The sequence below is a fragment of the Cryptomeria japonica genome, chromosome 2, assembly GCF_030272615.1.
Source record: "Cryptomeria japonica chromosome 2, Sugi_1.0, whole genome shotgun sequence".
In the NCBI taxonomy this organism is placed as follows: domain Eukaryota; kingdom Viridiplantae; phylum Streptophyta; class Pinopsida; order Cupressales; family Cupressaceae; genus Cryptomeria; species Cryptomeria japonica.
The window spans coordinates 344,468,120-344,540,208 of record NC_081406.1 but is presented as its reverse complement, the minus strand read 5'-3'; positions in this window follow the sequence as shown (position 1 = coordinate 344,540,208).

Below are 72,089 nucleotides of genomic sequence, written 5' to 3'. Positions count from 1 at the left end.
CCTTTCAAAGTTAAGGTAAAATTTAGTCCTAAATTGGATAATATAAAATTCCATGTTGGGGTTCGAAGGTCATGGATACACCTTACCTCACTCACAACAAGAAGGAAACACAAGAAAAGGAGGATTGAAGCCTGACATTTAAAGAATAATTAAGGGTTCAAGGTTTAGGGTTTGTCATATTGAAGATCAATGAAGTAATTATAGAGGCCCAAGATCGAATGAACCTAGGACCTCCAATGCCGATACCTAATAGGTTACAATTGAGGATTGGGGGTCAGACGCTCGACCTACCAAATTTAAAATTGAACATTGGAAACCTAATGCACAAAAATTGTTAGGGTTGCAATTCTAAAAGTACCCTTTTAGGGGTTGGGGATAACGGATACACGTACCAATTTAAAAATATGAACTGTGAACATTCAATGCCCAATGTCTGACATACTTAGTCAAAATTGGTGATAGAGAAGATGGTTTCAAGGTTCGGGGGTCAAGGTTCCCAATACACTCTTCACATTAGAGTATCTCTAGACAGTGAAATTCTCATCCTCAAAACCCGATACACTTAAAAAAATTTAAGGTGAAGAAGAGGTTTTCAGGGGTTAAGGATTGAGGGTGCACTATGCTTTGTTCACACATAAGTGAAATTCATTAGGATCAACCCCAAACCTCAAAGCTCGAAGCACTTAGGAAAAATTAACCATGAAGGGAAGACTTTTGAGGATTGGGGATTGAGGTTTCACTATGCATTATTTGCACACTTTACAAGTTTGTGAGGCATAAGCCTAAACCTCAATGCCCAAAACACAGTCATTTTCTATCTTTTATATTGTGTAAACAACATTTGAGAGGATCTAATCTAACAATTGATTAATTCTTTGTAAGCCCAAATAAATTTTCCTAAATACATTTTATCTATATTGTAACATGCATAAATGAGGAATAATATACATGATTCTTTTTGCTTGATACCAAAACTGAAGCATGCAACTAAAACTAATCTATTGTCATTTACATCATAGTACATATGACTCTTAAAGAGATTTTCAATAATCATAATTATAATCTATATTTTACAAGACTTAGCCATCCTAAATTACATATTGTCATGAACATAACTACTAAATGCATAAATAAATGATGGTAGTTGGCATTCAATGTTGCCTTTTATTAATAGCCTCCAATCCCTAATGGTGGTTTCATGTCACCCAACCATGTGGAACCCAAAGGTCCACCCCACCATTCTAGGATAGAATCACATGGCTCGAACACTCATATACATACAACATAACATGACAAGGGCTTGTTGGCCTATTGTCATTGTTCTCATTGATGTCATGTATGTATATGATTCAATTAAGAAGTTTGCTTCAAGTATGTAATGTTTCTTTATTATGAAAGGTATGTATGCACAACTTTGAGATCTGGTATTTACTCTTACTGGAAGTTGTTTTTGCGTCCAGTCTCATCTGGATATAATGAGAGAAGATTCTCCAAGATGTTATAGATCTGTTCCTATCCGGATATGCTGGAAGTGTGTTCTACTAGTTATTTAATGATTCAAGCTAGAAGATGATGATGCATGAAGATATTTTGGTTATTGTAGAGTATGGATAGTTTGGCCTCATCCTTTTCAGTTGAGCTAACCTGATAGTTAGATTGATGTAGATATATATTGTTATCTGTGTAGTATGTTAGAAGCATGGTTGTTGAAAAACAACTATTTTGTGTACTATTTGTATATGTGAAAAGACTGTGGATGTGAATGCTATGGTGTGATTGAATACAATGAATATATGAGATAGCTTGTGTAGTTCAAAGGAACTATAAATTATGCATATATTAGATACAACTCCAACAGTTCAAATTTTGTATATTTTGTTATCAGGTAGTAAGTCTCTTTATATTCGGGCAGTGAGCCAGAACTAGTAGTGAGCCAAACTAATAGTGAGCCACCCCTTTGTACTGTGTAACTAGTTACATATTTCATCATTCCTGAGAGAACTATCTCTTTGTGGTTTTTCCCATATTGGATTTTCCACGTATAAAATCTGGTGTTATGTGTTCTATGTCTATTTCCTTTTACTACATCTAATTATGTTATATAATTGATTAATTAAAAGTTTTAATAAGTTCAAGGGAATACTGATTCACCCCTCCCCTCTTAGTATTTTGGATACTCATCAATTGGTATCAGAGCTAAGTCCTTCGGAATAGTTTAACCACTTGAAGGAGATCTGGAAAGTTGAACTTATGCATTTAAGTGAAGATCTAAGAAATGTTCTTGAGGATCTAGAAGTGGTAGAAACTGAAAATAAGGATCTGAAAGAAAATTTCAAGCTAGCTAATGATTGCATTGAGAAACTAAGAGAGTAGATCTGGAAGTTTAAAATAAGGCATAAAGAAGTCAGTGAGGAGCTCAAGCAAGCAAACAACACTATTGTGGATCTAAAGATTAAAAATGAGGATAATGAGAAGACCAAGGAACACTTAAACAAGATGATGAAATTCAAGTTAGAAGAATGTGACGAGCTAAGGCAAGAAGTGACATCTCTAAAAGTAGATCTAGAGAAAGCAAAGAAACAAGAGAGTGAAATGAAATCTAGTAAACCTGGCATAATGATGAATTCAAAGGAAGTTTCAGAAACCAAGAAGGAAGCAAAGGGTGAATCTAGTGAATGCCCACAACCCAAAAAAGAAGATTCACCTCCAAAAAAAGCAAGAGCTACCAAGGAATAAAAAGGTAAGTCTTCGGTTGAGCAACATGTAAGTATAAAAACACCTATCGTATTCTCTTGCAGTTGTTTTGTCTTGGTCTTATCTTCTCTTGTTTCTTTCTTTCTCATCTATCATATTGTAAGCGGGTTTCAAGTCCATTAAAACCTGATTTTCCTTAATCAAAAACATTTAAGTATAAAAACACCTCCTTTAATGATTCTTGTTATAAATGTAATAGAGTAGGACATAAGGTAGTAGAGTGCAGAAGTAACATAACTCAAACCTTTAATCCATTCTTCGGTAGATGTTATACATGCAATGAATATGGTCATAAAGATAATTAATGTAGAAATCCATTTATGTATCAGAACAGATATAATTGTTTTAGAGGAAGGTGCTATACATGCAATAATTTTTGACACAAAGCTAAATAGTGTAGGTCAAGACAAAATCCAGCGAACATCGAGTGATACAACTGCAACCAATCCAGACTTATGGAAAAATAATGTAGAAGAAATGAGAGTCAAAATCCAATAAAACAAACAAAGAGGATCAGTCTGGATGATGTAAAAGTTGAAATGAAGAAGATCTGGGTTAAAATGAAATATCAGATGCATCAGCAACCACCTCCGGTGCAAGCACCTCATCCGATAATTAATAAGTTTTTGGCTTTGGCCTAGGGGGATTAATCTGAAATCATATCTTTATTCCCTACCAAAGTAGTATATGGTTGCAAAACCGGCAAAGCAGAAGTTAAATGAGTTTGGTAATCAAAGTCATAACTCATCATAGGATCCGACAGGTTATTACAAAAATTGAGAAATGGAAGATAGCTCATGCACATTTAATGTGAAGTGCTACATGAAAGAATAAAAGGACATCACTTTGAAAAATTTCACCTCACATCAAATTAAAGAAGCAATTAAGTGTATTGAAGGTAGTCAAGTTAATTTGAAAGCTTAGGGTTTCTCCGACAAGTTCAATCAAGATTAACCGTTTGCAAAATTAGAAATCATGGATACTCCTACCATTGTTGATGTAGCCTCCAAGCCCCAACCTATATTCACAAAGACACCATACAAAGTGATAGAGATAGATCCAGTTGGATCCTTTTTTAACATACCCATTGGGGTTGTTCTGGTTGAGGATGTTAGGTCCTATATCCATGTCAAGTTGGAAGAATTTAGCCATCACAAAAAGATGTTGGACTTATGGACCAAGAAAATGATTAATGAGCATGACCAAGTAAGGACTGAATTCAATAACCTAGCTGAGAAGAATTTGGACACATGGAACAATTTTCTAGATTTCTGCTATGACAAAAAAATGGTTAAGTTAGCCATGAGAAGGTTTCATGATGGGTTTCTCTAGTTGGATGAAACTCACCTCTTAACCAAGGATGTAATGAAGGCCATAACTAGTCTAAGTGACTCTGATGAGATTCCCAGACAAAAATATACCAAGAACAAGGTTGTTATGGATTTAACCATTGCAACATTTGACAAACACTCTTTGGCAATTGATAGTGTTAAGAATATGGTGGTTAAGTATCTTTCAATGATGGTCGGAAATAAAATTTATTTCACAAATAGGGAAAACTCTATTTCTGCCATGGCAGTTCACATAACATATGAGATGGCAGAGCTAAACAAGGCATTTGACCTTTGTGAAATTCTCTGACAACAGTTTTTGGAGAACTTCACCCAATGTCAGGATAAGAAACACTCCTTCAAGTTTGGAACCCTCACACTATGCATATTATTCTATTTCTTACAATAATTACCCTATCAAGGTAGGGTTTTCTAGTCTCCAGATACTCCCCAGATACTTTGGTAGCCCATCAGATTGTGGACAAGCTTCAATGATTCATTAATGACAAGACTAGAGATGAAGCATTTGCAGCCTTCTTTGCCATTTTCCAGATGAATATGCAAAGTAGGGATAGGATCCTGAAAGAGATTATTGTTTATTATAAGAATGATATCATATTTGTGCTCACAATTGACAAATGCTATATGGAAGTTGTGGTGTCAAGAAAACTTTGGGTCCCTCCCTTTGGATATGAGGTAGTTGTTGAAATGCTTGAAGATGCAGCCAAAGTTCTTTTTGAGTCTAATTGATGAGTCTGAAGAACATTTTGGGACTGTAGATGAAAAGTCTTTGAAAGTTCATATGGAGCACTCCAAGAAGGATCGTGAAAACAATGTAAAGAAAGTGATTCAGGAATCATTGGATATGGCCAAAATGACTAATGAGGATATCTCTGAACTTAGACATTTTGGAAGGCTTGCAGGAACATTCGGAGCATCCAAAGTTGCTCAGAAGGAGTTGTTGCAAGGTGTGTGCCCTTGGTCTCCTTGTGTTGTGTAGCGTAGTGCTTGGCTTTGTGACATGGATTAACCACCTCATGTGGATTCTATAAGTCTAGTTGTTGTATCGGGCATTAATAGGTCGATCTTTTGGTTCAACAGAAACCACACTTGTAACAAGTGGTAACAGAGCTTGGTCATAGGTTCAAACCCCTCACTTGTTCTAGGAGGGGATTGTTGCAAGGTGTGTGCCCTTGGTCTCCTTGTGTTACGCAGTGCAGCACTTGGGTTTGTGACATGGCTTAACAACCTCCTCTGAATTCTATAAGTCTAGTGGTTGTATCGGACATTAATAGGTCGATCTTTTGGTGCAACGACAACCACACTTGTAATAGGAGATTCCCTCGTCAAGTCCCCTGAAGAAGAAAATTGAAGTAAAAAGGAAGACCATAGCCCTTGAATTAGAAGAAGAAGAGCATGAAGAACAATATCGAATACATGTCCCAAAATCCAAGGGAAAGAAAGTTAAGAAGCCACTTGATGCAGAAAGTCTATGTGAGTCCCTCGCACAAGGTACAAACCCAAAAGAGGTAGGTGGCCTTTATTTTGAAGCTATATTGAGGATCAAAATAGTGTTATTAAATCTTTTCTTCTTTTATGTGTCAATTATGATGGTACAGTTGATTAGTTTAGAATTATTATTCCAAATGAATTATATGATGAGTTGATGAGGATCAGGCAAATAGATAGGGAAGAGGAAAAACTCATTAAGGATCATGTATTTGAATTAATTGGTTCCACTCTCTCTAATGACAACAAGAATACTCTTATTGAGGTATGCAAGACTAAATTGAGGAATAAGAAGACTCTAGGTAATCTTATGCTAGGAGAAGCCAATGCCAAAGAAAAACTTAAGAATGAGATCATGGACACTATAATGAAAATAGCCAAGAACCTTAGTCTATTCCCTTCAGTTGACTATGGTATCTCTACCAGTGTGCCTAAGTTAATGCCAGTCAATCTTGTTGATGCCCCTAATGTAAATCCCTCTGTTAATCTTGTTAATAACCTAGTAGATGATTTATTTACCTTGGACAATGTTGCAGTCAATGTTGTGGACAATTGTATGGATATTCCTGGAACCTCTAAGGTTCCTCCAGTTGTTTCGGAGTCTGGTAAAGGTAAAGAGATTGGAGATTCTATTGTTAATCAAGTATCTAATAAGCATAAAAGGGATGAACCTGAGACCATTATTCCTTCAGAAGACAAAGAAAATAAATCGGGGAAATAATCTAGTTAGCAGGTATCTATTTAGGTGCTAGTTGAAATACATCTAAAGATGCTTGGAAGAAAATATTTTTTGCTCCTTTAATTATTCCACCTATCAATTCATCTATTCAATCAGTTGATTTTTCTAATGTTGATCTAGTTCAAAAGCTTGAGATTGGAGAAGCATTTATCTTATCTGCAAGGCATGACTTTCAAAAAAAGGATAATATTGTTGAGGATTTGTTGGCAGCACTCCATGTTACAATGCCTGAGTGTCGAATAAATTCGAACACTCTGAGAAATGCAAAATTTAAATCAATTCTTTAAGTAGTCACATAGAGAAAATAAGAGAAAAGTATGAAAAGGATAAAGTTAATGACAGAGAAAAGATCTTGCATGAATTCAAAGCTAAGTGTGAATCTGCACATCACCAACTTTCACAACTTATTTCTTAAGGTCAATCTTATTTGGAAAATGGTGACATACTCTTTGCCTTCAGTCTTCAATGGCTGGATGCAACCAAGAGCATCAAAGATGAGATGAATATCATTAAAGATAAGATCTAACAAGCTCATGCTAATTATAAATTGTCTAAGGACTTATCTGACTCTGGAAGATGTAAGATTGAGGAACTCCATTAGAGGTATTATGAATTGCAACAACAAAGGAATAACATTATTCTTCTTTAGGCAAGCTAAGAGATTTGAGAGATGAAAGTGTGTCCTTTATGAATAGATCCCTCTCCTGAGCAACTCAATTCATATACTCTGTTCTTGACTCTATTCAAGAGGTAGAGCAGTTACATGCATCCCTATTGGCACACATTGAGTTTCTAACAGAAGCTATTTCTCATTGGGATAAGCACAAGGACACCTAGAATGCTCATGCTCAGAACCTTAAACAGTCCTCCAGATGATAGTGGTTGTCCCCTTTAGGGGGAGTTTGAGTTTTATTTTTGCATTGTTTGTAACCTTTCCTTTTGACCCTTTGTCATTGTTGTCAAAGAGGGAGTAGTGTTAAGTGTTGTTAATCTTTATGTTATTTCATGCAAACTTTTAGACAGTTTGTATTTCAGTTATTATTTCAACAAACTTATATGTATAACCTTATATTTTCATCAATGACAAAGGGGGATATTGTTGGCCTATTGTCATTGTTGGCATCGATGTCATGGATGTCATGTTTTAGTTTGGCATGTATGTATATGATTCAGTTGGAAGTTCGCTTCAAGTATGAAATATTTATTTATTATGCAAGGTATGTATGCACAACTTCGAGATCTATTATTTACTCTTACTGAAAGTTATTTTTGGGTCCGTTCCCATCCGGATATAATGAGAGAAAATTATTTGAGATGTTATATATCTGGTCCTATCTAGATATGCTAGAAGCATGTTCTACTAGTCATTTAATGATTCAAGTTGAAAGTCAATGCTGCATGAAGATATTTTAGTTACTCTACAATGTATGGATAGTCCAGACTCATCCTTTCTGGTTGAGCTGGCCTAATAGTCAGATCGATGCAAATATATATTGCCATTTGTGTTGCATGTTAGAAGCATGGTTGTTGAAAAACAACTATTTTGTGTACTATGTGTATATATGTGAAAAGGTTATGGATGTAAATACTATGGTGCAAATTGAATACAGTGAATATATGAGATAGTTTGTGTACTTCAAAGGAACTATAACTTATGCATATGTTAGATGCAACTCCAACAGTTCAAATTTTGTATAATCTGTTATCAGGCAGTAAGCCTCTTTGTATTTAGATAGTGAGCCCAAAATGACAGTGAGCCAAATAGATAGTGAGCCAAACCGGTAGTGAGCCACCCCTTTGTACTATGTAACCAGTTACATATTGCATCATTCCTGAGAGAACTATCTCTCTATAGTTTTTCCCATATTGGGTTTTCCACATATAAAATCCGATGTTATGTGTTTTGTGTCAATTTCCTTTTACTACATCTAATTATGTTATATGATTGGTTAATTAAAAGTTTTAATAAGTTCAAGGGAATACTTATTCACCCCTCCCCTCTCAGTATTTCAGATAATCATCAGGGATTACACACACCATTTATAGAGAATACACATCACCCAACCAAGCAAGTAATATTAGCATAGGAAAGTAATATACATATTTTGAGTTCTACTCATACTACTCTAAGACTAGATACTAGAGAGATAATTAAGGAGTGTCATCATGAGAACAAGCTTATCTACCATGTGGAGTAAAATACCCTCTCATATGGATGAGTATGTTCAATCATACAAGTACCATGGCTTCTAGAGTGGGCTTGTCTTCCCAAACACATCCTTATATTTTACAAGCACTCAAGGCATGTGAGGGGTAGTCATTATGTTAGTTAGTTATTTACCCATGTTTTATTAGTTATCACTGATTTATCTTCCACATGTGATAATCACACTCAACCACTTTGGGTTGGGGTCTCATGGTAATCCACTCCCATAATGCTCTCTAGTACCTAAGTCTAAGGTTCATCACATTCCCAAATGAACATGGAATAAAACATACACAATTTTGGTCCACGGTGTGGCACATGACCCAAATGGATCCACTTTCACTTTTTACAAGGTATATCCATACCTTCACATAATAAATCAACACAAAATACACATTTCACATTTTTATAACTTTACATAATACTGAAAAATCTAGGAAATTTCAATGAAAGCAGCTCAAAATTCATCAAATTTTGAAAATCTTAAAATTGAAATTCTAAGAAGGCCCTTTTGGTCTAAATACACCCAAAATCCATATTATCACATAGAACATGCAATTCACTAACCCTAAAGATGGATTGGGCTCTCCTGAAATCACATGGCAAAGGTACTTAACCTCTGATTGGAAGATGGGCAGCATGAGGACATTTTGGGGAAAAATCCATAAAAAAATTCCAAATAAATTAATTAACTACTCAAATTCATGATTTAAATAATGGGAAATGTCTTTCCCAGTCCCTCTAACATTATTCCAACAAGAAGCAACAAAAAACACATGAATTGAGAGAGGGATGAAATTTTTTACCTCAAGTTGGATGAAAAATTCAAGCAAAGAGTTCTTCACACACACAATGGATGCACTATTTGTTGCAACAATTAAGACTCCTTCAAATTCCTATTTTAATGCAACAAAATTCATGAAAATCCCTTCACCCTAGCTCCCACAATTAGCAAATCAAATTTGCAATTGCAGGGTTTCTCTTCTTAGACATTTTTTCTCCCCAAAATGAAATAATGTGAAAATAAATTCTTTTCCTCTATTTACCCCAAACCCATTTTCACCTTTTGAAAATAAAAAAATTAACATAAATTATTTTAATTTCTAAATGCACATATACAACTTTTATTTTTTCTCCAAACACTTGATTGGCAATGCCTTCAAAAATCACAATTTAATTAAAATCATTTGTTTATGCTATAAAATCGTAAACTCATTCCACATTTAGATTTTGTGACAATTACTATTTAATCAACAACATTCAGACACTCTTTGCTGGTCTTTCACATGGGGAATAGAGTTTTTGGCATATTATTGATCATGGTATTCAAGGTTTAATGTTAGAAAAATAATTGGGAATCATACTCATATGAAGTACGTCAAGTGAGGTAAGTGGAATTTGGCCAATATGACATCTCTTGTTAACAACCATTGGGGAGGGTACTCATAGACTTGTGGAGCCAAGTGGAGTTGATACTCGATACCTGCATCATTCAACAAACTTCAAGGGAACCTATGCATATACATCATAGCTGAAGCACATATAAGTTTCCCCAATCGAGGTCAACATCATTGACATGGTTAGTACATCATAACATAATCATATCATCATAAACAAATTAGTCACTAAATCAACATGTATAACCATTTGCAATGATAAAAACATCATATCTATATGATCAAAATGCTATAACTGTATCAAAAGGGTGCAACAGATGGATGCCAATACAAAAAATGATATTACACACAATCCAATATATCACATACAGTATCGACAATGTATCAAATTAATGATGAAAAAAGGCAAATGCAAGACGCATTACACACCAATGGAGCATACATCCTATAGACACCGAGAAATTATCCTCACTAATTATTCCTAGATAAATTAATTTTAATTATTTAATTAAGCTAACATTATTCTTCTATTTCAAATTTCAAATTTCCCCCATTTCCCTCCCTTCATCATAAATTAAATATTTTTTAGTCATTTAATTATCTTAATTTCTTCCAATATTAATTAAATGTTTTTACTAATTAATTTTTTTTTACACAAAAATTATGTAATCTTTATTGTTTTTAATTATTTAATTATCTATTTTTCTTCTAACATTAATTAAATAGTTTTAATTATTTAATTAGCTAACATTCTCTTCTATACTTAAATAAATTATTTTAATTTATTTAATTATTCATTTCTTATATCATAGTTATTGCGAGTTATCGTCCTAATGAAAACATCTTGTTTTGTGACTCACACCTTTGTTAAATTCAAACTGCTTTTGGATAATTCACATTAACTCATATTACATTAAGGACCAATTGTGCACTCTAAAGTAGAAATAAGTTATTACAGAATCAGTCACAAAGAGGCTTTATCTAGCATAACTGCACTCTCATTCTAAATCATTTTATTTTTGTATATTTTGCTTTGGTTTCCATTATATGTTATAATTTTTTATTGCAGATTTTCAATAATATCTAAGAATATTTAGGGCTATAAATCTCTAACATGGTTTTATGCAGGTCAATAGTAACATTCTTTGGTTGTAGATCATCTAACTAAAACCAAAATACTAAGAGCAAAAAACATAAACTTAAATAAAAATGCATATTACTAGCAAAAAATCACAACATATAATAAATGAAATCCCTAAATTTGAAGGGAGAGGAAGTGAATCTAGGGTTAACAAATGTAAAATGGAGTTTGATCTTGAAATTTTGGAGGAACTAATGATAATATGATGATTTATATGACCAAAAAGATTAAGGCTACAATTAGGGTATGGATAGCAGATACCTAGAAGACATGAGAAATCATAATTTTTTTGCCAAAAGGTTTTGTCATTGTTATTTTTGTGAATGAAGAAGAGAGAGAGATAAGGTTCTACAAGGAAAAATATGGTTCATGGGGGATAATCATTTATGCGCGCAAAGATGGAACCCTAATTTTAATCCAATGATCTTAGAGCCATATGAGAAACTGGTTTGGATTAGATTATAAATTCTACCTATTGAATATTTGTCAGAGGATTGCTTGCAAAAAATTGGTAGATCATTAGAAACATTGATCAATATTGATGTGGATCTTGTTAATGAAGACTCTTATCTGTATGTCCTATCAAATTAGTGATAGTTAGAAAAATCCCTAAGGAAATTAGGTTGTGTGTGGATGGAAAACATTGGATCCATACCATTGAAATAAAGGAGCAAAAGTTTTTTTGCTTAAGATGCAAAAATAGGGACCATAAGGAATCAAATTGCAAAATGAAACATAAGAAAATAAATAAATGGGTTCTAAAAAATTAAAATTATCCACCATAAACCAATATACTAATGGATCAAAAAAAGGAAACAAACAATCTAAGGAAGAATATGATGGGGTCAATGAAGTCAGTCAAAATGGACACCCCTGCGCCTGCTATCTCACCAAAGGCATTCACCAAATTCAATAACAAAATTTATGAAGGGGATCACATTTAAATGATAATTAAATTGGATGTTGGTAAAGCTTGTGACAGGGTTTGGTGGAATTTTTTGTTTTCAATATTGAGAAGATTCAGATTCAAGTCACAATGGATAGATATAATAAAGCATGTATCTCTTCTCCAAGATACTTAGTGGTGGTCAAAGGTTATTTGTTTGGTTTTTTCAATGCTATAAATAGTATTTGACAAGGGGATTTATTATCCCCTTTCTTATTTGTGATTATGGTTGAAGCTATGAGCAGATATATAAGATATTTGTGATCCTTGAGAATGTAGAAAGGAATCAATGTGGTGGAGGGAATGTATCCAATTACTCACTCATAATTCATTGATGACATGATTTTATTTGGAGTTGCATCGATTGAGGAAGAAACCACCATTCAGAAGGCATTAGATAAATATTTTGATGCCTCAGGACAAATATTAAACAAGAAAAAAACAGAAATTTTCTTTATCAATATGAAGAAACCAACACAAAAGAAGATATCAAACATTTTTAAGTTTCAAAATTTCTCAATTACCTACAAATTATTTGGGTTCTCCTATCTTTATTGGAATGTGTAAAACCTCTCATTCGGAGGAAACTATTAACAAATATCGAGGCAAAGCTGAAGCATAGAAGAATTGGTGGCTTTCACAAGTAGGTAGAATATTGATGATAAAAATAGTTCTCTCAATAATATCAATATATTTTATGTCATGTTTTAAGCTAACAAGTAAAACTATTCAAAACTTGGAAATTTATTTCAAAAAAATCTTATGAGGAGTCAAAAGATGAAAAAATAATTCCTCTATTAAGTTGAGATACTGCTTCTATGCCAAAATCAGACGAGGGTGCTAGCTTAAGAAAAATAGAGATGCAAAATGTGCTAGCTTAAGTAAATTGACTTGGAAATTGGTTAAGGAACCCCAAAAACTTTGGTGCAAGATTATGCAAATGAAATCCACTTGGATTCAAAGGACACTAGCAAGGCTCGGTAATGTGGAAATTTATCTAGGAATGCAAAAAAGTAATTATAAATTACATATCATGAAGGATTGGTAATGAGAAGAAGGCCAAGTTTTGGTTCAATTCTTCGAATGGGGAGGAGGCAATTTCAATTTTGTTAGATAATTTACAAATTGGATTAATAAAGTTGTTAGAAGTCATAGTGATGTTGTGAAAGATTACATTGTGAAATCGAAGGAGGGAGATACCAACTTAAAATGGCTACCTGTGGAGAAGATGAATGTTCTAGAGAATGCAAAAATCACTTTGATAGAAAATATTGATAAAAAGGAAGATCGGACTTGCAAGGACCTTCATATTATTAAAATAACAAAATATATAAACGACACATTATTAATCTTTAATTAATACAACTTTCTCAATATACATTGAATAGATACAAGAAGTTTTAATTTGACACATTGTTTAAGTACATGTGCCAAGAGATTGGTAAAATATTAGGAAATCATTTTTTTTTGCTACAAAGGACCACAAAGTCAATTACAATGAATATATAAAACATAGCTGAAAATCATCACGACAAGGGTGTTGGCACAACCGGTTCATCAGTTAGTATTGTCATTGATAACAAACACTTACTGGTCAATAAGGCCAAGCTCATAGGCAAGGAGGTGTGGTAACCCTCAATGGTTTACTCGTGGCTGCAAATAATATAGAGGATTAAGTGCTTCCCTAATATGCATTATTGACACACTTAAGCAGTGTGTTGGTCAAAGACCAATCGGTTGAAGGATAAATAGAGTAATTGATCGATCAGTCAAACATCCGATAGGTGTTGAGATTAGTTTCTTAAAATGGAAGTTGAAATGATGATGCAGTCACAGGAGGTGACTCAGATTGCAGTTTAGTAGTCTTGTGTACGATCGGAACACTCTGGACAGACAGGTGATCAGTCTGCTTGATGATCAATGACCGGTGGAAAAAGATTAAGAGTTACACCAATGAACTGGTGATACAAGTTGAAGGATAGGTTGGCTTGATGATGATTGTAATGGAGGACTCCATGTGTTGTCATTGATGGCACATGTATACACACACATATATTCACATTGTCATAGTCATCCTAGTTAAGACAAATCGGTATTACTCCTAAGTCCTTTGTATTGCAAAACCGGTATTATATGTATAGTAAAGTTCAATTGGTTTTGAGGGGTCTAACCAGTATATGCAGGAATGGCATGACACCAGCTTGGAGATTCAGTGGAGATCATCAAAGAAGCAAATGGAGGACAATCGATATATGAGTTGGAAGTGGTTAACTCTTAACCGGTATCGGTGTTCCAACCATTTTCACTGATTGTGTGATGAGTTATCACCAGTCGTGATGAGTTATCCCTAACTGATAGATTTGGCAGCAATCTATGATGAGTTATGTTAGATTGTCCAGATACACTGCACCTAGGAAATTATGATATGATTCCCGAGTCGACATGAAATCTAATGTCTATATAATGACATTATGATGAACTATTTTTATGATGCGAGATAGAAGTGTTAAGTTGTTGAATGCGTTGTAGAGTATGTTGGTGATGTAGTTTTGAGTGAGCAAAAGAGGATCTATTCAAGCAAGTTATGCTACTTCTAGATCACACCACCTGTTGTTTTATAATCACTACAACAGTCAAATCCCCTAACCAGGTAAGCTCTAACAAGGTGATCCATTAGTTTGGGTCTAAAATCCTCTACCAAGGTTACTCCTAATAGGGTACTACCTTTAACAAGGTATAGCTCCTAACAAGGCTTTTGGGATCTTTAACAAGATTCGCTCCTAGCAGAGCACTTTATAGACCCTAACCGGTCAATTACCTATTACTACAGATAGTTAACTTGTTAATCCCATCTCACTGTGGTTTTTCCTAGTTGGGTTTTCCACATATAAACACTTGTGTTATGGTGGATGTTTTACTTGTTGTGGATGCTTTAATATCATTTTGAATTGCATTCATAGTGTTAAGAAAACTAGTTCAATGTCTTTACCGGTCTGTGTTTAAAGTGGTATTGTTTTTGTTGTCATTGATTCACCCCCCCCCATCTCAGTGCTTTATAAGTCTATCAATTGGTATCAGAGACAAACTTCCTTAAGGCTTAATCACTTGGAAGGAAACCCTAAAGCCACCATGGGGGATATGAGTTATTTAGAAATGGCTAGAGTTCTTGATGCAACCAAGGAAGAGCTGGAAACCCTAAGGGTCAGATTTAAAGCTTCACAATTCAAAAGGAGAGAGTTGACTGAACAACTATTGGAGATATCTAATAATAGTTCTTCAGATGAGGCTAATATTGATGCATTGGCTGAAGAAGTTGAAAAACTTAATGGTGAAAAGCTAAATCTGAGAAGAGATTTAGAAGCCCTAACCATCCACATGAGCCAAGATCTTGAAGCAAGAAGGATAGCTGAAGATCTAATAAAAGAGAGAGATCATGAGATTTTCAAAATCAAGCAGGAGAATACAACTTTGCATGAACATTGGCATGAGGAGGAGAAAGAGAAGGAGGCTTTATAGATGGATCTTGAAATGGCAACATCTCTAAGAGAGACTCTAACAAAACACAATGAAGATCTTACCAAAGAGCTCACTGAGGCTAATGGAAAGCTAGAAAAGTTCAATAAGAGTTCTTCTATGCTGGATGAGCAAATCCAATTTTAGAGGATGAAAGGTGACACATTTGGACTAGGTTTTAATACATCTAAGAAAGGAGAATCCTCTAGTACAAAGAGAAACATGCACAATGGTAAAATTGCTCCTAAGGCTAACAAGCCTACCAGTCAGAAAGCTTTTAAACCCTTTTGCATTATTTGTCACAAACCTGGACATACTGCTAACATGTGTAGAAGCATACCTAATGAGAATACAGGCTATAATGCAAATGCTAGGTATGTATCTATGAGATTTGAAGGTCAATGTTTTACATGCAACATGTATGGACATAGATCAATTGAATGTAGATATGGAGAAAACAATATGGCACCTCACATGAATCCAAGACCTAATAGTGACTGGAGAAGAACCTATGACTAATGGGGAAACATGAACCGACAGAAACCCTATGTCAACCGGTTTAGTCCATTTGAAATAGAAAAGGTAACTAATGTGATTCGCACCATTTGTAACAATTATGGTCATGTGGCTATGAACTATAGAAGGAGAACTAGAAGAGGTAATGCAGGACCTTGGAGATCATCTGGGATGGCTTGCTATCATTGTCAAAAATTGGGACATGTTGAAAAGTTATATAGAACTAGGAAGAACAAACCGGTCAACCACTCTAAAGATCAGAAAGGTAAGTAGAAGGTCAATATTGAGGAAACCAAAGAGGAGATGAACATAATTTGGAAAAAGAAGAGTGAGGACAAGCCTGCAAAAGAATCTAACCCTTCACCCAGTGTGGAGAATCTTGCACTGGAGAACTAAGCCTTTCAAATAGGCCTAAGGGGAGCATAGCGGTAAACCAACTTCTGGACCCCTTGAATAATGTGTGGTAAGAGAGTTTTGCATTTTGAGTTGTTTTGGGAGAATTCTTGATATCATTGTCTATCGGTTTTTCAAAAGATTCTCAATCGGTTATATACCTGTCTGTATTGGAAAGTATTGTTAAGTGGTATATTAGGGTTTCTTACCCTATCAGTTGAGCAATTAATGCAATGGGTAAGTTTATAAAAGAAAGTTTTACTATGTTATTTTACCCTAATTGCATTCGAAAGAGATTTCTTGAGCACCTGTAGAGCGAAAAAGAGAATTGCTAGCTGATTGTAGATAGATTTGTGTTGCGGATTGAAAGATTGAATCGGATTCAAAGATTAGAGAAGGTGAAATGGGTGTACATTCGAGAGATTAACCAAAAACCTTGCCAGCGCAAAGGAATTAAGGTATTATTTTGTTAAACTCTCTCAAATCGAATTTATCTAGAATGGCATCGTCGTCTAAGAAAGTAGAGAGACTTATGATCACTGCTGAACCTATGGAGTCTATGGAATCAGACAAAATAGTAACATATAATGCATTGTCTAAAGTTTCTGATGGTGTTAAGATAAAGGTGATTTATCTATTTACATTGACAGTAAAATTGAAGATTTAGGATCATTATCAATTTATTCTCAACTAAAATCCTTGTGTGATAAGTGGCGAAATCAAACCCGAGTACATTAGGGTTTATGAAAAGGGTTTTCACAATGCGGCATATTTTCTTGAATATTTTGAAGAAGAACATGTTAGGATAATTCTTAGTCATAAGCATGGTGAAAATATGTATCTTGAAAGGTCGCACACAATCACGAAGGAAGCAATTCATGCAGTGACTGGTTTTTGGCAAACTGGTGAAGTTCCAAAGCTGAGGAAAATTTCAAAAGAGACTGTGGTAACACTAACTCAGACTACCTATGATGGTCGTGCATTTTCAGTCAATAACATTAAGGACCCAATAGTTAGACTTGCGACTATGGTCATTGGTTACAGGATATTTTATTCTAGCAGAATGAACAGTGTGCCATCTGTTGTTGTGCATGCAGCTTACAGAATGATTGCTGAGAATGCAGATTATGACTTATGCGAGGCTATAAGGAGCCAGTTGATGTTGAACCTGCAATCAATTAAGTGTTGTCAGTGTAACCTATGAACCATATTACCAGTTGGTGTATCTAACATTAAGAAAGATAGCAGCCAAAAGTTCAAATTTGGTCAACTATTGATTGGTCTATTCTTTTATTTCAGAATTTCCTACCGGGAATCAGTGACATTCAATGGTCAAAGAACATACCGGTAACTGCTCAAATCAAGAACAACATTAAGGTTGTAAAGAACACATTTTTTTCTGCAATGAATAGATATTTTAATGAATTCCAAAAGAAGATGAGTATGAGGTCAAGGCTACCTGAAGATGTGGTGAAACACTTTGCAAAAGACATGTTTCACAGTCACCACAAATTTTTGTCTTATGGGGGTCATAGAACCCAGGGAGGATGAAATGAGTTATGAAGTCAACTATGACTTATTAATTGGATATTCCAACAACCTTTTGGCATCTCCCAAGGATAAGAAGAAGAAAAGACTGGGAACATACCAGGAAAGAAATGCACCCACTGAACCCAATTCTGCCAAGGAGAAGTAAAAGAAAGTTGAGCAAGCACCTTCAGTGACCACCGGTACAAGGGTGACAAGAAGTGTTCACGTCAAAAAGGAACCGACACCCAAAGTTTATGTTAAGAAGAAGACTACAATGAAGAAGATAGGTAGGCAACTTATTCTTCAAGCAAAATCTAAGGATACTAACACTGAAGAGGAACCAAAGAAGATGAAAGCAACTGGTAAGAAAGTCAAATCAATAGGGGATACCTCAAAGCAAAGTATGCCTATTAATTCTTTATCTTACAAACCTATGACTGATTTTCAGAGAACTGTAAAAACATTAGGGAGGAATAGGTTTGATAATGTGAAAGAATATTTTGATTCATTTGATGATGATCAGAAGCAACAAATTGTTCAAGAGGTAATCAACCACTTATGTCAATACAATAGGTTCCCCCATGATATTAAAAAGGATATTTCTAATTCTTTGTATTCTATTCTTTCCAATAAGTGGAAATTGGTTGTTGAACATGATCATAGTATTTTCATTCAATATTTTCCTGAATTGTCTAGAGATGAATTATTAGCATTGCTTGATAATTTCAAATGACGGTTTCATTCTAAGGCAAGAAGATTGAAGTTATTGAGTGGAAAGGTTCAATCTGTTGAAGTTGAAACTCATCAGATAGCTAGAAATATTCAAAGGATGCATGAGCAGATGAAGTCTCATAAAACTGATCAAACAGAGACTGGAGCTCAACCAGAGTTAGATGAAGAAGAAATTATTACACCAGATATTGTCTATCCTATTAAGCATGAGGATGACACTACTTCTCTACCGATTATCTTTGTAGATGATATCTAGGACACCATTGATACATCTGGTAATATTATTGAACCAGTTATGGAACCTCTACAACAACCAGTCATTACTGTTACACCAGAAGCAGTTGAAGCACCTATAATTCAACCTAGTATGGATATTCAACCTCCACCAGAAAAAACAACACCAAGTGGAAAATCAATTGCCACCGGTTACATAGAAGAAACAAACAAAGGTAGAAAAAGAGAAAGAGAAACCTGAGAAAGAGGTTGAAGTGAAGGAAATTGAACGGAAAAAAGAGGAAGAGAAAGAGAAAACAAAGGATAAGTTAGTAGATGAAAAGGAAAAAGCAATGGTTAAGCGGCAAATTGATGATGAGGATGACTCAATAGGCATCAAAGGGTCTATAGATGTAGAAAATATGAGTGCATCTGAACTCATGGAGATTGCAACAATGATGCAATCTAGAGCTCAGAAGAAAAGATTGAAAGAGCAGAGGAAGGAAGTAGAAACAATTCAAACTATTGTTGAGATTCTGTCAAGTCTTCTACCAGAGAATGACATTGGAAATTTGTAGACTCCTATCAGCAAACTTGGCCAGTTGTTTGCTAATGCATCTGACCAACTAAAGTCCCTTGAAGAAGATTCTCAAACTTTAGCTGAGAAGAATTACATAAGGAAAAGAGGAGAGCAAATAATGAAAGATATTGATATAGGGAAGATTGCTTTATCTCTGAATAAAGATCTTTTGAAGACTGCTATTGAAACTAGAGGAAGGATACTAGCCTATACATCTAATGTTTCATTTTTCTATACTGATTTGATTAAGAGGCGATAAGAGATAGAACAGGAACTGGAAAGGATATGTACTTCCTACATACCTTTACAGGACTCGGCCTTAGCATTTGGCAAATCAGTTGATGATTTGCAAAATTGGTTAGATATATATATATGATTGTGAATAGGCTAAGAAACTCTTATCCCTAAAGGAACTGAAAAACTAGTTGAGACCCAAAGTGGACATCTTACAACGGGCATACAAGGATGCAGAAGCAGTTTTGGCAACTCTAGAAATGAGCACAGTGGATGCGATGGTAGAATTCACTACAAAGGTTATGACAACCATTGAGATCACTGAAACATTATTGGAAACATGAGAAAATGATTTTTCTCAGATGAAGATCACTTTTAGTGAGATTTTCTTGAAAATTGCAGTGAACACTCCTTGATAAAGACTTATATTTTTGTATATGTAGTTTTTGATGCAAATTTTGATATAATATATATGTATTTTACTTTTCAATTTGGCATTGTTGTCAAAGGGGGAGTAGAAATATGTATGTGTTGTGAAAATGTTGTATGTATTGTTAAGGGGGACTAGAAATATGTTTGTACAATTTTTGTAAGCGCACTTAGTTGTAAAGTTATAAAATTTTCTAAGTGTTGCCATCAATGCCAAAGGGGGAGATTATTGACTTGATGATGATTATAATGGATGACTTCATGTGTTGTCATCGATGGCACATGTATACACACACATATGTTCACATTTTCATAGTCATCTTAGTTAAGACAAACCGGTATTACTCCTAAGTCCTTTGTATTGCAAAACCGGTATTATATGTATAGTAAAGTTCAATCGGTTTTGAGGGTGTCTAACCGGTATATGCAGGAATGGCATGACACCAGCTTGGAGATTCAACGAAGATCATCAAAGAAGCAAATGGAGGACAATCAATCTATGAGTTGGAAGTGGTTAACTCTTAACCGGTATCGGTGTTCCAACTAGTTTCACTGATTGTGTGATGAGTTATCGCCGGTCGTGATGAGTTATCCCTAACCAACAGATTTGGTGGCAATCTGTGATGAGTTATGTTAGATTGTCCAAATACACCGCACATAGGAAATTTTGATATTATTCCAGAGCCAACATAAAATCTAATGTCTATATAATTCCATTATGATAAACTATTATTATGATGCGAGATAGAAGTGTTAAGTTGTTGAAGGCATTGCAGAGTATGTCAATGATGCAATTTTGAATGAGCAGAAGAGGATCTATTCAAGAAAGTTGTGCTACTTCTAGATCACACCACCTATTGTTTTCTAATCTCTACAACAGTCAAATCCCCTAACAGGGTAATCTCTAACAAGATTCATTGTATAAATCCTCTAACAAGGTGATCCATTAGTTTGGGTTTAAAATCCTCTACCGAGGTTACTCCTAATAGGGTATAGCTCCTAACAGGGATTTTGGGATCTTTAACAGGATTCACTCCTAGCAGAGTACTTTGTAGACCCTAACCGATCAGTTACCTATTACTGCAGATAATTAACTTGTGAGTCCCATCTCACCGTGGTTTTTCCCAGTTGGTTTTTCCACATATAAACAATTGTGTTATGGTGGATGTTTTACTTGTTGTGGATGCTTTAATATCATTTTGGATTGCATGCATAGTGTTAAGAAAACTGGTTAACTGTCTTTACCAGTCTATGTTTAAAGTGGTATTGTTTTTGCTATCACTGATTCACCCCCCCCCCCCCCCTCTTAGTGCTTTATAAGTCTATCAGGATGCTATCCACCGAGAATCTCAGAGCAGTGACCGGTAAGTTGGATATGATGACCAAAGGTGAGTCAGTCAGGGTGAGATATCATCAAACAAACTACTAGTGAAGTCTACAGCAGTTAGCAACCAGTTAAGGTGAGATTTGTGTGGATTTTCCGGTTCGCATTAAAAAGTCAGAATACGACCCAAAAGTTGCTAAAATTATGAGTTGCGGTGGCAGATAAAAATGAGTTGTTGGCGATAATGATGGAGAGTGCATAGATAAAGTGCAAGAAGATTTGTACTTCAAATTTACCGAGTTTTAGGTTTGAACTCATTTAGGAAACAACAACTATGTGTTGGCAAAACATGGTATAAAGGTTTTTGGCGAAAACCAAAAAGTTTGATTGTAAAATTGCTAAGTGCAATCCAAAAGAGAGGCGATCCAGCAAGGGGAGAAGAGTGCAAAACTGCTAAGTGAATAGCAGAGTGGTGAAGAGAGTGTGCAGAGCTCGGATAGTGTGAAGAGTAGAGAAAGAATGTAGAGAAAGTGTAACCAGTGGTCAAAACAAAGAGCTTCAATTGGATCTGATTAAGCTAAGAGTAGCTACTATAGAAGATCATTCTCTTTGTTATTTTCTAATAACTACAACAGAAAAATCCCTTAACCGGGTGGACTTTAACAAGTCCCTTTATAAAATCCCTTAACTGGGTGACATCTTAGTTGATGATCCTAAGTCCTTTAACAAGGCTACCTCTAAAAAGGTAAAGGTTCTAATAGGCCTTGAAGAAAATCCCTTAACTAGGTGGCACCTGATAGTGTCTTTGTAATCTAATAGGGATGGCTCCTCATCGGGCGTACTCCAGAAGAGTGCAAATTTTGTGAGTTTCTACTCACACTGTGGTTTTCTCCCATTTGGGTTTCCACGTGATAAACCTTGGTGTTCATGTGTGATTGATTTTGTGTGTGCATGTTTCTTATTAATGTTGCTTATACTGATAAGTGTTAAGTTTGAGTAGAAACTTTGATTAAGGTTAAATCTGGTAGAACCAATATAGTGTCAATTCACCCCTCCCCTCTTAGCACCGGTTGGGGCCAATAATTGGTATCAGAGCCTTGGTCCTTAGATTTAGAAGAGCTTAATAGCTTAAGGAAAGATCCAAGATGATACGAAAGGAAGGCCCCAAGTTCTCTAAGGAGAATTATACATTATGGTATGGTAGAATGAATCTCTACCTAAGAACCCTAGGAGATCAATATTGGGATCATGTAAGCATAGAGTACAATGAACCTATAGGCGTTCTCACTACAAATCAGATCAAAGAGAAGCAAGATAACATCGCAACTATGGATGTGATTGCTAGTACTCTATCTGATAACGAGTATGCTGAGGTTCAAGATCTGAAAACAACCTATGAGATATGGAATAAGCTGAAGACTGTTTATGGGGGAGATCCTCATGTACAATAGGCTAAGGTGGACAATTGGAGAGGGAAATTTGATGAGATGAGGATGAAAGAAGGAGAGAATATAGAACAGTACAGCAAAAGAATAAAGGATATGGTAAATTACATCAAAAATGTTGGAGGAAAACTTGAGGAAGATGATGTGGTCAGCAAAATCTTGAGAACCCTGCTACCACAATATGCCATAAGGGTTTTTGCAATTCAGGAACTCGGATCTTTGGGAATAGTTAATGTTACACTTGACTCCCCAATCGATAAGTTGACTACCTTTGAACTGAGCAACTATGATAACAGTATGCCAAAGATTGATGTTTCCTTCAAATCTTCCATGACACTTGCACCAACAAGGAGAAGAAAAGAAACTGGAAGTAGTTCTACTACAAGAACCAGTCATTCTCATGAACTTGACAACTTATTATATAAAGAACATGAACAAGATGAGCTTGAAGCTCTAATATCAAGAAGGATGCCAAGAGGAAAAGGAAAGTACAAAGGTAAACTACCCCTGAAGTGTTTCTCTTACAATAAAATAGGTCATATTGCATCCAGATGTCCTAACAATGATAGGAAGGATAAATTTAGAAGATACAAAGATCAGAGCAAGAAGGAGTGCTATCTTGTAGAAGAAGGAGTTATCGATGAAGAATCGGAAGGATCTTATGGAGAAGGGATTGCATTTGTAGTGGTAAAGGAAGATAGTACAAAGGAAAGTGATATGGCACTAATTTCCAGTTCAAACCGGTGTGGAGACTGGGTAATTGATAGTGGTTGCACTCACCACATAACTGGTGACAAGAACAAATTCCTCAGCATGGAGGACTGTGATGGAGGATTGGTGAGATTTGGCAATGATGCTCCCTATGCAGTAAAAGGTAAGGGATCTATAGCCCTAAATGATAAAACCAATTGTAAAGATGTTTACAGGGTAGAAGGGCTAAATTATAGTCTGTTAAGCATTGCACAACTTAACAATAAGGATTACCAGTTAGAGTTTAATGAAGGAATATGCAAAATAAGTGATAAATTGGGAGGTCTGATTGCTACCAGTAAACAAACTAGAGGTAATTTGTTCTACCTAGACACCAATGTAGGAAATTTCCTAATGGAAAAGGTAGAAGATAGATGGTTGTGGCACAAAAGATTGTGTCATGTTAATTTTGATAGAATAGCAAAGGTTAGTAAAATGAACTCTATTTGAGGTGTGCCTGATATTATGAAACCTGAGAATGCTATGTGTAAAGAATGTTTCAACAGCAAATCTTATTCATCTAAGAATGTGCTGGACTTAGTGCATACAGATTTGTGTGATCCTATGAGGACTAAGAGTTTCTATGGGGATCAGTACTTCATGTTGTTTGTAGATGATTTCTCAAGAATGATGTGGGTTGTATTCTTGAAAGAAAAATCTGAAGCCTTTCACATGTTTAAGGTTTTCAAGGCTCAAGTGGAGAGAGGAACCGATAAGAGTCTAAAATGTTTGAGATCGGATAGAGGAGGAGAGTTCACCAATTAAGATTTCATAAATTACTGTGAAGAACAGGGGATTATGAGGCAGATGTCTACACCCAAAACACCTTAGTAGAATGGGGTTTATGAAAGAAGAAACAAAACTCTAATTGATTGTGCGAGGACTCTAATGATTCAGAAGGATATTCCACATGTCTTTTGGAGAGAAGCAGTGAGTATTGTTGTGTATACCTTAAACCGGATATAGGTGAAGAAGGGGACAAATAAGACTCCCTATGAATTATGGTGTGGATTCTCAACCAATGTGAGTTACTTCAAGGTATTTGGAAGCAGGTGCTACACCAAGAGGGATGAGTACTCTAGAAAATTTGAACCTACGAGTGATGAAGGAATCTTCTTAGGTTACTCCACAAAGAGTAAAGCATACTAATGTTTGAACAGAAGGACCGGTAAGATTATGGAGAGTGAAAATGTTAGAGTAGATGAGTTCTTTGAGAAAAATGAATAAGACAACAAGAGTGAACCAGAGGACTATCAAGGATTCGATTACACTATACCAGTCAAACCTGCTGCAGAGAATCCTAGTGTAGCTACAAATGAGGAAGCATGTGAAGTAGAACCTACACAACCGGTACAAGAAGCTCCAAGAAATGAACCGAAGCCACCAAGGTATGTCAAAAACAATCATTCTACTGACAATATTATTGGTGACAAAAATGCAGGAGTATTGACTAGAAGAAAAGAAAGGGAGAGTACCTATCTACTCTCTAAAATTGAGCCCAAAATAGCAAAGGAGGCTCTAAAATATGAAGACTAGATCAAATCTATGGAGGAAGAACTAGAGTAGATTGAGAAAAATGAAACTTGGACCCTTGTGCCTAGATCGGAGAACAAAAACATGATAGTCACCAAGTGGGTGTTTAGAAACAAAATGGATGAAATCGGTCAAGTAGTAAGAAACAAAGCAAGGTTAGTCTGCAAATGGTATGCACAGGAAGAAAGTTTGGATTATGGAAAGACCTTTGAACCGGTGGCCAGACTAGAAGGTGTCATAATCTTGCTTGCTTTTGTTGCTTACAGAAAGTTCAAGGTCTACCAAACGGATGTCAAATCGGCATTCTAGAATGGTGTTCTAGAGGAAGAAGTGTACATTGAGCAACCAAAAGGGTTTTCTTTAGAAGATGGAAGAGATATGGTATGTAAGTTGAAGAAGGCTTTGTATGGGCTAAAACAAGCACCAAGAGCTTGGTATGAGAGACTGCACTCATACCTGATAAGTATAGGGTTCATGAGAACCAGTGACAATAGTAACTTGTATTTCAAGACTAGAGAAGAAGGAAAACATCTGATTGCGGATATTTTTGTAGATGACATCATCTTTGGAGGAGATGATGAAATGAGCAAAGGTTTTGCAGAAGAAATGAAGAAAGAATTTGAAATGTCCATGATCAATGAAATAAAATTCTTCATTGGTTTGCAAGTATCTCAACTAAAGAATGGTATATTCATTAGCCAGACTAAATATATAAGGGAAATATTGAAGACCTTTGGAATGGAAGATTCCAAACTTGTTGGAAATCTGATGGTTACCAGTTGCAAGCTCTCGAAAGACAATGAGGCTAATGAAGTGAATGAGACACTATACCGATCCATGATCGGTAGGTTGCAGTATGTAGTGCACAGTAGACCGGATATAGCACAAGCAGTTGGCTTGGTTGCTAGATTTGCTACAAATCCAAAAGAGACTCATATGGTGGCAGTTAAGAGGATATTCATATACCTTAAGGGGACTTATGAGTATGGTCTCTTGTATACACATAAGGGAGATTTCAACTTAAGTGTCTTCACCAATGTAGATTGGGTAGGGAACATTGATGACAGAAAGAGCACTAGTGGAGGTGCATTCTTTCTTGGATATAGGCTTGTGTCATAGACAAACAAGAAATAGAATTGTATCTCTCAATCCACAACTAGGGTGGAGTTTGTGGCTGCTGCAATCAAATGTATATAGGTAGTATGAATTAAGCAAATCTTGGAAGGCATCCAAGAAAATGTGACTGAACCTATGGTGATACACTATCACAATACAAGTGCCATCAACATATCAAAAAACTTGGTAATGCACTCTAGAACCAAGCATAGTGCAATAAAATATCATTATTTTAGGGAACAGGTGTAGGACAAAGAAGCTATACTGGAATACATGCCAACCAAGGAACAGGTTGCAAACATATTCACCAAGCTACTACCTAAGGATACTTTTGAGTATCTCTGAGGTAAGCTAGAAGTAATTCCCCTACATGGTCTAAGGTGAGTGAAGATTGGAACAACATCAATCCGGTATGATTTTGCTGAAAATTCTATGTATTTTGATTGATGATTATGGACTACTCCCATTAGGGGGAGCAGTCATTGCAGTTTGTGAAATAGGATGTCTAGACTACACCTTTGGCATTCTTGTCAAAGGGGGAGTGAAGTCAGATGTAACATGAAGGAAGATGAAGTCAGATGTGACATGAATGGAAGCTAGTGAAAGGGGGAGTAAGATCATTACTCTAGATCAAACAAAGCAACTGATTGATACAGCAAAAGCAGAAGTGATCGGTTGCTAAAAGAGAAACTTGAAGTGTTGCTATTAATGCCAAAGGGGGATATTGTTGGCATAACTTATGGTGTTGGCACAACTAGTTCATCAGTTAGTATTGTCATTGATGACAAACACTTATCAGTGAATAAGGCCAAGCTCATAGGCAAGGCAGTGTGGTAACCCTCAATGGTTTACTCATGGCTGCAAATAGTATGGAGGATTCAATGCTTCCCTAATATGCATTATTGACACACTTAAGCAGTGTGTTGGTCGAAGACCAATCGGTTGAAGGATAAACAAAGTAGCTGACTAGTCAGTCAAGCATCTAATAGGTGTTGAGATTAGTTTCTTAAAATGGCAGTTGAAATGATGATGCGGTCACAGGAGGTGACTCAGATTATAGTTTAGCAGTCTTATGTACAACTAGAACACTCTAGATAGACAGGTGATCAGTGACCGGTGGCAAAAGATGAAGAGTTACAATGGTGAACTGGTGATACAGATTGAAGGATGTTATCCACCAAGAATCTTGGAGCAGTGACCGGTAAGTTCGATGCGATGACCAAAGGTGAGTCAGTCAAGGTGAGATATCATCAAACAAACTACTAGTGAAGTCTACAATAGTTAACAACCAGTTAAGGCGATATTTGTGCAGATTTTTTGGTTCTCATGAAAAAGTCAGAATACGACCCAAAAGTTGCTATTATGAGTTGCAGTGGTAGATAAGGATGAGTTGCTAGTGAGAATGATGGAGAGCGCGTAGAGAAAGTGTGGGAAGATTTGAATCTCAAATTTACCGAGTTTTGGGTTTGAACTCATTTAGGAAACAACAACTATGTGTTGGCAAAACATGGTATAAAGGTTTTTGGCAAAAACCAAAAAGTTTAATCATAAAATTACTAAGTGAAATCCAGAAGAGAGGCGATCCAAATAGGGGAGAAGAGTGCAGAATTGCTAAATGAATAGAGAGTGGTGAAGAGAGTGTGCAGAGCTCGGATAGTGTGAAGAGTAGAGAAAGAATGCAGAGCATCAGTAGAGTGCAAAGCAAGTATAACTAGTGGTCAAAACAAAGAGCTTCAATTGGATCTGATTAAGCTAAGAGTAGCTATTATAGAAGATCATTCTCTCTGTTGCTTTCTAATAACTACAAAAAAAAAATCCCTTAACCGAGTGGACTTTAATAGGTCCCTTTGTAAAATCCCTTAACCAGGTGATATCTTAATTGATGATCCTAAGTCCTTTAACAAAGAAACCTCTAACATGGTAAAGGTTCTAACAGGCCTTCAAGAAAATCCCTTAACCGGGTGGCACCTGACAGTGTCTTTGTAATCTCCTAATAGAGATGGCTGCTCACTAGGCATACTCTAGAAGAGTGCAGATTTTGTGAGTTTCTACTCACACTATGGTTTTCTCCCATTTGGGTTTCCAAGTGATAAATCTTGGTGTTCATGTGTGATTTATTTTATGTGTGCATGTTTCTTATTAATTTTGCTTATACTGATAAGTGTTAAGTTTGAATAGAAACTTTGATTAAGGTTAAATCTGGTAGAACCGGTATAGTGTCAATTCACCCCTCCCCTCTCAACACCGGTTGGGACCAACAAAGGGCTCCCAACATGTGTCTCCCATGAGCACACCATGAGTGAGGACACTGTCAAAGAATTTTACAACCCAAATGTGAAGCATTTACTCTTCCCCAGAGTTCTTTAGGATAGGAAGAACCGCCAACCCTACATGAGGATGTGTAGCAACTTGAAGTTGGCATGGTGATGGAATCTGGTGCAACTTAGTGTATCTGCAATCTAAGATACTTATATAATGATACTAAGTTATGGAAGAGAGCGAAAATATAATAGTTCAATTACCAAGAATATACTCAGAGATCAATGGAAAATTTGGTCAAATATCTTTTAGGGCTTACTAATGACAAATGAGTTAAAGCAAAGACTTAAACCTCTCTAGAAACTCGCTCTTGTCTTTTGATTCATATTTGGCACTCATCCAATACACACATAATACACATTGAAACATAGCAAAGCATATAAGATCTTGCAACATACATGAGCATACAAAGGAATACAAAAGCACCCAAATGCATACAATTGCATACAAGAGCTTATACAAGCTTACATCACAATACATAAGCATATGCAAATATAAAAAAACAATTAAGAGTGCATTAGAGCATTGAAAAGTGTACAAGAGCATACAAATGCATGATTCTATGTGTATCCATATGACCACTTCACGAGACTTAATGTCAGTCTCATTTTTTTCTAAGATAACTATATCATCAATTCAAGAGGTTATAAGACCATGCCAAAGTAGAATGATCAATGACGTATCTTCCAAAATACCACTGTCTCTTCAATCTAGTATATGTTGAAATCATCAAAGTCTATCATTGATAATGTCCACATGTCTAAAATGGAAAGATAAGGTGATCCACACATAATGGTACAAGATCATATATGATATTGAAATAAATCTTAATATTTATAATAAAGGATGGAATCATCCTAATTTAGCATGTCATCTTACTAAAATGCTTAATCACTTATCACTGGTAAATCATAAGCCTCATCCTAACAAAAAAAGATTGTTTACTAATTTAATAACAAAAGCAAACTATTACTTTCCCTCAAAATGGTATTATAAAGAAGGTCTTGGTAAGGAACCTTTCCTAATCCTTACTAATCATAACCTCTAGAACTAAATCCCACACTTGATATGATGTCTTTGGATAAATGATCAAGGCTTTTAATGTGTTAACTTCTTATTCATTTCTACAATTTCATGCAAATTATTCAATAAAACAATATTTTTTTCTTCATGATTAGTAGTTTCCTCTATTACCTTCATAACTATAATTTCTTACTCTTAAAAGAATATTAATTTCATAATTTTCTTATTGTTCATATTTATATATGACATTTTGTCTTTTTACTTCCTAAGCCCAAAATCTTATTTGGAAATAAGACTGAGATATGTCCACCTCAAGAATTTAGTACTTTTGTTTATATGTATAACTCTTCTTATACAAACAATTTTAGAAGAGGAGATAAAATTAGGAAGAAAGTATGAACATACTTCAAGCTTAATGTTAGCACTAAAATGCATTCAAATTGATTTGATGTTTGGATAAAGACAAAATAAGGAATGATTTGACCCCAAGTTAGTTTGCATGAAAAATGATTCTCCTATAACCACATACCTTGTAATTATCTTGCAAGGCAAAGTTGAGACCCGTTGTGTTCCAAAATGGTAGCTAGGAGTGTGTAGGTCCACTCTCTACTAAATAAAAGAGGAAAAATAAGCATATAAGACGCAGGTTTTGATAGAAGCTGATTGGAAATGAAATGATAGAGATACCCAAGACTACCAGTGCTTTGCATTTCATTTCCCTTTTCATAATCGTAATGCCTAGATTTATTTGTAGTGAGTGATAAAGCTAAACATAACCATTGGAGGTAGGCCTAATCAGTAATTTACCTAGAACCCCATATATAAAGACATTATATCAATTCATTTTAGATATAAGTTTCCATCTACAAGCAATCTAACATTCATGCATTTTATGAATCATTCATGAAGCATTTTTCAGAGATCTTCAAGACTACATATTCATCCTTCAACAATTGTGGAGCAAAATTACATCATTCTTTGCAAGCATGTGTGTGTGATTAGGGTTTTGTGTTTGTGTCATGTCATTTCATACAACATTTGTGATCGCATTCAAACAGCAAAGTATCATCATCAATAATTGTAGATCTAAGGTATATCTATTCAACATTTATTTTAGTATTTGCATTATTGCATTCAAGGTTGATTCCTAAACCGAGATTTGACTTAGGCAAACCCTTATTCCCAAAAATTTCCCCTTTCTTTCTATGTACAAGAAATAGGTACACAGATGTGCTCGGGAGGATTGACAAAATTCATAGAGACGAATAGGTTCAACTTTCAACAGCAAGAAATTCAGAGGACCATGGCGAGTTGATACAACCTGGTCCAAAAAATCAGGCTGAACTTCTGGGAGCATACCCAAAACATCTTATTTTGCCTAAATCCACGTTGGTGTCTCCGTACAACATCTATAGCTTACTATTTCTATCTAATATCTTCAATAATGACCTACTTTTCCCTAATATTCAACAATTCAATTTAATTCAACTTAAGGAGGAGAAAACCATATCCAAGGAGTCTGGAATCTGATCATAATCTTGGTCTTGCAAGGATAGATCTATTGGATTCCTCTCCCCCCCAATGTAATGGTGAATTAGGTAATTTAGTGGTTTTATTATCTTAATTTAACCCTAACCTTAATTTTCCACCATTACAAAATAGAAGTAATCTTTCTTCTTGAATAAAAGAATACCAAGAATGGAATTAAAGGGCTCAAGGACAACACATTGGTGATTAAGGAAGAGAATCATACAAGACTATAAAAAGATTCAAAAGGGTAGGTACACCAAGTTTCGTACTATCCTAGTAGACACAATCTAATTGGAAAAAATAATCCATTGATTGTTATGACCATTGGTTGATTCATCTAAGGAGATGCTTTGATAGATGATTTAAATTATGAAGGAGCATGCAAGAGTCAAGGAAGCCCCTATATGACCCACTCGTAAGCAAGATTCTATATGCAAGGTTAATTTAAATATGGAGTAAACATATGTTTTGGGATTGAAAATGTTCTTGAAAATTATGTGCAAGTATTTTTTGTATGTGCTCTACCCATTTATCCTAATTATAACAGATCCACAACACATTATATTTGCACTTGCTAATCAATCATATAGCAATTATCATCATTGAAGAATAATACTTACCTGTCAACAATCACAGAGAAAGAAAGGCAATGTTGAGGTTGAGGTCTACATCATGCATTTTGTGTGTTATTTCATTTCATGTCGAAGAAATCCCTTAACTTATCCATCGAAAGATATAATTTTGTTGATCATGCATTTTTCAAGTCTAGTGTGGAGTGTACTACTAGAATATCATGCATTTTTGCTTGATAACTCTTCTCTTCCCTTTATATGTTAAGAGAGGAGTGATGACTAGAGGATAGGTTGAAGTTTAGTTTTTTATTTTAATGACCCACTACTCCATGAAATGGATGAAAACAAAAGAAAACTTCCACTCTTTTTAAGAGTCGGTTTCCAAAATAAAAAAATAAAACCGCAAGTTAAATTCTTACAACTTATGTTTATTATCGTGAAAAAGAAAATTATGTTATTATTTTATCATGATGAAATTATAAAAATAAATCTATCAAATATAATATTTAATATAAAATAATTTAGAGCAATATTTTGGGTTATGACATGGCTAATGAGAACAATAATTCTTTTGGTGTGCTTATAAGTCTAGTGATTACTTAGTAAGGTTGGGATACGAAATTTAGAGATTGCAAATAAATAGTAAAGTTTGGCCACTAGAAATATGTTGGCACAAGAGTGTTCTACCTTGGGCTAGGGCTTTCATTTGGTCAACTCTTCATGGGCGAATACGTACTAGAGACAAATTGAAAACCATAGGTATCATGAGGGCCATTGTTGTCCATTATGTTTATTAAATAAGGAGTTCATGAATCATTTGCTCCTATGGTGCCCTTTTTCGATGAAGTGTTGGGATTGGATATTGAATTCTCTCGGATAGAGCACAATTAGAGGTGAAACTTTATATTATTTTTTAATTTGTTAGCCCTTAAATGGAAGGCATCTTGCATGGGAGATGTATGGCTCGCTGCTCCTTTAGTGGTGATATGGTAGATTCGGAAGGAGAGGAGTAGACAATTATTTTGTGATCAATTTTTAAATGTTGATGTTATCATATCAAAAATTGAGACAATCATATCTGAAGTGGTCAACTCAAAAATACACGATAGGAAGATTTCATTATTTCTAGTTGGGATAAAGACATTTAAGATAAATGGGGATGGTTGAAATCTATAATTAGGAATGTTATTAACAAACCAAATCAGAATAGGAAATGGCGGAGCGAAAAGGAACGGAGCAAAAAGGAGCAGGAATCCCAAATTTCAAATTGGGAAATGGTGGAATTCCTGGGAATGGTGGATTTTTTGGAAACTGTTGCTCCCCTGGGATCGAATCTGGCATGCAGGCAGGAGGTCAGACATCACAAGGGTCAGAAGAGGACAAGGAAAAAGCAAAACCGGGAGAAGAAAAAGATTCGATCCTCGGGGACCCACATGACAAAGGAAAATGGAAAAAATGGTCTTCGCTCTTTGGAGTGAAGCCTCTGGTTAAATCTGGGCTTCCAGAAGTAACGAACATTTCAGACCCTACCTCAAGTCTGGTTGCTATTTCCATTCCAGACAAAGTGGTCGATATGACTATAGCTGGTCTATCTATGACCTTAGTGGGATGATTCTCTGGCTTTAGGCCCAACATTGATGATGTAAGGAATTTCATAAGGAGAAAATGGATGGTAAAAGGACAAGTGGAAGCGGCAGCGCTGCCTAGAGGGTTTTTTACCTTCGCTTTCAATTCTTTAGAAGACATGAACAAAGCTCTTTGTGAAGGCCCCTGGATGTTTGGCAAGTCTTCCCTGGCTCTCCAGAAATGGGCCCTGAATCTCATCCTGGACAAATCCTTCTTCATTTCTGCGCCTGTCTGGACACACCTCCCGAGTCTCCCACTCGAATACTGGAATGAGGAAGTTTTCAAGGGTATTGCGAAATCCTTTGGAGAACTCTTATAGATCGACCCAATGATGGCGGCTAAATCAAGGTTAGTCTTTGCTCGCATTTGCGTAAATGTTAACCAAATGACAGATATGCCTCAATCCATAGATATCATATCAAAACTAGGAAAATGGTCCCAATTTATTGAATATGAATCCCTACCATTTGCCTATTTCCACTGCAAAAAATTGGGGCATTGGGCAAAATCTTGTCCACTCAAGAAAGGCAAGGAACCCAAGACAGATAGTAACTCTAAGAACAAAAAGATCTGGCAAGCAACAAACAAAAAAGTAGACTCATCAATATCCGAGAGTAATCAAAAAAAGGATGATACGAAATTTATGAATGAAGTCAAGAGGACTGGGAGTAGCAGCAATGATAAACAAGATTGTGTTTGTTCCAATGACCCACCAGAGAGCTCTAAAGAAGCAGAGCTAGGAACTGAGTTGATCAACAAAGAAAGCCCAGAAGCTCAGGAGAATGAAACTGCAAGTTAGGAGAAGGATGAATCTATCCTGGACTAGAAGGACGGATCAAATAGCCAGGAGAAGGAAGAATCATATCCAGCCTCTTCACTCTCTAAATCGGCTGACTCAAACTTTAATGACTTTAATGAAGCCCAAGACCCTTCTGAAGCTGAGCCCTTATTTCTTTTAACCAATGGAAGCCCAAAGCCTCTCCTCTGTAAAACCCCTTCCCAAAGCGTGCTTATGCTGGATGAAATCCTTCGGATTCCTGGGTCAAGAGAAGGAAAATTGAACAAAGAGGATCTTAAGGAAGGAATCTCAACTAGAAGCAAGATTAAGAAAAAGGTAGATGTTGGAAGCCAAAATAAAAAGTAGGGAAGGCCATCCCTAAAACATCAAAGGGAACAGGAATTTTGGAGGAACCGTGCTGATGGAACATAGTGTTCCATTGAGTCAGCCCTATCCCCAGTTAAAATATGAAGATTATATCCTAGAATATCAGAGGGCTAAATGCCCCCCATAAGCAGGATGTGTTACAGAATGTCATCAGAGATCATAAACCAGATGTGGTCCTTGTTCAGGAAACCAAGATGTCTAAAGAAAAAGTTGAAAGGATCAGAATTTTCAAAGAAAACGGAGTCATAGGAACTAACTCGGAGGGTGCCTCTGGAGGAACTGCGATCTTCTGGAACAAAAATACTATAATAGGAAAGGAAATCATCTTCGCCTTTAATAGGAACTCTGTTTTGCTCGAGCATATTAAGGACAACTTTGTTTGGGTGTTATCTAATGTCTATGCTCCTAATACTAAATCTGGGAGAGCTAAATTTTGGAAAAGCCTTGCAGCTGACAGACTCCAGTTTGCTGATCAAAGTTGGATTATTATGGGAGACTTCAACACCCCGCTCAAAGACAAAGATAAGATGGGAGGAATCCCCTTACATCTTGATGGAAAACAAGACCTTATGGATTTCATTAATGACCAAGCTTTCATTGATGTTGATCTCCAGGGCATCAATTACACCTGGACCAATAGAAGAACCGGAGCTGATTTGATTCAAGTTAGGCTTGACAGATCTTTAATTTCTCCTGACTAGCTTTCTAAGTATAGTTGTTCCCTTGGTTCTGTTATCAAAATCGGTTCAGACCATTTCCCCATCTCTTTCTCTACCAACTCTTTTTTGGCTAAGAGAAACTTTCCTTTGAGATTTGAAAAAGCGTGGCTCTCCCATCCTTCTGTGGAAGCCTGCATTACTGAACGGTGGAACTCTAATGTGGAGGGTAAGGCTCTTTTTAGAATTGCTAAAAAGCTTAACATCATAAAAACCAAAATTAAAACCTGGAACAAAGAGATCTTTGGGGACATATTCAAGAACAAAACTCAAGTTAAAGCTGAATTAAAGCTTGTTCAGGATAGAATCCAAGAGGTGGGGTTGACCGAAGATCTTAGGATGGCTGAAAATGATCTATTATCTAAATACCACTCCATCATTTCTAATGAAGAGACTTTGTGGAGACAAAGATCTAGAGCTTTGTTCCTGAAGGAAGGTGATAAAAACACTCGCTTCTTTCACTTAACCGCCCTTAAGCACAGGGCTGCTAATAGAATATCCAGACTAACTTGCAGTAAAGGAGTCCTTACAGAGGACTGTGACATTAGAAAGGAAGCTCTTGAGCATTTCAGTACCTTACTGGGTGAAGTGGACAACCTGGACTACAATAAGCAAAACACTCTTTTACAAGCTATCCCTTCTATCCTATCAAAAGCTGACAATCGCCTCTTATCCTGTATTCCCACTAATCCTAAAATCAGAAAGGCAGTGTTTTTCTTTCAGGGTGATAAATCCCCTGGCCCGAACGGCTTTCCAATGTTTTTCTTCCAAAAATTTTGGCACATTGTGGAGGTAGACATATGCAATGGTGTTAAGGAATTATTTGGCTCTAGAAGACCTCTTAAGGAACTAAATGCCACTTTCATTGTCCTTATCCCAAAGATCCCCGGAGCTAATTCTCTTAACAAGTTTAGACCCATCAGCTTGTGTAATTTTGTCTACAAGATCCTCTCCAAGGTTTTGCCTGTTCAACAGAATGGTTTTGTCCCTGGAAGACAGATTTTGGACTCCATCATCTCTATTCATGAAAATATCCACTCCCTGAAAGTGGCGAGTAAACAGGGATTCTTCATTAAGTTAGACATGGCTAAAGCTTTTGATAGAGTGAACTAGCAGTTTCTCCTCAGGATCATGGAATCATTTGGTTTTGGCGACAAAGTTATCTAGCTCTGTTCTCAACTCATAGTAACTTCCTCCTCTGCTGTTATTATTAATGGCTCCCCGTCTAATTTCTTCAAAAGCTCCAGAGGTCTCAGATAGGGAGACCCCATCTCCCCTATCCTGTTTACCATTCTTGTTGAATGCCTAGGTAGATTCATCCTTAAAAATGTGGAAGAAGGCAATCTTAAGGGTCTGAAACCCTCTTCTTCCAATGTTGTTTGCTCTCATGAACAATTCATTGATGATTCTATCACCATGGGGGAGGCCACCATCTTGGAAGCCAAAAACATGAAAATCATTCTGAATACCTATGAATTGGCCTCTGGTCAAAAAATCAACTGGGATAAAAGCTCTCTATTTTTCATCAATACCCCAGCCGAAAGGCAAATTAGGATTGGCAGGATTCTTGGTTGTAATATTTCTGAGTTTCCTTCTACCTATTTAGGGCTTCCTCTCTGTCTCAAGCTTGAGGATTCCTTCTAGAATAACTTAATTGACATATTCAATCTGAAACTCACTAGCTGGAAATGGGTTGTTCTTAGTCAAGCTGGTAAAGTTGCTCTGCTCAAAGCCACTCTCCAAAATCTTCCTGTGTATGCTCTTAGCTTGTTCAAAATCCCCTCAAAGTTTGCAGAAGCTATTGAAAGAATCCAAAAAAAGTTCCTTTGGTCGGGAGTGGAAGCTAAAAATAGAATCCCCCTTATAGCCTGGAATAAAATTTGTACCCCTAAGGCCTCAAGTGGGCTGGGCTTAAGGAACATTAGCTCTATGAATAAATCTTTATTAGCCAAACAAATTTGGAGATTCAAAGGGGAGGAAAGAGAATGGAACTCTATTTGGAAAAACAAATATCTCTATATGCAACCTTCTGAGGAAGAATTTTTTGACAACTCTTTCTTTGTTGATGGATCTGCCATTTGGAATGCAGTGCAATCTGCTAAAGGCTGGGCTGCTGCTGGCAGAACCTGGAACCTTGGGGATGGGAGGAAAATTAGATTTTGGGAAGATAGATGGATCCTGGATAAACCTCTGGAGGAAATCTCTATCATCAAAGATTGGAAAGACAACTTCAAATGTAGGTATGGTGAATTGGTAAGAGATTACTGGATAAACGGGAACTGGATTGACTTTAGCCAGTAGTGCCTGAATCTCAAGTTCCTTCAGATTGCTCTTTCTGCTAAAATCCCTAGAGACAACAAAGATAACATTCTGATATGGGGGAAAACTCCAAATGGGAATTACTCTGTTTCCTCTGCTGTGGCTATTCATAATGTCCCGGTGGAAGCTTCTCCCATCTGGGCTAAAGTTTGGAATAAGAACTTAGTTCCCAAAATCAACATCTTCTTCTGTATTTTCATCCAAAATAAGATTTTAACCCTGGATAATCTTCATAAAAGAGGCATCATTTTTCCTAACATGTGTTCTCTTTATTGTAGGGAAGAAGAGATAGCTTGCCACATTCTCAATCAATGCTCTTTTAGCCAGGACATCTGGAAAATCATCCTGACCAAATGGAACCTGAGCTGGGTCTTCCTGAATTCTCTTGGTGACACTTGGCTTCAATGGCATTGTCCTAACTCTAATCCAAAAATTGTGGAGATCTAGAGACTTACTCTGCCGATTGTTATCTGGAATATATGGAAAGAGCGTAACAACAGGATTTTCAGAGATAAAAGGGCTATTCCTGAAGTGGTTGCAGACAAAATCTTTAGGAGTATTTTTTAATGCCTCTATGGCACTGATCAGGGACTTGCTGCTAAAGAGGATTTCAAAGACAGATGGAACCTTTCTACCACCACCACTAGCAAGGAGAAAGGCAGAGAAGGTCTTGTCTGGTGTTTCCCCCCGCAAGGATGGATTAAGGCTAACTTCAATGGGGCTTCTAAAGGAAATCTGGGTAAAGCTGGATATGGGGGCATTATCAGGAATTTTCCTAGAAGTTGCCTTAAGGTAGTGGTTGGTCCACTGGGGAATCAAACTAGCCATTTTGTTGAAGCCTCCGCTGCCTTGCATACTTTAATTATAGCCAAAAATCTCAATTATGATAAATTATGGCTTGAGGGGGATTCACTTAATATTATTAAGTGCCTAAAGGGGGAATAGGAGCCTTCTTGGTCCATTGAGAATATCATCATGAAAGCTAGAGAGATTATCGCCAGTTTCAAAGAAATTATTATACAACATGCCTTCAGAGAGAAAAACAGTGTTGTTGACTATTTAGTGAATACTGGAGTTAATTCTGACATTCAAATGATTTGGCATGAGGATGATCTCAAATTAAACATTAAAGAGATACTCAAAAAGGACCATTATACAACGAGAGAAGGACAATTAAATCATGACAAGTAAAAAGTACCACTTACGCCTTGCTGGAAAGGCCATCATTACCTGGCACTGCGGCAGATCTCCTACTATCTCTAAAAAATTGCCGCACACTTTGTGGGTTACTCAGAGCGATATTTTGAGTCGCATAGGGAAAGAAGTTCTCAATTTGCAGAGAAACAGAGTCGATATCCTGCATTCGAAAATTGGGAGGAGATCTAAGATGCGAAAAACCTGACAACACATCGACCTAGAAAGTAATGCCTAAAGTCTGGGCAAAGTTGGAGAAGGGCTCTCTCACCAGCTTCATGGAAAAGCTTGAGGACTATGACAAAGGTAGGGTCAACTTAGTTGTTTCTAAGATATCTGAAAACTGGTCTAATGGTTGTTTCAAACTTTACAGAGTTAAATTTAAGTTGGATGTTGGGATTATTTCTACTGTGATTGGTATACCCCACTCCAGGCTCAATTCGAGACCTCAAGGTCTCCAACAATGCAGTTACCCTGTTCTTGCGAAAGGAGAAAGAGTGGGCCAAAATCGGCAAGGCTACCGGGGGCTACTACGATGCTGCAAACATCAAGAAGTTGTGGGGCTGGGTCCTGAACGTAATCATGGAGTATATTATGGTTGAAGGTCGTTTCTCCAGAGCCCACACTTACCACTTCATGCTCTTGAACCATTTCAGACATGACAAAAAAGTGTCTTTGCCCTACTACCTTTTTTGATCCCTCTCCAGGTCCCTGAACAAGCACAGGACCAACCCTTCCAGTCCGATTCTCCACTGCGGGCTCCTGCTGCTCATCTATGAGCATTGCAAAATCCTCGCTCTGCAGGAAAACAAGTGGATTTTTGCTTCCCCATGTAAAAGGAGGATGGAAGAGGGAGATACCAGCAAGGAGAAGGCGTCATCCAGCAAAAAAAGGAAAAGCGCCCCTGGATTGGAAACTGAGGACATTGTCAAGGAAAGCAGTGGTATGGAGACGGACAACTCTAACAGCGAAGATAGCTAGAAGGAAGAGGAGTTGGGAAACGAGGAAGAAAGTGGAGATTTTGAGCCTAGTCAAGATAGCCCTACTCCAAGTGATCACCCTGGTAAGGACAATAGCCATCTGATGGAGGAGACGGCTCCCAAGGATAATGAGGAAACCAAAGTTAATTCTGAGAAGGAAACAAATAAAGGCTCCGAGAAGAACCTGACTGAGGAAAGGGATAGCAAGGCCAAGGATAGTGCTAGTGAGGGGCTTATCCTGGATAATCTCAAGAAGCTCTTTGAGGCCAGAATGAATTTTGACAGATGGACTTACGAAACCCTGAAAAACTTGGAGAAGCAAGGGATAAATTCGGATAAAAAGAGGGAGGATGAAAACAGAGAGCATATTAATTGGAAGCAGGATATGAAGAATAAGGTAAAATCACTGGAAGATGGAAAAGAAGCGATGAAAAATCTGATGGGAATTATCCCAAGTATCCTCACTGCTATCACCAAAAACTTGGAAGACATTGCCAAGGTTTTTGACCATACTCCTAAACTTGTTGTGGATCTTGACCTGGAAGAGGAGACCATCCAGATTGGAAGTGGTGGTGATGCTACCTCGGCGGGTGGAACTGCGAAGAGAACCAGGGCCAGTATCAAGAAAGTTGTGGCTGTTTTGGCCAAGGACCCTCCCAACCTCAAAGACAACATCAAAGAGCTATAGGAAATTAGCAGCACCCTGGCTAAAGCTCTGGATAAAATCTGATTCCTGGATGGCCTGCTGGCTTTTAGGGGCTTTTGTGGGTTTTCCTTGGTTTTCCGTTGGTTTTTTCCTTTTGTTCTGTTTCTCGTGGCTTTGCTGTCCTAGTCTTGCTTGTAAAGGGTTTCAGGGCCCCTTCAAAATCTACTTTTTCATTAATCAAAAACAAACCAAATCAGAGGAATATGGCTTTGTGGAAGACTCCAATCAAAGGAAGATTTAAGATAAACTTTGATGGAGCTTCAAAGGAGAATCCTAGGAATGTAAATTAGATGAATAATTTGAGATAGTAATGGAAATGATAGATGGTTATTATCATGTAGTATTTGAGTGGACATTGTTGGTTCCCAAATCAACAAATTCTCCAAACCCTAAAGATTAGCCACTGTCTTATTTTTAGGCTCAAGGTTGGATTTGGCCAACGAACAAGATTCAATCACAAGACTAAAATCTTCTACACTTTTGGCTCTGCAAAACCAATGTGGGTCTCCCTTAATAATGCCCAACTGACTCACTACACTCTAATATTGAGTGATAATAACAACAAATGTCCCAATAAAAATATACCAAGAAAAGTTTGTAATATTCAGATTCGGCTACAATCTTGGTTTCTTAACATTCACTCAGCCATTGGGACCGGTTTCTACACTAAAACTACTCCTACAAACAAAACGGAAATGATATTGAGATTATTTTTATTATGAAAAATGGGTACAAACCCCATGACTAGTGCCTTCCTTAGGGCAGCAGAGTCAACTAGCAACATGTAAATATTCTACCCAAATAGATTAAACTTTAACCAGTGAGTTCAAAATATCAATGCAATGCATCAATATCCTCTATTTTGGTTTTGTTGCAGCCATTATTGTTGATCTTCCACATACACAACACTATTTCTTTGACCTATTAAAAGCAATTTAATTTCTTCCTTGAAGAGAAGCAAAAGATGAGACAAACACCACACATATTTGCAAGGACAAAATAAAGATCCTTGATCATTTATCTCATTAAATAGTGCTCATACATTCAGGAGACAGCTACAAAAAACATTTTGCACCCTGGTAAAGAACTATTTTAAAGTAGTAAAACAGTTACATGTTGAAAATATCATCCTAACTACTATAATTCTAGGACTATACATGGAAGCCTTGCTTCTAGAAAATTATATTAAATTCCTTCAAAAATGATGAGAAGAGAAGAATAAATAGACAAAAGAAGAAGCCCTAAACATGACAAATGGTCTTTTCCCTATTGTTGATCTTCAAATCTGAATTTGAATTTTGTCTCTCTCTTCCCTCTTTTTTTTTCATCTTTCATCTACTTCTAGAACCTTCTTATGACACTTGGGTAAGTGCGGGATCATGGTGGGCCAAAACAGGCCCTTAAGTGGCAATGAAATTTTAGAAAAACTGAGTTAGGCAACTTGACGTAAAAATTTGAATAAGCTATGAACATTATTTTAAAAATATGTAAGAAGAGAATTTGTAGAAAATTGAATGTAGTTTCTAAGATACTAGTTGTTTTTTGAAAAAAAAATCTATTTTTAGATGAAAATTTGAAATTTCAATTCAATAGTACTAAAATTTCAGGAAAAAGATAAGTAGGTGTATGTCTAACCACCCTAACCACAATCAAATCATAATATTTATTTATAATATTTTTCATATAATTAGTAGACTCATGTTCTAATGTGGCATGTATTTTTTTATATTTTTTTTTAAGTAAATAATTAATTATGATTTATTTACTACAACTTTTCAGAAATTGAAAAACTTGTACATCTGACCACCTTAACTTGGTCTAAACCTTATGAAATTCAATTTTTATCATTTTTAATCCTATAGTAGGCGAAGCATAGAATGTGACGCATGTTTCAGATTCAAAAAATGTGATATCATTTGGAAGTTATGGATGTTTTTAATCAACCTATCAATCAAGACTTTAGTCAAAATTCAATTAAATAAATAAATAATAATTATTTATTAAAGTCAAAATAAGACAAACCTTATATTGTTGGAAAGCTGAGAATGTCCTTAAAAACCCTTTTCGTTTCATCAATTTTGGCTAAAAAAAAAGTCGTTACCCACTAGAGCGAAGTCTGGAAAAACAAGGAACACTTAAAAACATGTTTTTTTCTATTGACTTTCTAGGTTTGGCATTCCCTAGCCAAATCCAAATGCAATCTCAAGCCAAATACCAAGATTTCAAATTTTTGTCAAAAAAATCAAATATCGGATTTAAAATGGATATCCGATAATAATCCGATATCCAATTTGTTTAAATTTTTATTATGAATAAAATTAATAATATTTAGTATGTTATCATATATTCTATAGTATTAATATATTAATATATAATATATATGTTATATATTAATAATATAATATATTATTAATATATTAATAAAAAAAGATATTAGATATTGGATAATATTTGATATCCAATACCTTGTTTAGGAGAGAGAGAGAGAGAGAGAGAGAGAGATGGTTGACAAGGGATAAGGGGAAAGTGGTCTAGATTGGGAGAGAGGAGGAAAGGGAGAGGGAGAGATAGGAAGAGAAGGGTAAGGTAGAGGGAGAGATAGGGAGAGAAGGGTAAAGGGATTTAGAGAGAGATGGGGTAAGAGTGAGAGAAATATCTAATACCTTGTTTAGGATAGGGAGAGAGAGAGAGAGAGGGGGGGGGGCTAGTGAGATAAGGGGATAGAGATAGGGGGAGAGAGTAATCAAGGGGAGAGAGAGGGAGAGAGAGAGAGAGAGAGAGAGAGAGAGAGTCTTGGAGAGAGTGATATTACATATGTCCTAAGGGGTCATATGGTGTCATTAGGGGTCATGTGGTGTCGTTAGGGGTCATATGGGGTCCTAAGGGGTGACACATGTTAGAACACCATATGACCCTTTACAACACCATATGGACATCATATGGTCCTAAGTGGTCATATGGTATCCTCAGGGGTCATATGGTGTCCTAAGGGGTCATATGGTGTTGTTAGGGGTCATATGGGGTCCTAAGGGCTCACACATGTGTTAGAACACCATATGACCCCTTAGGACACCATATGACCCATTAGGATATCATATTATCCTAAGGGGACATATGGTGTCATAAGGGGACATATCATGTACTAGGATGTTAAAAGGGGTCATGTGGGGTCATATGGTGTCGTCGGGGGTCATATGGGGTCCTAAGGGGTGACACATGTGTTAGAACACCATGTGACCCCTTAGCACACCATATGGACAACATATGGTCCTAAGGGGTCATATGGTGTCTAGAGGGGCCATATGGTGTCCTAAGGGGTCATATGTGGTCCTAAGGGCCCACATATGTGTTAGAACACCATATGACCCCAGAGAACACCATATGACCCCTAAGGACACCATATGACCCATTAGGAGATCACATTTTCCTAAGGGGTCATGTCATGTACCATGATGTTAAAAGGGGTCATATGGTGTCTTATGGTGTCATATGGTGTTGTTAGGGGTCATATGGGGTCCTAAGGGCCCACATGTATTAGAACACCATATGACCTATAGGACACTATATGACCCCTAATGACACCATATGACCCATTAGGACATCATATTGTCCTAAGGGGTCATATGGTGTCATAAGGGGTCATATGGTGTACTAGGATATTAAAAGGGGGTCCTATGGGGCCCTAAGGGCCCATGCATGTGTTAGAACACCATATGTCTCATAGGAAACCATGTGACCCCTAAAAACACCATATGACTCGTTAGTAAATCATATTGTCCTAAGGGGTCATATGGTGTCATAAGGGGTCATATCGTGTACTAGGATGTTAAAAGTGGTCATATGGTGTCGTCAGGGGTCATATGGTGTCTTAAGGGCCCATGCATGTGTTAGATCACCATATAACCCCATAGGACACCACATGACCCCTAATGACACCATATGACCCATTAGGATATCATATGGTCCTAAGGGGTCATATGGTGTCATAAGGGGCCATGTTGTATACTAGGATGTTAAAAGGGGTCATATGGTGTCCTGTGGGGTCATATGGTGTCATTAGCGGTCCTAAGGGACCATACATGTGTTAGAACACCATATGACCCACTAGGACATCATAATGTCCTAAGGGGTCATATGGTGTCATAAGGGGTCATGTCATAAACTAGGATGTTAATGTTGGAAATTTGGAGGAATTGATTATGTGTTGCATTGATGTTTTGTCATTAATGGCAACACCGACAGTTTTGGTCGTTTACCAGTTTCCGGTTGGTTACGGTAGAATGGTTGGATTATGATATTGATCAAGTATGCTTCAATATTCTTTGATCTATGGAATTGGTTTCAATTGGTTATTCATGTGTTTAGATGTGTATCACATTCAGTTGGTTCAGGATTTGGTGACTCAGATACAATCATTTGTTCTAGTAAGCCTTTTGGTTACCGGCAAGGGTTTTACCGACAGCGCTTTGTTGAAGATCTTTTGATGAATCTGATAAGTGGTGTTGGTGCAGCTTCTAGAAGGTTATCCAGATGCTGATGGTTATCATGTTCATGTTCTAGTTGTCCTCGGTGTTTCATTTGGCTTATGGCGACCTATTATAGGTCCGGTGATTATTCTGCTAGGTTATGGACCGATTTATGTAATGTGTGAGTTGATGCTCCTGATGCATTACCAGTTGGATTCATTGATTGGATTATGTTGTTTCAGTCTTAGGACAACTTGGTTGATCATTAGATTGTGGGTTTAAGTTATGAATTTATTGTATTATCTTTTAGGTGGCCGACATAATTGTTTAGTTCTCGAGTTGGTATAAATGTGATGTAAGATCTCTTTGTAGATCATGTATGGTATGGGTTATGGGATTATCTATATGCGAACAACGTTTTAATCATATGCAAAGGTTTTGGTCAATCATAGGTGATCGAATTGGGTTTGTGGAAGAGGTTTAAGGCCTCCGGTATTGAGCTTAACTAGAACTATACTCAAGAATGGGAGATGCTATACTTACAGTTCAATCTTTATTCTGAATTGTTGTCCAATGTTTTATGTAGTCAATGAGACTCCTTTTGTGATGAGCAATGTGCTCTAGGTTGTTGGCCTTCATGCATGTACAAACCCCTTAATGCAATATTTATTCATCAGATTAGTGGATAGATATTGTGGGTCTCCAATCCCACCGCGGTTTTCCTCTTTGAGGTTTTCCACATATAAATATGTGGTGTTATGGTTTTCATCTTTATGGTTGCATTGTTGCTTGTTGTTCTATGCTTTTATCTTTACCGGTTATTGAGTTGTTGTATTAACAAGATTAAATTTCTCCATTCTGGTAGAACACTGATTCACCCCCCCTCTCCCCCCTCTCAGTGTTCTTGGATCCCAAAAATTGGTATCAGAGCCTGGTGCCTCATAGTAAGTCTAATAGCTTGAGGAAGATCATGTATCCAGAATCTATGGAGATAAGTTTAAGGAAGGAACTTCAAGTAGCACTTGAAGACTATGATGTTGAAAGATTGAGGAACATGAAGATGCAAGATGAGTTGAGATCTACGAAGGAATTCATTTTTACTCTGCAGGAAGGTTGTCATCTGCCCAAGCTAAAAGGAAGGAACTTTTACAAAATCAGGATGATGAAGAGAAGGATGCCCTTAAGGAACAATGTCAGAAGCTGAGTAAGGAGAATATTGTCATGAAGAATGAAATGCAAGCCCTAATTATGAGGATGTCCAAGGAGATTGAAGATTGGAAGAAGAATGAAGAAAATCTTGCTCTATCTCTAAAAGACAGATCTAAGGAATGCATTAGGTTGCACATGAGAATGATGTGTTGAGAATTGAATTGGTGCAATCACAGAACAATAAGAAAGAATTGGAAAGAATGGTAACAATCCTAAGAGTAGATTTAGATGTTGCAAATGAATACAAAGATAAGTTCAAGGTTAGTTTTGCTAAACTTGATGAATTATTTAAGAATCAAAGGGACATTGGAGACACTAGAGGTCTTGGATTTGAGCATGGAGAAAGCTCTGGTACTGCAAATCAGGATAACACATATGGTCAGAAGGTCAACCAGAATTAGAGGTCAGAGATAAGGCAACCCAATGCACATAAATTTAATGGTATATGCTTTGTTTGCAATAAATTTGGTCATATGGCAAGACATTGTAGAAATAGAGAAAAATAGAATAATAATGCAGTTCCCGGTCGGTGCTCAAATTGTAAGAAGTATGGTCATAGGACAGAAGATTGTAGAATGAATGTGAAATGTCATGCATGTGGAAAGTTTGGACATATGGATAATCAATGCAGGTCAAGTAATGGTTAAGGTTATGGTAAGGCAATTCAGAAGAACAATGTCACGTGTTATGCATACAACAAAGTAGGACATATTGCTAAATTTTGCAGAAGCAAGAACCTACCGACAAGAAGTGATAAATCTAATGAGAAGCGAAAGCAGAAGGTTGATGACATTCGGAAGGAGCATGAGAAAAAGTGGTTTATGATGTCTGAGGCTCAACCAGTAGAATCAATTACCCCAGATGTTCATTTGGTTGAAGGATATACCCCGGTTACTCAACCGATAGAGCATAATGTTCCTGCACCAATAGGAAACTCATCTAGTAACTAAGGCATTCACCTTAGGGGGAGGAAAATTGATGATAGATCTTGCATTGCCCTTGGTAGTGGTCTGAAAGCTTGTTTCAGATCTTTGGAAGTTAGTTTGAAGGTTAACCAGCAAATATTTGTTGGATCTTGAAATCTAGTTTGGTTTACCAGTAAGCCACTTTATGAGTTATGGTTTGGTCATACATCTATAGTTAAGTATTTCAGAATCTCTGGTAGTGAATTGGAAGTTTGATCCTAGATGTGATGAAGGGATATTTCTTGGTCACTCTAATAAAAGAAAAGCATATAGATGTTATAACAAGAGATTGCAGAGAATTGTGGAGGCACAAATGTCAAGATGGATGAGCGATACAAAGGTCAAATTAGAGTGAAAATGATCATAAATGATCCGATAGCACTTGTACCGAAACATAATGTTGAACCAGTTACCCTGGCAGTATCAAAAAATTCAACAGTAATTGAAGATCAGAGCAGAGGAATAGAAAGTTAGAAGACTCCTAGATAAGTAAGGTTGAATCATTTAAAAGATTAGATAATTGGACAAGAAGAAGGTTGGCAGCTGATGAGGTATGCTTAATTTCTTTAATTATACCGACATCATTTATTGAAGCTTGTAAGGATGATTGTTGGATGAAAGCTATGGAAGAGGAATTAGATCAGTTAGAAAAGGAAAACACATGGACTTGGATGTTATTGGAACTAGGCTTGATTGGTTTGCAATGGATATTCTCAGAAGGAAGGAATTGATAATGTTGAATACTTGCTCCGATAGCTAGGATTTTCTGGTGTGGTTTTTGTTTTATGATGACTTTACACTATGAGCATGTTTAGATGCGGATTGGGCTAGAGATATAGGTAACTGGATAGGCTCATCCAATGAAGCTTTCTTTCTTGGAAAGAAGCTTGTTTCATGGATCAAAAAGAAGTAGTCATGTACTTCTTTATCTACAGCTGAAGTTGAGTATGTTGTTGTTGCTACTAACTGTACACAAGTTCTATGGATGAAGAAAATGTTGAAGGATATAAAGATGGATTGTAATGTACCAGTAGTTATTCATTGTAATAACTTTGCTACTATTGACATATCAAAGAATCTGGTATTTATTTCAAGTATAATTTTATGAAGGAGTTTGTGGAAGCAAATGAAGTTAAATTGGTTTGAGGAATCATTTGAGTACTTCAGAGATAGGTTGGGGTTTTTTGCCCCTCTAGTAGAGACCTAAGTAATGTTGATTAGCATCAGTCTGGTATGCATTATCAGAGCTATCATTCATTCTGGATTGATGTGTTGGTGCTACTACTTAGAGGGAGTAGTCAGTTGTATGGTTCAGAGGATTTATGATTTTTCTTTGATGTTTATGTCAGATTTATGGCATTGATGTCAAATGGGGAGAGATATTTATGTGAAAAACAGAGCTTAACAGAGATATCAGTCTAAGGGGGAGATTATTGGAACAAGGAGGAGGAATAGAATTTCAGATTGGTTGTATCCCATTGGGGGATTTTGGTTCAGGTCTATGGATGGTTAATTGGTATAGATATATTTGGTTCATAACCTCATTGTCATATCATCTTGGGGAGATTGTTGGTTGTCTTCCATTGGGGGAGACTTGTTTGGTATTTCTTGGCACTTGGATGTTTTTCACATCTAGTATTGCCATGAATGTCAAAGGGGGAGATTGTTGGTAATTTGGAGGAATTGATTATGTGTTACATTGATATTCTGTCATTGATGGCAACATCGGTTGTTTTGGTTCTTTACCGGTTTCCTGTTGGTTCTAGTAGAATGGTTGGATTATGATATTTATCTGGTATGCTCTGGTATGCTTTGGTCTGTGGAATTGGTTTGGATTGGTTATTCATGTGTTTTGATGTGTATCACATTCAGTTGGTTCAGGATTTGATGACTCAGATACTATCATTTGTTCTAGTAAGCCTTTTGGTTACCAGTAAGGGTTTTACCGACAACGCTTTGTTAAAGACCTTTTGATGAATCTGATAAGTGGTGTTGGTGTAGCTTCTACAAGGTTATCTGGATGTTGATAGTTATCATGTTCATGTTCTAGTTGTTCATGGTGTTTCATTTGGCTTATGACGACCTATTATAGATCCAATGGTTATTCTGCTAGGTTATGGACTAGTTTATGTAACATGTGGGTTGATGCTCCCGATGTGTTACTGGTTGGATTCATTGATTGGATTATGTTGTTTCGGTCTTAGGCTGACTTGGTTGATCATTATATTGTGGGTTTAAGTTATAAATTTATTGTATTATCTTTGAGGTGGTTGACCTAATTGTTTAGGTCTCGGGTTGGTATAAATGTGATGTAAGATTTCTTTGTAGATCATGTATGGTATGGGTTATGGGATTATCTATATGCAAACAATGTTGTAATCATATACAGAGGTTTTGGTCGATCATAGGTGATCAAATTGGGTTTGTGGAAGAGGTTTAAGGCCTCCAGTATTGAGCTTAACTGGAGTTGTACTCAGGCATGGGAGATTTTATACTTGTAGTTTAGTCTTCATTCTAGATTGTTGTCCAGTGTTTTCCTAGTAGTCAGTGAGACTCCTTTTGTGATGAGCAGTGTGCTCTAGGCTGTTGGCCTTCCTACATGTGTAGGCCCCTTATTGTAATATTTATTCATCTGATCAGTGGATAGCTATTGTGGGTCTCCAATCCCACTATGGTTTTTCCTCTTTGAGGTTTACCACGTATAAATCAGTGGTGTTATGGTGTTCATCTTTATGGTTGCATTGTTTCTTATTGTTATATTCTTTTATGTTTACCAGTTGTTGAGTTGTTGTATTAACAAGGTTAAATTTCTCCATTCTGGTAGAACACCGATTCACCCCCCCTCTCAGTGTTCTTGGATCCTAACAGTTAAAAGGGTTCGTATGGTGTTGTTAGGGATCATATGGGATCCCAAGGGCCCACACATGTGCTAGAACACTATATGACCCCTTATGACACCATATGACCCCTAACAACACCATATGACCCATTAGGACAAAATATTGTCCTAAGGGGTCATATGGTGTCATAAGGGGTCATATGGTGTCATTAGGGGTCATATGGGGTCCTAAGGTCCCACACACATGTTAGAACACCATATGACCCCATAGGACACCATATGACCCCTAACGACACCATATGACCCATTTGGACATCATATTGTCCTAAGGGGTTGTATGGTGTCATAAGGGGTCATGTCGTGTACTAGGATGTTACAAGGGATCATATAGTGTCGTTAGGGGTCATATGTGGTCCTAAGAGCCCATACATGTGTTAGAATGCCATATGACCCCATAGGACTCTCTCTCTCTGTCTCTTTGTCTCTCTCTCCCCCCTTTTGTCTATCTGTCTCTCTCTCTCACACACACACACACTCACTCCCTATCCCTTTCCCTATCTCCCCATTATCTCTCTCACTTTTGCTATATGTAAAGAAATCAGATATCGAATATATATCTGATATCCGATTTCTCTGCATTTGGGCGCCACCATTCAAATATTAGGTGCCAACAAAATTTTTGGTGAACATATAAGAAATATGTCTATGTATTGGATATCCAATATGTGGACCACACAAAATAGGATTGTGGGATGTTTTGTGCATTTCAATGGTCCCTACATTTGTGTTGCGAGCGACAAACACGATTTTTCAAACATACAGTGACAAAATTCAGCTTTTTTGAGATTCTTCTAGAAAAATTTGTCATTGGCAATCATTTTAGAGCATCTATGTGGAGGTATAATGAGGAGCAACAGTCATCAAAATCATAAATGTAAAAGAAAGCTTCCAAATGAGCAAATTCATGAATATAGATAGAGAGATAGAGAAGGTCATAAGAGGAGAAGACAAGGTATGTCAAATAATAGATATTGAAAATGTTCAACATGATATTGGATTTAGGAATGAAAATGTGGCAATTGACAATGAAGGTGAAAATTTGGGTATTGACATTGAAGGTGAAAATTTGAGAATTGACATTGGAGGTGAAAATTTTGGAAATTTTGACATTGAAGGTGGAATTGTTCAACCAAGTGAACATTATGTAACATCGAATTCCATGAGAAATGAAGACCCTCTCATGGACAAAAGACAAATTCCAAATTGAAGACCTTCAAGAACCTCAAAATGGTTACTTGAAATGGATGAGAACATTATTGACAATCTTGAAGGAAAGAGGTCAACACGAACTCTTTGGTTATGGGCTACACAACTTTTCAACCAATATTTTATCAATAAGACATTGACCGTGAAATGACAATTTTTTGTTCAATCTCTAAAGATGCAAAAGATGAGACCATTGCTAGCCAAATTGAAGATTCGTATGAACAAGAAGAAGGAGAAAAATTCTATTATTGTCAAAAATATTTTTAATGCTCTCAATTCTATTGAAAATAATAGCAAGGAAAAATATAAGAGAGCTACTCGAAGAGTGATTACAACCTCCTTAGTAAGCCATCATTTGAGGAAGGCTCTCTTTATGAGACAAACTCAAGTGTTGATTTGAACATAAATCATAATATGTTGGATAGAGCATTTGCAAGAAGAGAAAGACTCGACGATCCTCTTCAAGATGATACATGGGCTTTTGTTGGGAGGCTTCCATGTGTTGATAAGAAGTTGACTAACAATGTGAAGGAGGAAATTCAACAATTTTGGCACTCTAATTCTAGAGTATCACCCAATGTAAAGGTTTTTTAAAAGTTAAGAATTGGCAATCAAGACTGCACACCACATCCTAAACATTTCTTGGAATCAAGCCAAACAATGTTGTACAAAAAATTTTGTGAAACATATCCAACATTGCAAATATCACAAAGAGCCTTTGAATCTTTGAAGCCATTTTATTGTGTACCTCTAAAGACTCGTAATACATGTTGTTGCAAATACCATGTGGAGTTTTCAATATACCATGAACTTGTATGCTATATTCGTTGTACATTGCATACTAATGATATATTGCAGGAGTGTGATGCAATGCAATTTCTGAGATCATCAAGAAACTTTCTAGATATATTTTTATGTCCTAGATATGATATATACTTTTTCTATAGAAATGATTGCTTAAATAAGAAGTTCTCACAATGTGGTGGCTTGTCAAAGTTTGCTTTGCATTTTTAGGAGGGCAGCAAACATGAGTTTGGAAAGAATATTGTTGAAAAAAAAAGATATGAGACAATGAAATATACTTTGAAGAGTGGATATGAAGGTTCGAGATGCAAGTTGGTCTCTAGAGAAGTTAGTGTTGCTGATTTTATTTTAGATTTTAAGGAAAATCTTTTTAAAAGTATGCAAGGCATACCTATAGGTCTCAATGGTTGGATCAAAAGTTCATGATGTGTAAGAACTCTTTCTCGATTGACACTGTTATATCGGTCGTCGATTTTGCAAAAAACTATACATTGCAACCACAAAATGAGGTACAGGCTCAGTATTACAATTCAATTCAGATTGTTATTTGTAATACCCTAAAAATGGTCACCTAAACCATGGGCCTCTAATCTCGACAACATCACCAAGGTCCTAACCAAAAGGCAATTAAATCAGCCTTGAGCACCTAATTAATTAATTCTTCAATCATTAATGTTACATGGAAAGTAAATCACTCTATATTAATTAAATATTTATTTAATTAATTAATCATTCCAAGTAAATCATTTTGATCAATTATCCTATTTATTTAATTAAATATCCTAGCATATTTAATTAATAAATAAATTTGCCATTTAAATCACAAAAAAAAAAGGAATTAATTTACAAAAAGAGATTTATCACAAAAAGAGGAATTAATCTGCAAAAGAAAGAGCTAAATTGAAAACAAAAGAAAGGAATTAAATTGAGAGAAGAAATGAAACTTAAGATATTTCTTTTTCTAAAATTGAGATAACTTGGAAAATCAGAAAAGCAATTAAATTGAATTAATCATTTTCTCTAAAAATAAAAGTCAAAGCTTTTCTTGAGGAAAGACGTTCAGTTGCATTGAAAAGGCTTTTTCTAAATAAAAATATGAGAAAATTTAAGAAAAGTGCATGGAATCACCTATCTTTATCTCAAGTGCATGGAATCAACTAAATTTTGATGAATACTAAGGAGGGGGGGTGAATTAGTATGCCAAAAATTACTGCACTAAAACACTTACATAGTCTAAAGGTAAACCGGTAAAGCCGTCTAACAGTCAAACCGGTTACCACACATGCAAACCAAAATGTGAATAAAGCATTCACCCACAAAAGCAATACAACCATAACACAAGATATTTGACGTGGAAATCCAACTGGGAAAAACCACAGTGAGATGGAACTCACAAGTCACTATCTGCAGAATAGAAACCAGACCGGTTAAGGTCAGACCGGTTAAGGTCTTACAATGTTCTTCACCACAACAGATCCTGTTAGGAATCTCAATCTCTGTTGGGAGATAAGTCCGATTAAAGACTACCTTGTTAGAGGATTTTAGATTCACATGTGTGAACCACCTTGTTAGAGGATTTTACAAAGTCTTTGAGGCCTACCTGGTTAAGGGCTACAGACTTGTCAAAGATGTGAGTAATCAACAAGTGTTTGATCTATCTAATAGCACAAACTGCTTGGTTAGATCCAGTATTGCTTAGAGCTAATGCATTCCAGCATTACTTCAGTCTTCTCTCTCTCTCTCATAGTTACAACTTGATCTTCTTAGATAATATCGTTCTCAACTTCCACCTTAAACCCTAGCACGACATTAACCCTTTCAGCAACAACTTAAAACCCTAGACATGATGTCCTTTTAAAGGAATCTGATTTCATGTCGGTCCAATAGGATTACATTACAATTTCCTAGGTTCAATGAATCTAGACATACTCAGTAACATGACACAAAAAACACCGTCAATGTGTCGGCACCGTCAAACAATCGGTGGATTGGTAACTCATCACAAAATGTCAGTTGGTAACTCTTCACAAAGTATTACTGGTTCATACAAAATATCGATTACCGGTTTGACAAAAATGAAGACTGGTAAGAATGTGTTGTGCCACTTTGCTCCCTCATACCACTTGTGATCTACAAGCCGCTTGGGGTCGACATGCTGCTTCAGACCAAGAAACACATTCTGCAAAATCACCACTAGTCTAAAGACTAGTATACAACATACCGGTTGGAACAAATACCGGTTGAGCATGAGCTCATACATATAAAGTGGATCTCAATACAAGTGTGTGTCCATCAATGACAATCACAACATAAACAACAAAAATGCCAACAATCTCCCCCTTTAGCATTGATGGCAACACTTAGGAAAATAAAATTTTGATATCTAAGTGTTTTACAACAAAAACTTGCCATTAACAAAATTGCTCCCCCTAACCATATACACTATCCCTTAATCAACACAGTGTATAGCAATTTTGCATACAGAGCATAATCATCAGAGAATATAGCATATATCATAGCATATATCAAAATTTCAAAATAGATAAAAGATCAAAATTTTAAAACCAAAAACCAGATATACTTCTCCCCCTTTGCCAACAATGACAAAGTACCGCTGAAAAACCCTGTTTAAAAATATATATATATATATATATATATAAGTTTATGACAATAATGAATAATACTTGTCAAAAACCAATTTATAGTCCTGCAAAAATTGTTTCATGGATAGGGACCAGGACTCAAGTAGGGAGGTTGCCACTTCCTTCTCTGTCTGCATCTGGGATACCTGTTCCTCCATGGCATCTACTGTGCTCAGTTCCTATGTGACTGTCAGGGCATCCAGGTTCAAATAACACTTCTGAAGAATTTGCAGTCATGGAAGTAATACCAGTTGAAGCTCCAAATCCCTAGACCGTGTGCTGATCTCTTGCTCCATCTTGGCTGACTGGTTCTGGAACCGGTGAACGGTTTGCCCATATGCTGCAAAGGAATCATAAGGAGTCTTAAATGTGCCCAAGTAGGACTGTAAGTCCATTTGAAGCTATTGCTTCTTGGGTAGCACATCATCACAGAATAGATGAGGTTGACAGATTTTGCTGAGTAGCAAGTTTCCCTCATCCAAGGCATTCCTTATGTCCTTTTGATCTTTCAGCAGTTTAGTCCTAAGCTCATTCAACTTCTTCACTAGAGCAACATTAAGAGCCTTTTGGTGCTCTTTCTTTACATTGACCTCTGTTGCTTCTTCCAGACTCTACCCCTGATCATCCACTACAGTACACAAAAGTTTTAGTTGTGCTAGTAATGATTCAGTGTCAGGAAGATTGGTACTGAGGATTAAATCGGTAAGTGTGTCTACAGCCGCCTGAATAATATCTGTATGCGGGAAAAGCGGGTCAATAGAACTCAAAATGCAAAAAATGGAGCTCTATGGAGCCTTGCTCACACACCCATAGGACTTCTTGGTGCAAGCTATGGTGTGAAGGTCATTCCCTTCACACCGGCCATAAACGGCTTTAAGAGTTGATTCCAACTCCTCGGGAAGGCAGGCCTGCTAAAGGTTTTATGCTTGAAATACAGAAAGCTTTAAGATCACCCAGTTAAGGGGAGAGCATATACCTTCCACTTTCGAGACAAGGAAATCAAAGTTCTTTTTAAGCCTTCAATTTAGTGATTTGCTAATCTCTACTTGGAGATGTTGCTCCTAAAAAGCATGGTGTTCTTTTTAGTTCCTCAAAGCAATGATTATTTAATCTAGTGAAGGAACCTGGTCAACAAAGCAAAAATTTTGATATGGTCAACAAAAGAAAATTGAAAAAGGGGAATAACTTCCCTCTTTTGATTGCAACAAAACTTCATAAGTGAGGTTCTTTCCTTTGCAAAATTTGAAAATGAATCCTTTTATACACCAAAGGATGGTGAGGTTCTTTTTATATCTACTTTTGCAAAAGGAAAGTTTGTATTGTTCGTTTTAGAGCCTAAAATAAAGTTTTTCTCCTATAAAAGCAAGAAAATTTCCTATAGTGGTTCTTTTTATAGCCCAAAAGAAATAAGTGAGTTCAATTTTAAGAATAAAAGACGTTCAAAAATTTAAACTAACTTAACTAAGTTAGTGAAAATCCTAACTATCTAAATATTCTAAGATTAAGCTCCTTTCTACAACAAATTTGTTAGAATCCTGCAAGAAAACCAGAGAAAAAAAAACATTAGATGATTTGGTGGACTTCCACAAGTCTAATTTTTAACTTTCAGTTACAAATTATTTTCTATCTTCGATGCGCTACAGAACAAACTGTACACGCTACAATATAACCTCGATGCGCTAAAAGAAAGTTTCAACGCGCTACACTATTTTTGGGATGCGCTACTCTGTGCGCCAAAAGCGCTGCTCTATTTTTTTTCCCGCATCGAGACCTACAGGAAAAAAATACTGATCCGATGCGCTAATATATGGACTTTACGCGCTAGATGATGGACTCCACGCGTTGAACAGTGAACTGAATGCGCTAGGCTTTTAACCGGATGCGCTAAACAGTTAACTTAACGTGCTAATTCATTTTTCCTGTGTGCCTGCAAAAGTGGTTAAATTTAAAAACTGATTTGATATATGGGGTCTAGCCCCACGGTGGGCGCCAGAAATGTATGCGGGAAAAGCGGGTCGATAGAACTCAAAATGCGAAAAATGGAGCTCTATGGAGCCTTGCTCACACACCCATAGGACTTCTTGGTGCAAGCTATGGAGTAATGAAGTACCACTCAGCTTCCCAAGGTTGGTCCCATGGTTCTCTATCTTACACGGTCCCTCAAACCAATGTTTTTGCTCTCAGATCACTGAGCAAAATGGTTTAGGGATGGCAAATGCAAGAACGAGGGATGCTTTTGATAGATTTTAGAATGAAATGCATCCTAAGCTATGCATGATCTTAAAATGCAATAAACTAGATTATAAGATGACAAGGTTAGTATAAATACTATCCTAACATGATATATTAGTCTATGATTGACCTAATGATAATAGAAAGTATTCTAAACATGCATTTTTAGACTAATACCTAGTTAAAGAGAGGCTAAAATGATGAGCATAAAAATGGTATGAAAGCTTGAATGTATTTGAGCATAAGTATGATACTACAAGCTTGGATTGATATCTCAAAATGGAGGAATGAGAGCTCTATTTATAGCAAAAACAGGGCAATGGATGGTCAGGATTGAAAGAGTTGATCAAGGGTTGAGTTTGAAAGTTGGGGATCCATGTTTGCAATTTGCACCAGTGAAATGGTGACAAGTGTCAACATAGGGTTGGGTTGAGAGAAGGGGTTGGAGGCATTAAATGCTTGAGAAGACCTTATGGTTATCTAGAGATAAGGGTTAAGCTTAAGTTAGGCTTACCCATTGGATTAAGAGTTAATCCAAGGATAAATCCATGTGCAAATGATTAAGAGATAATCATGGTCAAATAATTAAAGGCTTGATGAGACCCTTGGGTTGGATGAAGGTTAAGTTAGGCAAAAAGTCTCTAACCATGTAAGAGGGTTGAATTAACCATTAATGGTTTGGGAGACTTTGGAAAATTAAGTGGTTGAAGACTTGAAGCCTTTAATGGTTATCAAAGACTTTAAGGGTTTGAGAAGTGACTTCCCTTTGTTTAGGGATGTGACAAAGTTTAGAAGATGGGTTAGGCTAATTAGAAGCGATTAGAAGAGTCTAGAAGAAATTAGAAATAGGTTTAGGAAGGCAAGTGGGAGATGTAGGATTTTGCAAGTGGATGGAGGGATAATAGGATTTAATTGAATTTAATGAATTTTATTCAATTTGGTTGCAATTTGGGAAAATTAAATAAATTAGATTTATTCAATTTAGGATAACTATTTAATTAAATTTGAATTTAATTAAAAGTGGATAGGGGGGATTTAATTGAATAAAATGATTTATTCATTAAATGGTAAAAAGAAGTCTAGTGAATTTAATTTAAATAAATTGAGTAATTTACTTAATTAAATAGAGGAATGCGGGTAATTTAATTAAATAGAGAAATGAACATAAAATATTCATTTAGGAATATGGTCATTTTTATGAGTCTACAATATCTTGTTCCCTTTTCCTGCGAATGCCTTCAAGGCGCTCTTGGGCAACCTTGATGCTCTGCATAAGCTCAGACTCACTTGTAGATTGGAGATCAATGGGGCTTGAGATAGCAGCCAGTTTGGCTTGCCTACCAGTTGCCTTAGGAGTTTCCATCTATGTGCTCTTCATCGCTTCAATTGTCTTGTCTACTTCTTCCTTCTTTTTCCTCTCCTTTTCTTATTTCTCTTTCTCTTCTCTCTTTTTCTTCTCTTCCTCTTCCATCTTCTTCTTGTCTTCTTCTTCTTTATGTTTCTGCTCTGCTTCTGCCTTCTTCTTTGCTTCCTCGTCCTTCTTCTTTTGTGCTTCCTCTTCCTTCTTCTTTTGTTCTTCCTCTTCCTTCTTCTTCTTCTCTTCCACTTCCTTCTTCTTCAGTTCTTCCTCTTCCTTCTTTTTCTTCTCTTCTTCTTCCTTCTTCTTCTTCTCTTCTTCTTCCTTCTTTCTCTTTTCTTCCTTATCCTCTTCTTCTTTCTTTTTCCTATCATCTTCTTGCTTCTTCTTTTCTTCATCTTTTCATTTCTCCTCTTCCTCCTTTCTCTTCTCTTCCTCTTTCTTTTGTTTCTCATCTTCATCCATCTTCTTTTTCTCTTCCTATTCCTTTGCCGCTTGTTATGTGTCCTCAGCTTGTTCACCACCCTGATCGGCTTGTTGCCCCTATTTAGTTCCCTCAAAAGGTATGTCTTGAGTGACATCTTCTATATCCAGGGCATCGACATCGATAGTGTCAATTGGTTCTTCCACCAGGTTTCCTTCCTCATCAAAGACCTCATCCGATTTGGAAATAACCGGTTCCTTTTCTGCTTGGAGGTTGGCCATTCGTGCTTTGTGAGAGTTGATAGCATGAGCCATATGCTGATGTGTATCTTTTTCAACATCATAAACTCTCCCCTCCAACAACCAAATTCTTCTTCTCCTTGTGAAGAAGAGACCTTTATTTTGATCCAGGGCATCAAATAATTCTGAATTTGAGAGTTCGGGGAAGTATTGTGCAAAGACTTTCTCCCTAATCTCCTATTCCTTTTCAATGGCAATGTGCCATTTATTATCTAATGCTTTAAATAATGAATTTGGTGTCTAAGATTTAATCTCTGATGGTGACCGGACATTTTTACATAAATAAAGAATGATTTCCTGTAGTACTTCATCTTTTTCCTCACTGTTAAATTCAGCATAATAATCTATTAAATCATGAAGTAACTTTCTCCTAATATTTTTTACTGTTCTTTGACAATGTGTCAAAGGTTTGTATGAGGAGATGTCTATATTTACTGGTGCGGATGTTGTCGGTTCATTCTTCTTCATCTTCTTTGTTTGTCTTGCCTTCTTTGGTTGTTCATTAGACTCGGTTTCTTCGGAGTCTGGTTCATTTGCCTTAGTCTTCCTCTTTCTTTCGAAGACTTTTGCCGGTGTTACCTCCGGTTTCTTCTTTGCCGGTGACCACTTGGTCACTCTTGGAGTTGCAGTGGTAGCCGGTGCCAATGCTACAGGCACTGCCTTAGCTTTCTTAGCTGCCAGTTCTTTTCCCTTCTTCACCAATGGTTCTTCAACCGGTGCAATCCTCTCCAAGTAGGTTCCAGTCCTCTTAGCCTTTGGATCAAGAGGCGAGGCAATAAGGGTTGAGGCATACCCTTCCAGCATGTCAAACATAACTTCATAGCCCATAGGCTCCACTTCCTCCATTCTAGGCTCAACAGCCTCCATTAAACATTTGTCCACCTGAATAGTGAAACAGATGTCATCTTCATATTTCTTCACTATGTCACCTGAGATTCTTACCCTCTGACTCATCTTTCTTCTGAACTCATCAAAATATTTGTAAAGTACCTCAGGGTAGCCGGTCCAATGGCTTGTACACTTTCCTTTATCTGCTTGGTTATCGGTTGGTCAGGGGACCACTGGACATCTCCTACACCTAGAAAGTAGCCTTGGAAATAAAAGAATAACCCTACCAATAGTTGTCCAAACTTAAACCTCAGTGAGTTGTCCTGTTTGATTGCCTTAAGATTTAACAGGAGTTGCCTCTGCATACCAGTGCATAAGTCAAAAGATGCATCCTCTTTTATCATTCGGTAAGCGGCATTTACCGCTATAGTAGATACAGAATTAATCTTGCTAGCTAAAAATGTTCTGTATCCTATCACCATGCAGGCATATTTCACTAGATCATCCTTGATAGGATTGACTGTCATACCCCATGAATCACTTGTTGAACCAGTGAGCTTGGTCATTTCCATTTTGCTCACTTTTCTCAGGGCTGGCACTTCCCCTGTGTTGCAGAAACTAGTGACAGCATGAATTGCCTAAGGCGTGATATCATGTGTCCTCTCCAGGTACATCTTGTCACCGTGGACTCTGCTCAAAATAATTCTGATATGATCCTCCGTGAAATCTTCCAAAAAATATACTGCATTGTGGAATTTCTTCTTCTCTATGACACTAAATTCCAGTTTGATCTTTTTGTCCTTGCCGCAAAATAGACCTAACTGAGTGTGAATGGCTAAAGACCCTAGGTCTTCTATTTTGCAATCAATATAATCAGAAATTCCTTCTTCGACTATGACTCCAGCCGGAACTTGTGACAAAGCATTATATTTAGACTTCCTCTGAATAAAACTTTATGACTCTATGGATGTACTCAAACTGGTATGAGATGCAGAAGCCATTGAAAAGTATTTTAAGAACACAAAAAATACCTTTCAGATGCAAATTTAGGGCTTCCTGATTCTACTTCACTTCACTCTCCGTCGGATGCCAAATCACCGCTTTGTGTTCTCCACTACCGCTTGCAAACTAGATTTGAATCTCTTTCAAGGTTATCCAATTTCTTGAAATCTAAGCTCAAATCGCCTTTTCTTCACTCTGCACTTGAAAACTTTTCTTCGCTCAAAAACAGATAGTGAGAAATGATTTGAAAAATGCATTTATACATGTCTATCACCTACCGTCATTAATGCTCCTCTATTAAAGCGTAGACCCTAATTTGCCTTTTTACCATTTCTGATCTTCTGCAAAGCGACAGGTATCACATACTGGTTAAGGTCTTTTACTGGTGTCAATCGGGGGTTCGAAAACATTTCGTCGTTTGCTCCCCCTAAGCCTTTAAGGCTTAGTTTGTCGGTTCTGATATTTCCACACTAGGTGCAGAAACCGGTTCCTCTTCCAACATTATTGGTTTCTTCTTCCATGTTTTCTTCATGTCCCCTAGAACTTTTTCAACATCTATTTCTCCTTCAAGAGTGACCTGTATATCATCAGATATACTTTTTCTGCTTCTGCAGAATCTTGCAATGTGACCCAGTTTGTTGCAGTGATAGCAAACAAGTCCAGGTGCTCTCCAAGGTCCATTGTACATATTTTCATTCTTCCTTCTGCATGTTGTAGCAGTGTGACCATGACAATGACAGATCATACAACTTTCTCTCCATCTAGTTGCCGCTTGATGACCACTACTTCTCAACTAATGATTGAAGACATTAAACCAGTTGTGGTTCCGGTTCATAAAAGGTTCAGGACCAGTTCCTTGGGTCCTCTGAGGATATCTTCTAGTGTTATGCATTACAGACCTGCATTCAAATGCTCTATGCCCAAACTTGTTGCATGCATAACAATGACCATTGAACTTATTGGATCTAGGTACATTGTTGATAAAATAAGGAAAATTATTGTAGACTTTGCTCCTACATACATTGGCAGTGTGTCTTTCTTTAAGACAGTTAAAGCAAACAGGTTTGAATTTTTGCTTACCTTTTCCTTTGAGTGTCAGTTGCTTCTTTGATGCTTCAGCATTTTTTCCTGAGGATTCTCCTTCCTCATGTTCAGAAAAACCAAGACCATTAGTATTCTTTGCCGATTTAGATGACTCAAGCTTTTGCTCTAGCTTGACAGTACTTTTGCCAAACTTAGCAAGTATTTCCTTTGACTCAAGGAGTTCTTTGGAAATAGTAATGTTTGTCTCCATTAGACTTGCATTTTCAGAGATGCCAATGTTCAGTTCTCCTTGCATGTCTTCCTTTTCCATTCTTCTCTCATGAAGGCGAGTAGTCAATGCACTAATCTCTTGTTTCAACTTAGAGATCTCATGATCTCTATCCTTTATCCAATCTTCGGCTTTTCTCCGGTTCTCAGGATCTTGACTAAACCGAATAGTCAGTCCTTCCAACTCCTTTCTCAAATTGGAGTTTGAATCATTCAGCTTATTTACTTCAGCAATCATGGCTTCCATGTTAGCTTCATCTTCAAAACTGCTTTCAAATAGTTCCATCAGCTTCTCTACATGTTCTCTCCTTTTTGCTTGAGATGCATTGTATTTGACCATAAGATCATCATAGGCTTGCTCAGACTTAGTGAGTCGTTGAGTAAGTTCCCTCATGGTGTATTCCCCCATATCTCTTTCCAAGTGGTTAAACTTATAGAAAGGTAGGCTCTGATACCAATTGATGAATACTAAAAGGGGGGGGTGAATTAGTATGCCAAAAATTACTGCACTAAAACACTTACATAGTCTAAAGGTAAACCGGTAAAGCAGTCTAACAGTCAGACCGGTTACCACACATGCAAACCAAAATGCAAATAAAGCATTCACCCATAAAAGCAATACAACCATAACACAAGATATTTGACGTGGAAACCCAACTGGAAAAAACCACGGTGAGATGGAACTCACAAGTCACTATCTGTAGAATAGAAACCAGACCGGTTAAGGTCTTACAATGTTCTTCACCAGAACAGATCCTATTAGGAATCTCAATCTTTGTTAGGAGATAAGTCTAATTAAAGACTACCTTGTTAGAGGATTTTAGATTCACATGTGTGAACCACCTTGTTAGAGGATTTTACAAAGGCTTTGAGGCCTACCCGGTTAAGGGCTACAGACTTGTCAAAGATGTGAGTAATCAACAAGTGTTTGATCTATCTAATAGCACAAACTTCTTGGTTAGATCCAGTATTGCTCACAGCTAATGCATTCTAGCATTACTTCAGTCTTCTCTCTCTCTCTCACAGTTACAACTTGATCTTCTCAGATAAGATCGTTCTCAACTTCCACCTTAAACCCTAACACGACATTAACCCTTTTAGCAACAACTTAAAACCCTAGACATGATGTCCTTTTAAAGGAATTTGATTTCATGTCGGTCCAATAGGATTACATTACAATTTCCTAGGTTCAAAGAATCTAGACATACTCAGTAACACGACACAAAAAGCACCGTCAAACAATCGATGGATTGGTAACTCATCACAAAATGTCGGTTCGTAACTCTTCACAGAGTACTACTGGTTCATACAAAATATCGGTTGCCGGTTTGACAAAAATGAAGACTGGTAAGAATGTGTTGTGCCACTTTGCTCCCTCATACCACTTGTGATCTATGAACCACTTGGGGTCGACATGCCGCTTCAGACCGGGAAACACATTCTGCAAAATCACCACTAGTCTAAAGACTAGTATACAACATACTGGTTGGAACAAATACCGGTTGAGCATGAGCTCATACATATAAAGTGGATCTCAATACAAGTGTGTGTCCATCAATGACAATCACAACATAAACAACAAAAATGCCAACAAATTTATCTCCAATGCAAACTTAGACTTATAATCTGAATGCATTCAATCAAGCTATAATTGGAATCTATCTCAAAATTAACTTAATCCGATCTCTCAATTATTTCAATTATCCTAATTGTGCTTTTTCTTGAGGAATCTCAACCGCTCATTGCTAATCGATCTTAACTGTTGGTCTCTCTTTTGAGTCTCTATAAATTCAGCCTTCATCTCTCATTCAAAACACCCTGGAGATTTATTGTTATTGTGCAGTTTTTGCTCTGGAGTCATTGAAGATATTGTGCTTTGAGATTATTGCATCTTAGTTTAGATTTTTGCATACTTAGTTTAACCGTTATTGCTTGCATTCATTTAGCTTAATATTCATTCATCTAGCTTAATCTTGCACATCTAGCTTAAATATTCATTCATCTAGCTTAATCTTACATCCATTTAGCTTAATCTTGTGCTCATATAAATTAAAATCCTTCATCTTGGTGTAGTCTAGCCATTGGTATTTCTTAGACAAATCTAAGAGCAAGTTTATACTCGCATCTTTTAGAAGGCAATAGGTTGATTTGTTATGGTTTTTATATTCATGATTATATATGTCTAACCATGCATGCAATGACTTAATTGAAGTGTTGTGTCTTACAGCTTGCAAATATCTTATCCACTTTTCACACACACATTTTTGGCGTCCACCATGGGGAAGAAGACTACATCTTTCGGCCTCACAGATTAACTTCTTTTTTTTTCAAATTTATTTTTCGGATTTTTTTCCGTACAGTTACTACAAAAACTTGTATGAGTTTTCATAGAGGCCCGAATGACAAACTGCAGGTCTCGTACGATCTGTTGCAAATTATCATACGGCTGGGTGAGAATACTCGTACAGTATTCTGGTTTTTGATATTAAAACAGACTGCATTTTTAGGGTTTTCTTGTTGAATTTTTATGGTACTAATGCTGACCCAAACTTGTTGTCTATCTGCCTAAGAGATTTTGACAGCCTAACCAGTTTTTGTAGAACGCTTGTCTAAGAACACGTTTGTTACACAAAACCAATACGACTATTGATTCAATGTTTTTTCAGGTTGCCTGAGGAGATTCAAGTGAACTTCGCGTATTCTTTAAATTCATTTTTTTAGCCACTTAAATTACTATCTGGTTAATGAACAAATATGTCTTTTGTGTTTTAAGAAAAATCTAAGAGGTAGGAGAGTATGCTCGTCTGCACAGACAATCAGAAATCGAGACCCTCGAAGATTTTTCTAAGTTTTGATATTTGTGTACCTTTAGCAAGCCTATCACAGTGGGAAAAAGTAATCACCCTGTGAGAATGACCCAAGGGAGTATAGCTGGACCTGAGCATTCCAACTCACAATAATAAATAGGCCTCTGGTGATTAGAGTCTCAAAGGATGGGATTATTTGAGTTTTCTCTTTGAGATCTCTCATATCGAGCATTTTATAGGACCTCATGGTCTCAATCACATTTACATGACTACATCTTGTTTCGATACCTTGTTGGGATATAGGCCTCAATCATGCTTGCATGACTTAAAGGGGTAATTTTGAACAGAATTCTTGACTAAGAACTATAAGATAGACGCTACCAGATTCACCTCTAAAAGGGGGATAATCTTTATGCAAGAGAGATAGTAACTCTCCAAAGATACTTGCCATTTTGTGCCCCCATTAGCATTTGGAGTCAGCTAATATGATGTTGAGAATCCATTGTGTGAGACTCAACAGTCGTATTCTGATTAGCTATTGGGTGTGTACCTGAGTCTGCAAGCAAAGGTTTTATTCTCTAAGCCAACGTCCGTAGGGTTAGCACGTTGTGCTTGAAGTCATTATACATCTTGTCTGTTTACTGTGTTTTCATCCCTGAAACTGAAATTGAAATACTGAAACTAGAGAAAACAATCAACAACTCAGTGATCAAAACTTTGTCTGTGTCAAAAACTAGTCTCTGCCAGTCATCAAAACTCTGTCCTAGTCAAAATATAGTCTCTGTCAGTCATCAAAACTCTATCTGTGGCAGAATCTCATCTCTGTCTAGTCCACTGTTGTATGACTCTACTGAATTATCGTCTGGCTATATACGTTATGTTGTACAAGTTTTAATTGGTCCTGTCAGTTTATCGTCTGGTCCTGTCAAAATTGTTGTCCGAGTATATAGAATTGTCATTATGTTACTAGAGAATTCTCATCTGGCCTTTAGTCTACTGTCGTACGAATAGTCATCATACTCATCAGATTGTCATCTATATAGCACTAGACTATCGTGTGAGTTTAGCCAGCAACTCGTACAAGAAACTTCCTATGTCATCTAGGAACTGTTAAATTATCATCTAGTTCTGAAAACTCTGTCGTACGAATTCCTGACTTTTTCAATCCAGAAACTTGTCTGTCTACACACTTTTTTAGAACTTTCATACTTGCCTAATCAATCTACAGTGAGCATAAATTTGGTCATCATAATTCTGCGTATAAACAATGTTGATAGTGTACCCCTATCGTTGTGTTGTATGATTTTGTCGATCATCTTTTAGCTAGTTCAATCTGAAGAGGGGAAAATAGATTTGAAGGTCAAATGATCAAAACATAATGAAATAAACATGTAGAATGTTAAAATATCATTAAAAGACCATTTCACCTTGCTATTTTACCTTCTCCTTTGGATTGAGCTTGATGAAGTGAAGGTGCCCCTTGATAATGCTCCACTTGATGTGCTCCTTTGATTGATGGATGTGGATGGCTCTCCAATGTTGTGCACAAATGGAATAGATTTGAAAAATGATAAGGATGAAATGATCAAGTTGCCAAGATGATTTCCTGGGCTCAAAAGGGCAGCATAAACTTACTGGATTTCAATATGTTTTGAATGAAGGGATGGAGCCCTATTTTATAGGAAGAGGAGAGGAAAACGAATGGCTAGGATGAATTCGAGATGAAGGGCTAAGATTTACTTGTGAGCTCACACAAGGTCCAAGAGAGGGTGTGGAGACCAAGAAATATGCCTTAAAGGCATTTCGTATCTCCACACTCCACAAGGTGCATTGGAGGAATTAAAAATTCTCCAAAAAAGGATATTATGGGGATTGGAGGAATAAAAAGGAATTAAAAATTCCTTGGGAGAGGGGATGCCTAGAGGAATGCATGATTTCGAAAATCTTCCATTCACCTAGGAAAAGAGCATTTAAAGCTAGTGGCTGGATGAAAAGGACAAAGAGTTGACTTTGTGGCTAATCATGATGATTAACCATTAACGACTCATTAGGAGGGGTATTAGAGGAAATGTTAAGTGGGATTAATATTTGTAAGAGAATTTGACTAGGAGAGAGAATGAGTGGAGGGAATAAAAAATTAGAAGAATAATGTTAAGTGAGTTTAGGGAGTTTCTAGAAGAATTAATTAAGAAGATGATTTGTAGGAATCATGTAGGTTAACTAATTAATTGAAATTAATTAGCTAAGAGGAAGATTTGTGAGGATTTGATTTTTTTAGAAGAATAAAGAAAGGGATTGATTTATTAAATAAATCAATCATATGCTATAGTGACAATATTAATTATATTTAATTAATATTGAGAGGAATTTGAATTAACATAATTAATTAATTAATTATGCGAGGAATTAAAAATAATTAAAATAATTATTTTTAGGTGTCTCCATTTTGCCCCTCTTTGAAGCGAGGTGCAATGACACATTGATTCAAAGAATAATCTTGTTTTGATGTTGATATTGGTTTGATAGGATGCCCCGGCTTTTGATTGATAGATTATGGTATGGTGATGCCCCCTCGGGAGATCTATTGAGGTATTTGATCTTTGGAGTTTTGCGAAATTGATATCCCGATAGATTTGATTTGATTCGATTGATAAGATCTAGACTCGGTCTAGTTTCAAAAAGAATTCATCCTGTATAAGACAAAGATGATCAAAGTGTCTGGTTTCAAGAAGGATTCATCCTGTATAAGACATGATTGATCACAATATCTGGTTTCAGGAAGGATTCATCCTGTATGAGACATTATCAGAGTGTCTAGTTTCAGGAAGGATACATCCTGTATAAGACATGACTGATCACAACGTCTAGTTTCAGGAAGGATTCATCTTGTATAAGACATGATCGGAGTGTCTGGTTTCAGGAAGGATACATCCTATATAAGACATGACTGATCACAACATCTGATTTCAGGAAAGATTCATCCTGTATAAGACATGATTAGATCACAACATCTAGTTTCAAGAAGGATTCATCCTGTATAAGACATGATTGATCACAATGTCTAGTTTCAGGAAAGATTCATCCTGTATAAGACATGATCAGATCACAATGTCTAGTTTCAGGAAGGATTCATCCTGTATAAGAGATGATTGATCACAACGTCTGGTTTCAGGAAGGATTCATCCTATATAAGACATGATCAGATCACAACGTCTAGTTTCAGGAAGGATTCATCCTGTATAAGACATGAATCAGAATTAGAATTGATTATGTGAGGAAAAAAAAATAGAGGAAGAAAAATTAAGGTGGAAGGGATAGATGAGGAACAAATATGAAGCAGTCGTGAGGTATTTGGAAAGAAGAATACGAGATGTGAGACCACAGAGAAAAATGGGGGCAATTGAGAACTCCATGGGATTATTGAGTTTAGGATTTGATGGAATGATGGTGAGATTTTGTGCACAACAAATGTGGAGAGCCAACCTAGTTTGATGTTGCCCTTAGTGACTTGCACCATTGATTATAGAAATTAGGATGCCATGAGAAACGCAGGGCGTGGACCGACTCTGTAGACAAATGAGAATTTCTTGCACACAACAATGCAAGTGTTAAGAAACACTAATACAAAGTTGTGGGTTCATGCAAGGAAACCCTCAAACACACCGATACCTCTTGTACATGAGAAGGTAAGTGTTGATAAACACTAGTACCAGGTCACCGATTTATACAAGAAGGATCCAAAACATGCCATACTATGAAATATGCCCCAGTATGCACCTATCATAACGTACCTAGATATGGAAGAACCCAGACAATCGTAAATAGTGGCAGTCGTAGGGCAAAAGATGCAAGCCTATATGAAAAGATCTAACAAAATCTAAGTCTCTTCCTTGCAACCACATGATACCTCTTGCCAAGAGTAGAACTAGGATGGACTTGGGATTGTTTCTCAAGACTTCTTGAAGCTTACACACAGAGGCATAAAATCTCAGTTTCAATGGGACATTCCTTGTTCATGACTCAGGCGAAGACTTCATCATCATACACATGTTTTATTGGGAGGCGGAAAAGAAGGAATGTTGCGCATGGGTGGGCTGGATGGCAGATGATTTGTAGTATCGACCTGATAGACAGTGGATCCGGTTATTTACCTTGGCGCCTGCACACAGGTTTTCACCAAGGTACTTGTCCATAGCGCCACCAAGTGATTTTCACTAATGGACGAATTGTTTTTTCTTTCTTTTTTTGATTTTTTAATTTTTTTGTGTCATAAGGTGCCTATTTGCCAAGTTTTCACCAAAGTGATGATTTTTCAGGATCTTTTTCTCTTTTTTTTTTTAAATTTTTCTTTATTTTTTTGACAATTTAAGACTTTCTGAGGACTAAGCATAAAATCTTTTGAAGTGCATGATATTCATTGGATCATCCAAAGGATAGCCTTCAGGAGTAGCCAACTAATAAGCTCCTGATCCATATTTCACTGTGATTACATATGGTCCAAGCCAATTAGGCTCGAACTTGCCTTTCTTTTCTCTTTCTTGTAGATTTTTCTGATTTTCCATGAGGACAAGATCACCAACTTGGAATTCCCGGGTTCTAACTTTTTTATGATAACTCATGCGCATACGGTTTTGATATACCCAGAGATGATTCAAGGCCTTGAGGTGCCTTTCATCTAACAATTCTAGCTCTTGTAAGCGAGCAATTCTGTATTCTTCCTCTGGTAGGATGTTTTGCAGCGATACCCTTAGAGAGGGGATCTCGATCTCAAGGGGAAGGATGGCTTCGGAACCAAATACTAGGGAATAAGGAGTGGCGCCCGTGGGGGTGTGGTAGGCCCACAATGCAGGATGGATTTGGAGGTGCCAATCACGGCCCGCTTCATTGACTGTCTTTTTGAGGATTTTTATTAGGGTTTTATTAGAAGCCTTAGCTTGGCCATTTCCTTGGGGGTAATATGGAGTGGAGAAGCGGTGTTAGATGTTGAATTTTTGGCAGAGTTCTTTGACATCCTGGTTCTTAAATTGTTTACCATTATCTGTGATGATAACTTTTGGGATGCCATATCGGTAGATTAGGTAGTTCAGGTTGAATTTGGATATTTGTTTGCTAGTGGTGAAAGTAAGAGGGATAGCCTCTACCCACTTGGTGAAGTATTCGATGGCGGTGATAATGAATTTATGTCCGTTGGAAGATGAAGGGTAGATTTTCCCAATGAGATCTATTGGTGTAAATAATTATTCATCTTGGATATTATTACACTTACTTAAGTTTACTTAGGAAATGCATTTCATAGTAGTTTGGGTATGAGACACTTGGGTGTTTGTGCCACATTGGGATAGTGTGTGTAGGAGAAATTCCCCCTTTTATGGTGTTGATCTTGTTGTTACACTCCACATTCAGTGGGTGATCCACCTCATGTGGACTATTATATTATTTCTCTTACCTACCCACACCTATTTCCTACCTACCCTTGTTTCTTATTGAGCCACATGTCATGTTTGTGTGCTCACATATCCCTAGCCTTGCCTATATAAGCAGGCTCATCTACATTGTATGTAATTATTATTATTGATCATTTTCTATTGATGAGAATACAGTTTATTCTTGTCCTATATTGTGTCTCTATTTTGTACATTTCATTGAGCTCTTGATCTTGGCAAAATCTCACATGGTATCAGAGTCATTGGGGCTTCATTGATTCGTCTTGAAGAAGCATTATTGCGACGTCAAGAGGCAGATCTGAGGAGCAACATCTTTTGGAGGCGTCCTAGACCAGATCCAACCCCGCCATTGTGTCCAGAAGGTCGTTTCTATGAATTTTGGTTATAAAGTCGGCCTATTTTGGTGAGAAATTTTTTCGCCAATTTTGCTATTATTGTACGAATTTCGAAAAAAAAAATTAGTTTTTTCTGAAAAAATTGAAAAAAAAAAAATTCGTCAAAAAAAAAAAAAAAAAAAATCGAAAAAATTTAAATCAAAAAAATTGTTTTTGGGGGGTTCGCAGAACCCCCCCCCATGACCTTTGTACTCCGCAGGGTACCACTGATCTCCGCTGCCCGTACTCTCCACCGACGACCGTGCCATCTCTTCCATCCCCTCGGCAACCGCGTCCTATACCTGCTCCGGTCGCTGTGCTCACAGTTCCCATCATCCGGGGTTTGCTGCTGCTCCGGCCCAGCCCTCCATCGCCGGAAGACCTCGTCGACCCCCGGACTCCCTTCTACCAGCGCCAACACCACTGCCCTCCGGCTCGGAGCCTCCCGTCGACCTGCAGCTCCCGGAAGACTTTAAACTCGGCGGGACCCGCGTCCGCCACATGGAAAGCGGCCACTGGCCCACGGTCGATATCCGTACACCAGCTCATCGCCTAGTCACACCCTGCCACGTCAAATTTCCGTACTACCACATAATATTTTTTGGCCAACCAAATCACGCCACGTCAACAATTCGTACTGTACCGACGCTCAGTCAGCAGGGAGGTGAAGTTTTCGCGATGATCATATGGCCATCAAATTTAACCCCATAGTTTTCTGACATCATCACTTTTCAAAAAATTTGCAGGCCCCTCTCATTGAGCTTTTTTATTTTGCAGTTCAACTTCAAATGGCCATATCTTGCTCATGTTTGCTCCTTTTTTGGTGCAATTTTTTTTGAAATAGGATAGAATTTCATGTACTTTCACATGGTGGAATTATTTTCTAATTTTGGTGGATATATTTTTCATAATTCTCAGTTTTTGGTGACTGTACCTGTCCAATCCCCGTTTCTGCAACTTCCAGGTCTCCGTTCGGGCTCATACGAACTCCTTTTTAGGTGCCATTTTTTTTGAAAGTGCATTATTTTTTGTCTACTCTCAGAATATGCTATCAGTTTGTAGCAATTGTGGGTAGAAATTATACTTTCATCATATGGTCTTATTTGGCCAATTTTGCATTTGTATTGCATAGATCTATCTTCTGATCTTTTGCTTTGTATTTCTTAGCCTATTGGGGTAGTTGTAAAACAAAATCATAAGTCCACCTTGCCATTATTTGCAAGTGGTCTATTGTACACACACTACATATAAAGTGCCAAAATCATCATTTTTAGGGGGGTACTTTGATTGAGTGAATTTGGGGGGGTGTCTCTTGTGCTTTTGTTCTCTTGTGTTCCTT